This window comes from Bidens hawaiensis, unplaced genomic scaffold (assembly GCF_021521415.1).
Source record: "Bidens hawaiensis isolate Kalapana, Puna unplaced genomic scaffold, B.hawaiensis_p1.1 tig00002355_1, whole genome shotgun sequence".
Classification (NCBI taxonomy): Eukaryota; Viridiplantae; Streptophyta; class Magnoliopsida; order Asterales; family Asteraceae; genus Bidens; species Bidens hawaiensis.
Genome location: NW_027491128.1, coordinates 1,174,272 through 1,246,360, shown reverse-complemented (window position 1 = coordinate 1,246,360; position 72,089 = coordinate 1,174,272). Strand labels below are relative to the sequence as shown.

The window sequence follows — 72,089 nt, the reverse complement described above, 5'->3', positions numbered from 1 at the left end:
CCCTATGATTTGATATTAGGAAAAATCAGGTCTTATTATGTGAGAAAAGCACAAACTTGATTATAAAAAGACGTTTGGATTGAAACGGGTCAAATGGGTGACATTTGGACCGAGTTAAAGTAAGAAAACAAAGTTTTTACAGCCTAGAACTCGTTTCATATGTAAGACGGGCATAACGGGCCAAAAGAAGAGGTTAAAAGGGGAAGACATGGAAAAACAAATCGAATCGAGAAAACAAATGAATCGAATCGAATGAAAAAATCGGTTCGATTTGAATCTAGACTCGATTCGATTGGAATAGACTTGAATCAGAATCATGGAAAGTCAGTTTTTTGATGAACTTTTAGTAAAGGCTTATTAACCCCAGCCAGGGGCTTTGTCCTTTCGACCCTGCTAGGGGATGTCGCCCCTAAAACACCGTTGCTAGGGGCGCTGCCCTGGACCCTTGTTAGCTAGGGATTGCACTAACCTAGAAGTATGATTTGGATAGAGGTAGTTAATTGATATATGTTATTACACAGTTAGCCGTGCACAGCTAAGGAGATGTGTTACCATTAACTCCGAGAGGAACCGGATTCAGATGAGTATCTAGCCTTATTTCCTAGTTATGTTTTCGGGGATGTGTGCATACTCGATGTGATTAGTTAATACACTTACCTTAAATGGTAAGTGTATGCTATATGAATGTTTTATGGATGATGTTTGAATGATATAGATAAGGTTGTAGGTATGTATGTAACAATATGAAATATAATATGAAGAAAGATACGTATGAACTTATGGTTGTATGGGATGAAGAGACCAGACCGTTATAATATCTGTGAGGATAGGGACCAGACCATCATAATATATATGATGATATGGACCAGACCCTCATAAAATATGTGATGTTAATAACCAGACCCTTAAAATATTTGTGATGTTAGGGACCAGAACCTTACAATATATGTGAGGTTATAGGAAGAAATGCTCTTTAAAACGTAGAGACAATTATATATGCACTATGTATGTTAACAAAAGAAAGAATGAAAGTTTGAAATAAAGAATGAATGTATGAAAGTATGAAAGAAAGACCTAAAGGTTATCAATGTAATATGTGTCTTCAGATAAGTAAGTTTGAGAATGTAATGAATGTTGCCTGATTAACTAGAACTCACTCAGCGTAGCTGACTTTTAGTATGCACTCAGGTAAATAGGTTAAAGGAGTTGGCTTGATGATGGCACATGGTATGGACTGAGTGGCTGGCATCTATAGAAGGAAGACATGATGCTTTATTTTCATGATTTATGTTGAGACAATTTGTTATGTTTTAAGACAAGTATTGTATGGTTTGTAAAAAATGGTTGACATTTATTCCGCGAAAAGTTTTAATTCACTATGATATTTAGAACTGTGTTTATGAGTAAATCCAACGCTAAAGTAGGGCACTTGGACCAGGGCCTTACAAGTTGGTATCAGAGCCACTCTTGTGCCGTTCGGGATCGTGGGGCAAACCTCATCAGAGACGGTGAGTCCTTGAGGGTGTCGTAAGGTACACCTTAGGCAAATCCCACATCCTGGATGGGATGGGGGCAAACCTCATCGAGGACGATCACTCCAAAGGGGGGGGGGTGCTTGTAACATCCTAGGCAAATTCCACATCGGCCATGGACAAGAGTGATCCTTGGTTCATAAGTAATTGTCTCGCCTCTTAAATCACCAGCGCGTTTTAGGCTTAATGGTAGTGGACAAGAGGACAGCTCCACAGTTAAACGTGCTCATGTGGAAGTAGTAGCATGATGGTGACCTCCTGGGAAGTCTCCACCTGGGCAACCAAAAACAAATCCGAGAACTCTTAGTGTGCAAAACGGACAATATTGGTTGTGCGAGAGCCAGATGTTACAACATATTACTAATTCCTCTTCCAAAACCACCATATCTTTGTCTAAAACAAGTTAAATATGTAGGGATTAGTGATCTCGGAAAATTTAAGCTACAGACGTCGACACAAGAGCAAGCAGTACTGCGGTGGTAGCGTACTACCACAATGGAATTGGTGGTCTTAAAATGCATATTGAGATCCTTGTATTATGTGACCACCGTATCTTGATCTTAGGTTGCTCGGTGTGGTTTGTATTTGGACAATGCTCAACAGGATCAGGAGGACAAGTCATGTGATTCACATCGATAAAATTTGTGTAGTTTGATATGTCATCTTTGTAATGTAAAAAAAATATTTGCATTATTTGTTATTGAATAAATATTGGCTTGATTTTATGTGATACAATCTTGTTTAATATTTTGTATACTGATTGGTTTAATTTTTGCAAGGCCCCGGATCCGGTACCCTACATTGGACGTTGGATTTACTCATAAACATAGTTCAAAATATCATAGTAAATTAAAATTTTCACAGAATACTTAATTAAAGCATCAATCATTCATACATTAAAGTTTAAACATCATAAAACATATAACTTCAAATCTTCGGATGCCAGCTTCTTTATTCTTCAGCCATGTGTGCTCCTCAAGCCAGTTGTCTCATCCTATTAGTCTGTGTGCATACTAAAAGTTGGCTACGCTAAGTGAGTTCTAGTTAATCATGCATGAATGCATGCATCCATCCATGCATACGTACGTACATCCGTACATACACACACACACATATTCCTTCCTTCATTACATACATACGTTTTTAAGAGCATTTCGCTCTATAACCTTCGCATAGATTATTAGGGTCTATTCCCTACATTCTCAGAGATTATTAGGGTCTGTTCCCTACATTCTCAGATTATTATCAGGGTCTGTTCCCTTCATTCGCATATTATTATTAGGGTATGTTCCCTTCATTCGCAAATATTATTAGGGTATGTTCCATTCTTACTTGTACAACCATACATTCATACAATTATATAAATGCATCCCTATACATGTCCTATCACATACATATAACAATCATAAGACATACACTTACCATTTAAGGTAGGTGTATTAACTATCACATAGATTATGCACACAGCCCCAAAACATAATAAAGAAAAAGGGCTAAAAACTCACTTCGTTTCCTGTTCCTTTATGATTTTATGGTCACACATCTTCTCAGTTGGGCACGACGAACTATAAAGCAATTAACAATCATTACTTAACTACTCTAGTTATATCATATTTTCAGGTTAATGAAACCCCTAGCTAACAGGGGTCGGGGACAGCGCCCCTGGCAACAGGGTTCTAGGGGCGGCAGCCCCTAGCAAGGTCCAAGGGGCAGAGCCCCTGGATGGGGTTAAACCACGTCAAAAAACTGAAGTTCAAACCATCGTATATGTTTCAAACGTATATGTTTTCCAGCGCATATGTTCTCTAGTGTATAAGTACATACACGCTAGATACATATGTGCCCGTATAAGTCGAACCTACATATACGTTGTATATGTGTATGTGTACACATATACGCTCCTCACTTATCCGTTGGGAACATATCCACCGGATATGTGCAGGTTAGCTAATCTTAAATGCGTTTTTAGGGTTTTTCAGCGATTCTAGCACCGTCAGCCGCTGTTAACCACCACGATTAGCCGGATTTTGAAAGTTTATAACTCAGATAGCTTCGGGGAGTCCATATCCAAGCTATGGCGGCCCTCAAGCTCATTTTTGATTTATTAAACACCCGATTAAAGCTAGATCTAGATTCAAACGACTCATTCGGCATCCCGGGGCTGCGTTGTCGGGTTCTAAAATTTTGGGTCAGTTGAGATAAATGATTTCTTACTTTCGGTTGCTCTTGGATCGTTAATTTGAATGGTGTAGAGACTTTGTTTGGCTTAAGTGTGTGTGTTTCTAATTGTGTAAGCTAAAGTTTAGAATGATGGAATTGGAAAGGATTTAGTGTTTATTGGGTATTTTAATCCATAAGTCCATGAACCTTAGGCCCATCTTCATCTTAAGTCCATAATTTAATGGCATCTAATTTATCCTACCATCCTTTTATCGTTATTATTATATTATTATTTTTCTATTAACTCAAATTAATTCTTCCAACGTAAATAATATTTTAATATAATAATATAATTCATAGAAATTGGGGATGTTACAATTTTTGATAAGTTATGTTATAGATTGAAAATTATATGTAACAAACCTTTTACAAATGAGAAAATAAAAGAAAAACATAAAAAAAAATTATTGAAACCAAAGATTATTATAAAATAATTTACGCCAGTTTTGATAACAGAGTTTTATAATGTTAGTTTTACAAAGTTTATTAAAAAACAACATTTTAAGTAAAACACAACGGTTGTTATAAATTTTCATTATTTTTTCTGAATAATTATATCAGTTTTAAAAGTATTGTTGTTAATATCTAACTTTTACATCGGTCCATTATGTCAAAAACAACGAATTACAATGTTTTGGTTATATCATAAATGAACATCTTGTCAAATAAATTAATTCTTTTGTGTTTACTCTTTAATTTGAACGATCACGTCTAATCGAGTACTGATAAAAGCGAATTAAATTTCGGTAGAATATGAAATGATATTAAATGCTATAAAATAATCACATTCAGTCGATAAATTTGCATAATTTGCTTAATATTTGCTCAATTTTCTCCAAAAATCTCTATAAATTAAAAGTCTCTATGTTATGGACTTATGGTTAATCTACAACTTATGTACTGGAAATATTCACATGATAAATTTGTTATCAAATTCACCAACGGGATAAAGAGAATATGCAATAACCCTAAGCAAGTAATGGCGACGTGCTCGAAGAGTGTATTGAGGAAGATGTACAACGACGGGGTGACTGGTGATAGCACATCCAGAGCCTCTGATGAGCTTATGCAACTGATCTACCACTAGTGCCTCGATGTCGTCCCCATCATTGATGATGGTGATTATTATAATGATAATGATGATGATGAGGTTGAAGTTAAAAAAATCACAATGTGGGAATAAAATGAGGATACGGGAAAGGTGATTGTGAGTATATCAGCCGACTCATTCAAATTCTAGCGTTCTGACAATATTACTTTCTTCAATAAGACTGATTTGAAGTAACTCAACACGCTTAAATTGGCCAACCCTACAAATCCTGTTCGGGGAGTCGAGGTGATGAGTTTGGTGAGAGAATTGGCTGCTGATCGTGATGAGGATGTGGATGAAGATGAAGATGTTGCTGCTGAAGATGAAATTGATCTTAACGGTTATAAATCGGAAGCGATGGATAAAGACGAAATACAAATGTGTTTTACTTTTTTTATTATTAATGAAAAATTGATGTTTTTTTGTTAATATGAATATGAAGTTAGTTCCATATAAACATTAAAAAATAAATAAATAATTGGTACCAATGGAAATGACGATAAAGATCGATTAAAACTTAGTTCGTAACATATAAACAAAAAAAAATAATATGTAAAAAAATACAATAAATTTTACACCGGTTTAAAAACCGTCATTTTTATTTGTATCATATACACTAGTTAATCTTGATGCCCGTGTTATATTGATTAAAACTTAATTCATATAAACAAAAAAATAATATGTAAAAATATACACCGGTTTGTTGTTTTTATTTGTATCATATACACCGGTTAATATTGATGTCCGTGTTATATTGATTATTCATATAAACAAAAATATATATATCTAAAAAATTGCAATAAAAACTTACACCGGTTTAAAAACCGTTGTTTAAATTTGTATCATATACACCAGTTAATATTGACGCCCTTGTTATAATCTTAGAGTGCCAAAATTCATTAATTCCCCGCCATAATATTTACATTTCTCACCAAAAGCATTTTGAATTCATTATTGTATCCATCAAGTATAGATTCATCTGCTCGCGTTTACCTCCCATTTGCAGTCCACCTTTTCTTCAAACCCTAATCTAATCGGTAAGTTAATGATGATGCAATTAAAATTAATGTCTTGATGATCATCTTTAAACATATATTAGATATTTTATTATACATGTGAAACAGCATTAAATTAATAGAGTGCATTTTGCTTCCCTGAAGTCAACAGCCAAATGCATTTTGCAGCTCCAGCCCCACTTTCGCATTTAAGCTGCTTGCACTCACAACGTCTACAACTGATGTAGTTTGCAACCAGCCTCAATTTGCGTGTTAAGTTAAGTGAACGTTAAAAAGCCTACAAAATTGCATCTTTACGCCAGTTATGTTGTTTGTATATCATTTTATTTTTTCAATTATTAAACTTTTTGTTACTAGGGCGTGTAGTATTATGGCTATGCAAAAGGCATACTCTTTGCCCTTTTGGTGCTTCTTAGGTGCACATTCGCCTTTTAACTACCACAATTGAGATTGGTTTTTTACATCATATATGACATGCAAAGGGTATTTTTAAACATGTCAACCAAAAGTTAAGGATAAACACATAGTAAAAAATAGTTAAACGGTCAAGATAATTTACTTGGGCGTGCGTGAAAAATATTTTAAATGTGCGTATCTTTATCCGGATACAACACAGAAAATCAATTAGTTCTGGCAAGGTCATAGGTCATGTCAGAATCTTACTCCCATAACTTCCATCATTTAGCTCTAGGAAATGTTTCTCTAACACAGGCTTCAAGTCAGAATCATACTACCAGAAATTTCAATGTGTGCCATAACCTCCTGAAGAGTGAAGGCTACTTGTCCAACCCAACACCACAATCAAATCCCAGTAAAATCAGCATGAATCACAGTTAACAATACTCAAAAAGTTATATTTATTCATACCTCTTTTGCATCATGTAATGCCCCTTCTTAGTCAACCACTCATCAAAGGCTCATGGTACCTTTTAATGCAAAAAAGCTTGTGTTAGTTAATTCTTGCAGTTTCCAGGTAGAGATAACATAACAAAATCATGTTATTAAGTCTGACAATAACTTTTAAAAAATCCTCCATAAGTTCTGAACATCAACTAAATTACTTATGAATGAGCCAAAAGTGGAAAATCAAATATAGTATCAAATGAGTTGACATAAAATATTATCATTAAAAGAAATGGGTCATAGGTGTCAAAAGACACAAAAATGCATTTTTAATACTTAAACACCACCTAAACTCATCTTAATAAAATTACACAACTAACACTTAATAATTAGATAGCATAATCATATTTGACACTAATCATTGACAAAAAAATAAAAAATAAAAACAGCTTAATCCAGCAGGCCTAGTTTGATCCGTACCAAAACAGTGCCTATTTTCACCCGAACCTATTTCCACTTGTTACTCAGCCTACCCAACCCGTCTATTTTACCACCTCTATTACTGCTTTTGTTTTTAGAACTGTTATAATTGGCCTATAATAGGTGGAATGGGAGCGGTAGATATGGTCCAGATTCTTATAACCTAAGTGGCTAAGTTTAATCTGTTATACATCAAAATATATTTGGTTTCAATTTTTAAAACTAAAACTTTATTCGGGTTTTTGGGTTGACCCGAAACCCAGAAATCAAACCAAGAACCAACCCGAATTACTTCGATTCAGGTTAGTTTCTTCATGTGTTCAGGATATTTGTGTCAGGTTAGTTCGGGTTCGGGTACGGGATTTTTCGGGTTGAGTTTCAGATAAAGGTGACAGCCGGATTCTTTGAAAACACTTGTAGAACCAACATTTTTTTAATTTGTAAACTCCCTTTGACCAAATAACAAATTTGGACATTTGAAGATCAAAATTACTCACTTTAAAATTGAATATTTGAGAATCAAACAAATTTATGCTGATCGAAGAAGTGTAAACAAGCCAAGCTGCTCGAGTTACTTAAGATCGGCTGGCTATAAGCTCAAGTAGAGCCAAGTTTAAACGGCTTGAGCCTAAAAATAAGCTTGTTTAATAAAAAAGATAGAGCACTTATCGACCTCGAGCTAGTTCGCGAGTCTAAACGAGCATGTTATTTCTATAACTTTAATTTAATACATTAAATACATACTTATAGTTATAATTATAATAATAATAATTATTATTATTATTATACATAAAATTATGATAAAAACAACTATAATATAATATATTATTATCTCAGATTTTTAAATTATAACTAAAATACATATAAAAAAATAATAACTTATGTATATAAATTAACTAACATATAATAAATGAGCCGAGTTCAGGCTCCTGTAAATTACAGGAACCAAGCTCAAGTCTAGACGATGCCGTGCTTGGCTCGTATTGTAAACACCCATACATTCTTCCTCTATTTACTATTTAATTTCAAGTTTGTTACAGTTATTATCAAACTGGGGAAAATTTTTTAATCCTTAACACCACCCTACATCATTTTAATCAAATAACTCAACTAACACTTACAAAACTAAATTCTAATCATATTAGACGCTAATAATTAAAGCTTAACCCAGAAAGCCAATTTCAAGCCGTATTAAATGATTGTCAGTTTACCTGTAGGCTGTACTCAAAAAGTACCTCTTTGTTGAGACCCGCCAAATGCTATTTAGCAATTAAAAGGTAAAATTCATCCAAATCAAAATTTATCATCAGGCACAAATCCCCTCTGCAACATTTGATCATGATACCAAAATGCTGCATTCATATTCTCTTGTGACGCATGGCCATTAATCAACGACGTATAAGTAGTTCTATCAGGATCTACACCCTTATCAATCATTTTCCCATAAATCACATCCGCTTCACGCATCCTCCCATGTTTACAAAACCCATCAACAATCACATTATATGTAACAGCATTCGGTACCAACCCATGACTTTCCATTTTGTTGACCAAGTCAAACGCCTCATTCATTTGGTCTTTAATCAAAAACCCATGTATAAGTGTGTTAAACGTAATGTTATCAGGAGTAACACCACTAGAACCCACTTTATTCAAAAATGTAACCGCCTCTACGGGTAACCCAGACCTACAGTAGCCCTTAATAATCGTGTTACACGTCACGATTGTTGGTTCAATCCCATTACCAATCATCTCATCCCATATTTTTAACGCGTCTGCTACACGACCCTTGCTACAAAACCCGTTGATTAAAATACTGTACGTAATATTATTAGGAAAGATATGTTTAGATATCATATTATTCCATAACTCATTAGCTTTTTCCATATCACCTTCCCGACAAAAACCGTCAATCAAAGTATTATACGTCACAACGTCCGGTTTTAAGGTCCTCTGAACCATTGATTCAAATAAAGTGACAGCTTTATTCATGTTTCCTCTTTTGGAATATCCATTAATCAGTGTCGTGTACGTGTAAAAGCCTGGATGTACACCCCTTTCGGTCATCTCATAAAAAAGTTTATCAGCTTCGTGAATCATTTTATTTTTGCATAATCCGTTCAAAAGGGTGTTATACGTAACCACATCCAAAACACACCCGTGATCCACCATCTCATCACGCAACTTCATCGCCTCTGAAATCACACCGTGCCTGCATAACCCATTTATTAAAATAGTGTAAATAACATTATCGGGTACCAACCCGATACTTTTCATCTCCTTGAAATAACCTAAAGCCCGATCAAGTTTCAGGCCTTTTGAAAACAACCCGATAAGCAAGCTGTAAGTAACAAAATCCGGAACAATATTATTCTGCAACATATCATCTAAAACCCTTTCGGCTTCCAAAGCATTCCGTGTTCTACAACATTCAACTAATAACGTGTTGTATGTAGCCACATCCGGACTCAACCCGACTTTCACCATTTCCTTCACGATCTCCTTCCCACTTTCAAAACCCTTGTTTCTACAGACGCCTTTTAAAAGAGCATTATACGCATACACCCCCGGTTCGAGTCCATTAATTCGCATCAAACTCATAAGTTCAAAAGCCTCATGAACAAGACCGACAGCAGAATAAGCATTTGTACGTCACAATATCAGGCAAAACACCCTTGGCCTCACACTGAAGCAAAAAAGTCTTGACGTTATCAAACTTTTGGTCCTTGCAGATAGCATTAACCATGATATTCATCGTGTAATAGTTCAATTTCAGTCCGCTAGAAAGGGCTTCATGATACACCTCCCAAGCCAAATCCAGCCACCCGATTTTCACAAGCCCTCCAAGAAGGCTATTACATCCGTTTACCGAAACCAAAACGCCCTTCTTCCTGACCAGCTTAAACGCCTCTACGCCTTCCCTTATCTTCCTGGATTGCACATACGTTCGGAGGGTCTCCGGCTTTGAGAAAGTGCGTGGACCGCGGCGGCGAGTGAGAGCAGTGAGTGGATGAAGTTTAGAGCGAGGTGTGGGTGGTGGTGAATGATGTGGATGTATGAAGATGGGGTTAACTGAAATAGAAGGAATCGAGGGTACCGTGTTTCAAACGCATCAGAATCTTTTCAGTTAAGAAGGTTGTCTGGCCTGCCATTTGGGACGACTGGCTTGCGAGAGTGCAGAGAGAGAGACCAACTTAATATTGGGTACATATATTTTTTTTTCTCTATACAAATATTTACTCCAAAAATTTATTAGTAGTTTTTAACTTTATCATTAAACACACCAAACTAGTACTAGTAAGTAATATTGATGAACTCAATTTTCAAGTGCCTTATTGTCATTTGCTAATCGAAAAAATATAATCATTCAATTTACCTTAAATTTTGTGTTTTCAAAACATATCACTTTTAATGGGACGGAGTTAATACAAAAATACATCTCTTCTCCAAAAAAAAACCCTACAAAAATCCACCCCCCCCCCTTCAGTTAATATCATGCTTCGCAAAATCCAACCGAACCAATCGAGCATAAACTTTCCATGGCTCAGATTCGGCCAACACCCTACTCCGCAAAACCATTTCACGAGCACTTATTGATATCCAAGCTGCGCTTAAGCATAAGTCACGAGCACTTATGTGGGTCAAGCATGTATGGGTATCTAAAGTTTGCCCCAAGTCCAGGTCACAAGCACCTGTCGATTAACGAGCATTTCTCAAGGTTGAAGTTATGGCTAGGATGATGTCGAGCACAGGACTTGTACACGAGTACTTGTAGGGAGTTAAGAAAATACTCTGAGTCTTACTCCTTGTACCAAGGTTAGTCACGAGTACTTAATAAGCTACGAGCACATGTTGGAAGATATGTGTGTTTTGACTAAGTGTACGTGCTCGTGAACACTTGCTCACAAGAACCAAGCCTTTACACTCGAGTTAGTATATTTGGCTAAATCAGATATGCTCATGAAGATGAAGATATGTATGTGAGGAATATATAGTCGTAGTGATATATTCTAAGTATGGAAGTGCTCGAGAAAACCAAGATATACTCGAAGACCCTGAAGACAACATTGGTCAAAGGAACACATGCTTGTGAAGAAGAACATGTGCTCGGAGAACTTAACTTGTATTATTTTAATATTCTAATGTGTTAATTAGGGTTTCTATAAGCTTTTAAGGTTGCTATAAATAGAATAGGTGATGGATGGGACATGTGCGGAAACCTTGACAAACCTAGTTAGGGGTGAGCAGAATACCGAATTAACCGAACCGAAGCATTAACCTACGGTTTTTTTTCCTGAAAAACTAAATTTTCGGTTTCGGTTCGGTTACCCGTTTCTAAAATACCGGAAAAAACCAAACCGAACCGACCAGTTAACCAAACTGATTAACCGAACAGATGTATAACCAAATCAAACCGTATTGCTTCAGGACCCACTATGATATTTTAATTGTTTAGCCCAACTTTATGGTCTACAACTCTTTGTTTTATATTATTGCCCATTATCATGTAATATAATTTGACTTAAAAACATTTTTAACCTAATCCATTCGGTCGTTACTCTCCATCTCTCATACCCTCACCCTCTCAGCCTCTCTGCAAGCACACAGCAGCCACGCATCTGTCAGAGAGCCGGAGAGAACCATCTTTGTACGTCAGTTCCAGCCTTCCAGGTTAGGGTTGAACTTTTTTAACTAATCCATTCTGCCGAAGATTCTTTATAGATAACATTGTGTTACTTAAAAGGAAGGTATTTGATCCATTGAGGTGGTTCTTTATTTTTTTCTTTTTATTTGTTTGATTTGTTTAGTTTAATAAGAGGGTAAAAAATATGTTTTTGATGGGTATTTTTGCTCTTGTTTATAGTTTGTTGGGTTGGTGATAATGATGGTGTAAAAAGATAATATGATTTTTAATGGAGAAATTCAGTGTTTGATTAAATCTGAATTGAGTATGTTCTATTCTCTTTAAACTAATACAAAACTAGTATTCAGACCCGTCGTGTTGCGACGGGGTTGGTATAATGCTCTGTTTCGGCTGCATGCGTTAGTGTAAAGAGTGAAAAAGATATTCATGCTAGCCTATAGAGACGGAGCATAATTTGAGCTACTGATTGAAAATAGTAGTAAATGGACATAACTTTTTTCATTCAGATAATGAACTACTATCTAGTAGTTTTGTAGAGGTCAATTAAGTTTATACAAAAAGGATAGATAACTTACATATTGTTTTAGTCCTAAGACCCACCATCTTTTGCCATTTACAAAAAGTTAGTGTTTGTTTGGTGGTCGATAACATCATTTAGCTGCATTAAGTTAAGCTCCTAGTCAGTGATTTACAAAAAGCCACAAATGGAGACTGTCTTTATCTGGTCACTTAGAAATACCGCTTTCCTTTTTAGTCAGAAGTTTTCGGTCTTTTGCCTCCCTTGTCATTGTCTCTGGTCCCTGTTTTAATTGATATGTTTTAAGCTAAACAATACGTATTTTAAATTGATATTTGAAGGGTACGCAGTTATGGCCACTACCTATAGTTGGGTGTTGCCTCTTTAGTGACAGTTTCTTAGGATCAGGTGTCACAGGAGGCATCGATGTGAGTGTTTTGACCTTAGTTTGTAATGCAATAGGCTGACTGCTACCCATGTTTGTTGCCTTGGTGACGACAATTGATTTGTTAGACTGTACGAATATTTAGAAAGGCTTTAGTTGGCCAATGCGTGCAACATTTCTTGTGGTAAAACCTGTGGATTAGTGTTCCCACCTTCAATGACCATTTTTTTGCAGCTAATCTTCGGCATGTTAGCCATCGCATCATTGAATAAAACAACTTGAGTTGTTGTGGTGTCGTTTATGAGGGTCGCATTCACATAGTACATGTATTATATATGTAGCTGTTATTGGCATTTAGTATATAAAAATGTGTTTTCGGTTTTTTATTTATTCTTACCCAAACTTTGCCCCAATATCATTATGGTGCAAGCAGACGAATTCAACCGAGTTGTCTCCATGTGGGTGTAGCTTGCTTGAAAATTTGGAGCATTGGACAGTGTACCATGTTTGGTGGGCTTCAATGTCCTCTATGTGAGCAGTGCACTTGTAATTGGACTATCATGTTTGCATGTGTATTAGTTAAATTGCTGCAATCTGAACTTTTATGTATATAGGAAGTGTATGTGTCTCATACCTTGTTTCCTGTCAGTATTTGATGGATTGTGGCATTTCTTTCGAGTGGTGGAAGGGCTTTGAGCCTGGGTAGAGTTTTAGTTAAGTTAGTGGCAGTTGTTGGTTCAATAGTTGCTATTCAGTAAGTTTTTTTACCTGCTGATAATTTATGTTAGTTCAGGATATGGTGGATTAACATGGATGGTTTTTGCTTTTGTTGTTTCCAATTGTGCGACTGTTTGTTTTCACTTCAGTTGGTTAAATGTGTATTACAATATGTAAAGGTGATTTGTTTACCTTTGTAGAAAGTAGCCTATGTGGAGGTTATTAGGATCATGTCACCTTCAACTATGTTATCACTCGCAAGATGCTCCATATTTTTCCAAAAAGTTATTTCAACTTCGTTAGTCCTGTTAGAATTAAATTACTGCTTAAAATTACATTGATAATGATGTTGTTGTTCTGAGTTAGGCGCATTTGTTCTTATCATTCGTCTTGTATAAGGAACTTCTTTACTTTATCCACCTTGTTTGTGTGTTGGAAAAACTTTTTTTTTTCTAACCGTCCAATGTTGTGTGCAAGTTAAGAAAATTGGACATTTGTTTAGTACTTAGGAGGCGTATGTGACAGCAGGTATGGAAAGTAGGATTATGTGATGATTTTGCTAAACTATGCAAGTTTTATAAACATATAAACTTTTATTATGACATGATTCGGAGACTAAAAACTATATATCAAAATCAAAGAATTAAAATAGGCAAATAAACTGATGACAATTCTAAAGACCAACTCTTAAGACACGGTAACTTAAAAGAGTGAAAAGGTATTTGACAATTAACAGCCTCCACAACTTATATTAGTTGGATCATTAAGTTACATGTAAGCAATTGTCAATTTGGGGTCTATGATAGTATAAAACTCATAGTTGTGATTAATAAAGTTGTAGTAACATGTTTTTACCTGCAAGTGGCCTCGGGTACTCTATATGCATCTCAGTCGAAATGGTAAAGTATAAACTATTTGATCTCGGTTTTTTTGAACGGAAGAAATTTGTCCCATGATAATTTGAAATTGGGCCTATTTTTTTAAAATAAAAGTTGATTAATAGAATGTCATACATTTTGGTCTAGCATATTAAGAGCTAATGAAAAAAAACTTCCATTTAGAATGAAAGAATCTCATCCAAATAGACAACATTAAAAAGAAAATAAATATCTAAGCAAGATTGCAAAAGTCGCTAGGCGGACCCTAGGCGGCCGACTGGGGAGTTGGGTGTCCTCGGAGTACTCGAACATGGTAAATATAATGAAAATTAATTTTTGGATATTATATATATGTCGAATATCACAAATTTACTAATATTTATAACAAAATAGATAAAGATCAATATAAATAAGGGAAATACACCTTTAAATAATAAATTATTCTAAAAATTGTTAGTCATTAAGTAAAAAAATTGTATTTATTCTTTAATTTTAAAGAAATGCGAGTTATGTTTTATTTTTTTTAGCCAAAATCGGCTCAAGTTCACCGACTAGTTGCGATTCTGACTAAGATTGACCACCTTTAGTCAATTCTTAGTAACTAGGCTAAATTAAAGAAACTTGCCTCGACAATATACCTTGTAACGAGTACTCGGGAGTACTCGGCCTTGAAAACATACTTTTACAACATTGATCCAAGTTATAAAATATAGATGATATAACGAAATGAATCGTTTTTTTTCCAGTTTCACATATCACAAAACCGATTTCTAATTTGGTTTTTTGTGGTTTCGTGGACTATGAACACCCCTACATATACATGAAATTAGTCATTTTTGGTTCTGTCTAATCACAAAGACGACACTCGAAATTGTATGATTACTTTAGTTATGGATTATTCTATCCCTATACTAAACTTATTACATGGCATTTATCAAGATTAGTTTCATAATAAAATATTCATGAGATTCAAAGCAAAATGAAACAAAGCATTTCATCAAACACCCTGTGTGCACTAAATTTCAAAATATACCAAACAAATGGCAGCCAATGAAAGTACCAACAACGAACAACAGAAAACAAAATCTAAAGAACAAAATATAAGCCGAAGGATTAATAGCTGACATCAACAGACCTCCGATGATAGTAACTTCGATAAAGACCCGTCTGAAACTGTTATGAATTTGTTTTGGTCCAGAATGACGATGGTGGTCATGCAGTTGTGGGACCGGGGACGCGTGGTTTAGAAAGTAAAACGGCTGGTAGAATGAGACAAATAGAAACACGTGTGAGGGCATCATAAACACGTGGAGCACAACAAACTCAACAGAAAAATGTACAACCTTCACAACAAGCCTTACAACACATTAAACACGATTTAGATGAAATAATGAATTTGAGAGTGATTGCCATTTTGCAAAATGTAATATATATATATATATATATGAATGGCCAACTGACCAAGTGGTACATTTTTGGATATAGCCCATATAGAGTAGACTAGTTATACAAGTTTACTTAGGCAGATGCAAACATATGGTTAGATATTACACATATTTTAGTTATTATGTACAACGCAGATACAAAAAGTTTTGATTGGAGATTTAAATAAATAAGTAAATTAATACTATGCTAGGGGTGTGCAATATCAGGTGACCCGAAACCCGGCCTGGTAAAACCCGAAAACCGGCCTATATGTATGCTAGCCGGGGTCCCCGTCGGTTTCATATATCAAATAAATTCGGTCTCAGGTCAATTTTTGGTCGTTGACCGAATAACACCGATTTTTTAAAAACCGACCTGATTAGCTTCTTCAAGTCTCCATCACCCATGGGATTACTGTGTTGCAAAGCATCATTCCCCTCTTTCTCCAAAACGGCCTCTTCATCCTCATCATCTTCATGCAACTATGATATCCGAATCACATTTTCACCATCATCTGAATTTCTTCACATGACCAACTTCGATCAAAGAAGGCAACTTCATTTCTCTATCTAGTCTTCCTCACGTCACTCTTATTTTTAAGTGAAATCAAATTAAAATACTCATTACAGTGGAAAATTGGGCTCTATAAGGGTAAGTGTAACAAGCGAGAAAATGGACGACATATGGAGGGGGACACCGCCCCCTCGGCTACAAATGGGAGAAATGTAGGGGGCGAGGTGTTTTTGTCTCCTGTTGTGTTTGTTGTTTATTATTATAATTGTATGTATGTGATATATATATATATATATTGTCACACCCCAACCTAAGGCAGAAATGTCGTGAACTGATTAATCACAGCTCACAATGTAATATCATGCAATATCATATGACAATATCTTTTTAATTATTTTTAAATAATCAAAAAATCATCCAAGTACATCAAGTTCGAGTAAATTACAAAAACACACCAAATTTAATTTAACCATTTCAAAATTTTTTTTTTTACATAAATAGTCTTTTATTGATTTATTCATAAGGTCTTGCTAATTGTCTCTTCAACTAGCCTCACACCAACTGATAACCTACATATGCGTAGAAAATAACATAGTTTTGTCAGCACATGTTTGAGTGAGAAAATCATCAGATTTGTTACAATAGTAAACAAAACAAAAGGCAAAACTGTTATTGTGAATGTAAAACAATCAAATCAGGAGTAAATAAAAGCGTCAGTTGACCAAGCCTTACAGACTAAGGCTACTATGACAGTCGTATGATCATACTATAATGAGAATATGTTGGACCCCTCCGAATTGCTAGAATCAAGTTATCAAGTAACCGTTAGTCATTTAACTAAATACACGCACAATATATGATAGTTTGCTGGTGTATATAATATAATACATAAATATTGTAAGTACACATGCATCCCTCAAAATATGTTTGAAAACAGTAAATAAAAAGGGGAATGATTTCTCACCTTATCACTTAAAACGAGATTAGAAAATAATAAGAATAACGAAGAACCAAACTTTAACGCGCTGATTGAGATAAAACAAACAGACCTAAAACTTATAAATAATAAACTAGAATTATAACCGAGTATACAGCCACTGGAATCAATCCCAATGGACTTATAAAACTCCAGTTTTGAGATTTTTAAGGTTTAAGCGAGCCGGTACAGACCAAAATCCGAACAGCGATTCAGAAGTCGGGTTTTGTTCAGTAGACTCAAATTTTTATTTTGAACAAAAAAGTCTTCTGAACCGAAAGCTAATTCCGACCAGAAGATGGAGATATTGACAAGTCAAATAAACTTGACTAAAACACCCTTAACGGGCCAGGTTCAAATTGACCACCGAAACTCTCTCAATCAGTGAAATTGATTAAGGAATTTTGTTTATTGAATAAAAACCTAAAAGATTACAGAAGACAACTTACCCAAACGAGAAGAGGAACTAAGAGGAAATCAAGGTCAATGATGACTTGAACTTCAAAGCTAACAAGCCTTGAACAAACTTGTTAAATTGATGGAATTAGGACAGTTGAAGGAGGGAATTCGTGTGAGAGAGCTTGATGACGGCTGCGATAAGTGTTTAAGGGTTTAGGGGAATATTATGATGAATAATACAGAGGTTAAAAGGCTAGTTAAACAATTAATCGGTTATGGAAACCGAATCAGGCATTAATGACCAAAATCGGCCCTTTTGATTAATATAATCTTAGGGAATTAGTGGGAAATGAAACTAGACATCATACTAAACTAAATTACTTTTCTTGGGGCTCAAAATTCATGATTCAGTCTTGATTAGTAAAGATTTAGCACTATAAACGAATTAAGGATCCAAAATAGAAACCAAAATTGTGAAGGTACCTGGTCGCGCCGCGCGGGCAGGTTTGGCATTCCTCTGTGTAGTGGAAGGGTTACAAAATTGGGCGACTCGCGACATGTGGGGCCCTAGTTAGCAAATAGTAGGTTAATGTTTTAGGGGTGCAATGGTGTTGTAGCCACTCCATCGCCTTTAATCTTTTTTTATTATTTTGTTTTTATAGTTAGATTAAACAAGTAAAAACCCATGAATTTAAAAAAAATTATTAATTTAATTAAATAAAAATAAAAAGACATTAAAATAAAAATAAAAACAAACCAAAAATAAAAAGAAACTACATATAAATATAACTAACTTAAGACTCGTCTTCGTTCTCATCCTCGTATTCGTCCTCATCCTCGTATTTGTCCTCGTCTTTGTATTAGTTGTAACAACTCGGATTTTTCATTTAATATTTTGTATCCATTACTCGACTTGTTTTTATGTTCGGAAAATGTTATCAATAAAATATTGCGTCTATCGAATTAGTATTATTTGTTTATTTTATATATTTAATATATCATAATAACTTTGATTTATATACATTTTTAACCCTCATCAATACTTTAATCTCATGATGTGTCCATTCCTATAGTTAAAGGACCAAACTGCAAAATCTGCTACATTATTATATTATAACCCTTTTACCCGTAAACCAAACCCGTATCCATGATCCATTAGCAAACTCGGACCCAATTAGGTAGCTTGAGCCACAATTGTCGTCGTAAACATGGAAATTGAATCATGTATATTGTTATACATGCCATAAAGAGCTCACCGACGTCTACAATTAGGAAAGCAAGATCGTTTGTGATACGTATTGATTATTATTCTAAACCGTCTTAACCTAAATTGTGCATTATACGTCTAAAGGTTGTTATATTTCAATTAATCCCGTCTGCACCATCCTTTACCCGTCGCCATCAAAACCTCCTTAACGAATTAGATTATAATCAATTCGTGATCGTTGTTCTTGACCTGGTTCTGCCGTCTGCTATATCATTCAAATTAACTATCCATTTAACTTTGTATATGGTAATTAAGTATGTGTTCCTGTTCATTATTTAGTGTTCTTCAATAACCCTAAGTCTAATCGGCCAAACGTGTAACATACTGTCCGATTGGATTTATAGGGTTCATAATACTAGTTGGGTATGCGTCTGTGTGTTTATATTCAACATGTTTATAGTTTATAACAACTAACACACCAGCTCGCATGGCTGGTGTGTGTGTGTGTTAAGGTTCTAAGTGGTCGGGGGCGTGAGTTCGAGTCACGCCCAACCCGTTTTGCCTCTTTTTATTTTGGAAACCTATTTTTATGTATTATAATAATTCTTATAATCAATTAAATTATATTATAAATATCATAAAATCAATAATTAATTGTTATTTTAATAAAACTGACATATTAATTAGGCGTTTTTCCGAAACCTTTGTTAAAACCATATATTATACATATATTTATATAGATAGGTATATATATATATATATATATATATATATATATATATATATATATAATAAGTATTAATTTGTTAAAGGATTTAATATTAAAGATTTAAAAGGGTTTTTAATTTAAAATATATAATTAAAATATATCATGTTATTTAACATATTAAAAGATATTATAAGTACAAGTATTTATAAACATCTATATTTTATATAAATTTTATTATTTATCATTTACAATATTAGTTTAAAAGTAATCTTTATTAATAAATAAAAAATTAAATTAAATTATTTTAATCACATAAATAACCGTTCATATCTCAAATCTTTGTTAGTCCATTTATTAACTTGTAGTATTCTTCGATTATTACTTATGCTTAGGATTTGTGACGGGTGGCCCGTTGGACAACCCTTAAGTTCTTAAAGACATTAATAATCTTATATATTATTGGTTTATATTGTGGAATTGGATGACTACGTTTAAATGATATTTCAAGTATAAAAGACGTAAAAGACGTGGATGTGATGCTTTGGAAGGAAGCTAGTTGAAACGGGGAGGTCGGATGACGAAAGATGGAAAAAAGAACAAGAGAAAAATGAAGTCAAGAAAGACCCCATCGTAGCTTACGGTATCCACCGTAAGCTACGGTGGACCCTGAAGCTCATCCTGCTGTCGTAAGGTAGATTTCACCCACCGTGGCTTTTTGGAAGCCACCGTAAGCTACGGTGGCCACCCACCGTGGCTTTTTGGAAGCCATCGTAAGCTACGGTGGCCACCGTAGCTTACGGTGGGCCCGATGCTGAAGTTGTAATAGTCATTTAAAATACGTTTTTTTGGACGGCTTTTCATTATCTCTTCATTATCTTTCAATTGAGGACTACTTAGAGGCAATTTTCAGGTGCCATAGATCAATTGTGAGTTGTGTAATCATTGGAGACTTGTTTTTGATTTGTATGCATACTATAATCGAAGGGATGATGAACTGAATCATACTCGGCTAATTCTCTTTGTGTTTTCTCTCGGATTGTAAGGTTTCATTTTGAATATTGATTGAATGTTTAATTGATTTCTGGGATAGTAGTTTATTGATTTCATTACTATGGTGTAATTGTATTGATTGCTAAAGTGTTAGTTTGTTGATTTCGTCTTCTTGATCATCAGTTCTTAGTGCCATAGGCAATTGAGATTAATCGGGTTAGGTTCGGGGTTGAATAATCTAATTGGTTTTTAGGTGATTGCGCTGCGTTTTGTAATCCAAGACTTAGTCTCCATTTATCACAATCTTAAACATGAACTATGTCTTTATAGTTCATCTCAGATTAAACATTTACTTTAACATTCATAGAAACCTGAAACCGAGGGAAGACATATTTTCACATCTTGATTTAAAACTCGTTAAATTGTTTTTAGTTCTTTTTGTTAATCAAACCAAACAATCAAATCTTTGAATTTATTTTCTACACTTAGTTTAATATAGTTAAATTACAAAGCTACTTAGTAACACATTTTTCACAAACTCCTTGTCTTCGATACTCACTTATGGCTATCTATTTAGTGTGATTGGTTTATATTTGAGTGAGTCTTCGACTTCACGTCAAATTTTGGCATTGTTGCCGGGGGAGTAGTGCGCAATGTGTGTAAGTTTTATAGCTTTTGTTTGTTATTTTTGGGTTTACACTGGTTGTGTTAGTGTTTTAGATACTTACAGTTGTATGCATACTAGAGGCTCTAACAAGTCATCACCACTAGCTTTTGATCCCGAGTTTGAACGAACGCTTAGACGAAACCGAGTCTTACTTCGGGAGAACAAACTTCTTGGTTCTCCGACTGCATTGGACAATACACCGGATTCACCAAATCCCACTACGGGTCAATCATTGCCAACCACACCTCCATCAAATCCACCTCCACCAATTTCTACTCTCATACCTACTTCATCAAGTGAAGTGAAACCAACCAACACAACTGTGCCCACTGTCGATCAATATACATACCCAACTTCATCGACATTACCACCTATGTCCCAACTCTTTCCTACTTTTGGTCAATCATCATCTCAACAATACCAACCACTTCCATACAACCAAGAACCACCTATAGTGCATACCACTCCGATTTTTCAACAACCACAATCAAGTTTCCAATATCAACCACCGCCTTTTATGCAATCTTTGAAAACACAAAGTGATGGTTATGGTGATGGGTTTGAAAGGGAGTTCGAGGGTTGTACAGAGGAAGGTTATTACACAAGAGGTGATGAAAATAAAAGGGCGAATCAAGGGAATTTTGTATATGCACAAAGGCAACAACCGGAACCGGTTAGTCAACAACAAGTTTAACAACCACCGGTTATACAACAAGAAGTTTCACAACAAGTTCCTCCACAAGGGCAACAACAAGAGCAACAATTTCAACAATAAATGACCCCACCACCAATTCAACAATTTGCACCTCCGAGGCCCAAGAAAAGGCAAATGGGCCAACCAAGAGTACCATTGAGTGTACCAAGAAGACATAACAGAGAAATGGTGAGAGGAATCGAAGCTCATTTTCAATTATACAACGCACGATCTCGAACTCGGTGTCGTTTTATTCGCGTTGAAAATTTAGAGATATTACCTGTACGGCACTGAGTGTGTGGTATTCACCGACAACAAGAAACTTCAACATATTTTCGACCAAAAAGATTTACTCATGCAGCAATGACGATGGGCCGGATTACTTAGTGACTACGACTAGGAGATTCGTTACCAACCCGGTAAAGCGAATGTTGTAGCCGACGCTCTTAGTCGAAAGACTCATGTTAAATCAATTCTGCTTCATAGCGTGAACGTTCAAACCGATCTTCAACTTTGTATCTTTGAAGCCCAACATATTTCTGTCACCTAGGGTAATATGTACGATGAAATGTCCAGTGGTGCTGAGAATCAACTTGAAACTAAGCGTGATGGTTTGTTGTATTACCTCAATCGTTTGTCGGTCCCCAATCATGACAATCTTCGCAAATTCATCATGGATGAACCTCATAAGTCTCGATATTATATTCATCGCGGTGCGGATAAGATGTATTTTGATCTACAGTCCACATTTTGATGCCCCGGTATGAAGAAAGACATCGCGTTATATGTGGAAAAATGCCTTACTTGCGTTAAATTTAAGGCCGAACATCAATGACCACCTGGTTTTCTTGTACAGCCACACATCCCTATTTGGAAATGGGAAGATATATCTATGGCTTTCGTGTTCAAACTCCCAACTACTCGAATCCGCCATGAGGGTATTTGGGTTATAGTCGACCGATTGACTAAATCCGCTCATTTCATTCCGATAACGAAAAGTTCTCGATTGATCAACTCGCTCAAATTTATGTTCAACGTATCGATGTCGCCATGGTATACCTATGCGTACCATTTCCGAACATGATAGCCGTTTTACTTCACATTTCTGGTCATCGCTTAAAACCGCGTTGGGAACTCGATTGGATCTTAGCACAAACTATCATCCTCAAACCGATGGGAAATACGAGCGAATGATTCAAACGCTCGAAGACATGCTTAGGTCATGTGTCATGGATTTCAGTGGAAATTGGGATTCTCCTCTTCACTTGATTGAGTTTTCATACAATAACAGTTTTTATTCGAGTATCAGTAAAGCTCCATTCGAAGCACTTTATGGTCGTAAATGTCGTTCCTCTATATGTTGGAATGAAATTGGTGAAACCCAAATCACCGGCCTGGAACTTGTTCACGAGACTACTGATCAAATCACTCAAATTCGACAAAATCTCTTAACCGCTCGTAGTCGTCAAAAGAGTTACGCTGATAACCGACGACGACCTCTCGAGTTTAGTGTTGGTAACCGTGTTCTTCTCAAGTTATCCCCTTGGAAAGGTGTTGTCCGTTTTGGCAAGAAAGGCAAACTATCTCCTCGATTCATTGAACCTTTTAAGATTCTCGAACGTGTCGGAAGTGTCGCTTATACTCTTGAGCTTCCGCAAGAACTTTCGAACATTCATCCAACATTTCATGTCTCTAACCTAAATAAATGTCTAGCTGAGATAAATGTCCACGTACCTCTTGACGAAGTGCGCATTGATGAAACAATGCACCTTGTTGAAAAACCAGTGGAAATCATGGATTGCAAATACAAGGAAACCAAACGTAGTCGTATACCCTTGGTAAATGTTCGCAGGGAATCCAAATGTGGCGCTGAATTCACTTGAGAGCAGGAAGACCAAATACGAACTAAGTATCTTCATCTTTTCAACACGGATTCTTGTACTTAATTTCGGGACGAAATTCTCAAAAGTAATGAATACTATGACATTTGTCAATTTTTATCCATATTCGTTAAACTGACTCGTTTTGTCGTTTTAATGTATTCGTATTTTTCGTTCATTATTTAATATCAAATCCGATGGTTTAAAATTATTATTCGTTTATTTTCTTTTCGTTTTGTTCAAATAACGAAATTCCAGGATTTAAAGATAATAAAATAATCAATCTCCAAATTATGCAAGTATAATATGCAAATAATCCAAAAATACAAAATTATATCAAGTTTATATAACATTTGAAAGTTCAAGGTTCAAAGTCTAATTAAAGTTTAAATCGGATATATATAAATATAAATATATTATATATATATATATATATATATATAAACTTGAGGGTTTAAATGGTAACATTTTCAAATTATAATAAGAAAAATATATATAAAATATCCCAAACCCCCTTCCCCCATCCTCGCTATTCCGGCAGACCGCCGCCAGCGATGGCAAAATTATCTGGCGACCATTAAAACTCCGTAACATTCGTTCTTTGACCCATTTATCTTGTTTAACGCGTTTCTCCACTAATTAGGATCGCTAATCAAGTAAATTAATACGTACTATCAACGTTTACTCATAAATTTTAATTGGGTAACCGTCGGAATATAGTCAAAACCATTAACGACCAATTACATGTCCTACATTCCAATTAGCATTATAAATACGACGCAAAACATCAACTAAAACTGTTACAATCATCATGTCAAATTAAAATACTCTATGTAATCCTAATCTGTTGGTCCAAGTTTGTTCTCCGGCCAACTTCCATTCACCATCAATCCGGCACAATTAGAAGTAAGTTTTATATGGTTTTTAAACATTTCAAGCCGACTAACGAAACCCCTAACCTAAATCAACCAAACATGGAACTGATTAAACAAATTGGAAACTTAAGGTTTATAGGGGAAGAAGATGAACATAAATGTTTGTATTTGTATTACTTTTTTTTGTTAAAATATCCAAATAACAAGCTAGTACATTGGTTAAGACACTTGGGTGTGGACGAGAGGAACCGGTTTCGAACCCGGGTCAGGACATGTTTTTAATATTATTTTTTATCACTTTTTTATGTTTTAATAAAATAAATATAATAAAATCACTATAAATTAAATAATATTATTTTAAATTAAATAAATCTGTTATAAATTATTTTTAGCCATTTCACCCAAAAACCAATCTTTCTAAAACCTAACAACTTTCGTTTATACTCGATACTTATATATATATACATATATATATGATTAAGTTCAGAAAAGAAATCAAGTTATTGCAAGAAATGCGAGAAATAAATCTGAATCATTGATCAATTGTAATCAATGGCCCCAACAAAAAAATGGCAATTTCGTAATAATTAACACCTAATTTATAACATGTTTTAATATAAACGGGTGTTTTTTTTTTTTTTGTGTTAAAATCGTTCCCCTTTTAAGCCTAAATTTCCTCTTCAAAATAACAATTTCAAATTATTTCTTATCAAGGAATTCAGTGGATCTCAAAATCTTCAATTGTATCAAAAGATTTGTCCTTAAGAATTTAACAAGAAAAACAAGTAATGGGTTTCTTCAATCGTACCAACGAGTTCTTTGTTTTCGTCTTTGAAATTCACAACTAAGGTTAATGAAGTTTACTTGTTTTTTTTTGTTTAAAATAACTCAAAATATCACGGATTTTGGATTATAGATGGCTACATTCATAATCTGTTCATAATTTTTGTTTATTCAATTAAATATTTGGGGAAATTTTAGGGCTTTTTTTTGTATAATACTCAATTCTAATGCAATTTTCTTGAGTTAATGTAAATATACACTATTTAATATTTAATGTATAGATTTATAATTTTATATATATATATATATATTATTTTCTTTTTCTAACAAAGAATTGAATTTTTGGTGGAGTTTATTGCTACGTATTTGCATTCTGCATAATTAGTTTCTTTTTATTTATTTGCCAATAGCTTTAGTTCTAATATTATACTAATTTTGTTAACATACAGTACATTATCAATTTCTAAACTACAGTGTTTTGGAAACCAAATATTTAATTTGCTCATATACAATATTATTACCTTCACAGAGTAAATTAATTAGAATCATACACTAACTTGTTGTATACAAGACACAATATGAGTGAACTAATAAGACTAGTGAAGGATTATGATTGAGTAGAAAAGATTTTTTTTAATAATATGTTGGCCAAGTAATGATGTGTAGATGATCTGTGTAGGTACTTCGATGATATGCAGGTAATGTGTTTTAACATATATGATCTGCGCATGTTTTTGTTTAAATGGTGTGTGTAGGTAGTATGCTGAACATATATGATCTGTGTAGGTAGTAGACTATCTGCGTGTAGGAAAGTAGAATTTGAATTTTATTATATTAACTTATATGATATGTGTAAGTGGTAAAATGTTCTGTGTAGGTAGATCGATGATATGTGTGTATGACATGTAGGTAGTGTGATTAACCTATATGAGTTGCGTAGGGTTTTCTTTAGAAGGTGCATGTAGTTAGTATACTGAACATATATGATCTGTGTAGGTAGTAGATGATATGTGTGTAGGATAAGTAAAATTTTAATATATAATAAATGACCAATGTGCTTGTGTAGGGATATAGTAATTTAGGAATGTGTTGTATCTATGTGTTTATGGTGTTTGATGATAAAACTTGTACCATGAAGAATGGTTACATTAATGTTTGATGTTTTTCAAATCTTTTGTATGTGTCAGATAATGGTAACCCTTACACTTTATTCCTATAAAGTTATGTGTAGGTTTTGCAAGATTATTTTATTACACAGATAATTCACTAATTACACCGGAGAGTATCCGACACTGCAAAATAGCTGATAACTATTTTAAAACTGCAGATAATCTTCGAAGTGGCATAAGGACGTGAAGGCTGCTTGACTTTGATGGTGATTTTGCTCAAGAACAACCTACCAAGTTACTTGACAATGTTGGGGGTATTGATGAATTTATGAAGGATGTTGCATAATTGATTACCGTGTTGTATCTTGTGTTGGAAATATATTACAATTTGATCAAAATTTGTAGGATTGTTTTATTGGTATTGACCTGTTTATGATAATTGTTTGTCGATTTTGTTATTTTTATTTTAAGTTTATTTTAGTTTGGGCAATGTGTAGTATTTTGTTTACACATGGTTTAGATGTTTTTTTTGGAATGTATGACTCATTATCATATAGAACATATGATTAAAAAGTAATAAATATGGGTGATTTTTTCTTAGACGTGTGTACGCTAAGTATTCTGGTATAACCAAACCAATTTGATCAAATATATATATAAAAAAATTAGATGTAGGTTGATTTTGATTTGGAACATATTGACTGGGAATTGCAATTAAGGATAAATTAAAAAAATTACATCTTTTTTTTTATATAAAATAATGTGTCAACCTTCCCAAAACTGTTAGTAGTTACCAAATGAAAAGAAAGACATTTTTACAAATATACCTTTGTGATTAAAATAAATAAAAAATGAAAAGATAAATTGTGATCGGTTATATTTATTTCTCGCGTAAAATGACTTCTCTTCTGAACCATCCTATATATATATATATATATAGAGAGAGAGAGAGAGAGAGAGAGAGCAAAGCTAAAATAAGAAGTTAATATTTTATAGAAAGTTTAAGAAGAGATCTAGCCCGTTAGATTCAATATAACACTTACGGGCATGATTGTAAACAATAACATGTTTTAAATATGAACTTTAAATATGATTTTAAATCTCATCCTTATTTTTTTTATATTAAACTATCATGGCAACACTAACATACAATTATAAGAATTAAACATCATATTCTTCAATAATTTGTTATAACGAAACTCATAATCAAAATCAAAGAAGATATTATTCAACATTGTATACGTAAATCATTACATTCTCCATTGAACAATAAAAAATAATTGATTCAACACGGCTAACTACTAATAAGATGTTGAACTATTTGTGTGTTATTATAATCGTAACAGATATTTCCTCATCAATGTGATTATGTTAATATTTATTTGTAATACTTTTTTAAATGGTCTACAAGTGTGTAAAATAGTTGATTCAATCACTATGTTCTTCAACAATTTGTTTCTAATAGTTTATGTCATTCTCATGTTTTTCAAAATACAATGCAATGTTTTATTGTTAGTTTATAATTGATATTTTCCAAATTTAATATAACACAGTAGAAGTTATAATTATTGACGTTGATATAACATATTAGAGTTATAATAATTGATTGAAAGTTTCCAAATTTAAGTGTTAACAATAATTATTTACTAATTGATGCTTTCCAATTTTAATTTAAGTGTTAACATAGTTGATGTTTTATTATGATGTTTATTGTGTTTTTGTTCAACATGTTCAGCATAGTGTATTTTTGTTCTTGATATTTTTGGTGTTGTGTTTTAAATTTCGATGAGAATTTGGTGTTGTATTTTAAACACATTGTAAAATAGATTATGACGTTCTTGGTGTTTTGTTTTAATTTTAGATTAAAATATGATAATCATAGATATAATATATTGTGTTTTTGTTCTTGATGTTCTTGATTTTTTTTTTGTAAATTTGGACTAAACTTTGGTGTTATGTTTTATAACACACTGTAATTCAGCAAGGTTTTACGTTATGTGTCCTTAAACTTAAATTTGAATGGCTGAGATTAATTTAATAAATAAAAATTGATGAAAAGGGCATGAAGGTAATAACCTACCTTTGTTGACTTTCTCTCTTCACATGCAAGGCACATGCCAATTCCCCTTATCATTTTAAAATGTTCATAACTTTTTCATACGACATTATTTTTCTAAAAAAAAGTCACCATAATAATAAGCATTTTTTTTATCTTTAATATGAGTATCATATTGTTATATAAAAATAAAAAAAATTAATACGTTTTTTAATTGTGTTTTTTTGTTGTTCATTGTGTCATTGTGTAATATGTTGTTTCCATTGTGTTTTACGTTTCAAGTCATTGTGTTATATATATTCACCATTGAGTCTTACGTTTTAGGCCATTGTGTTATACGTATTCACCATTGTGTCTTACGTTTTAGGTCATTGTGTTATACGTATTCACCATTGTGTTTTACGTTTCAAGTTATTGTGTAACATGTATTAATCATTGTGTTTTATGTATTAGATAATTTGTTTTTATTTTATCATTATTTTTACATATTATTATTACACAATGGTGTTATTAGTATTTAAAAAAACATAATGATGAGTTGAAATACATAATGACGTAAAAACACAATGACGAAAAAAGACACAATGATAAGCGAAAAGACACAATGGTGTGCGAAAAAAGACACAATTGTGTGCAAAAAGACACAATGGCGAAAAAAGTCACAATGGTGTACGAAAAGACACAATAACGAAAATAGACGATGATAAGCGAAAAGACACAATGGTGTGCAAAAAACACAATGACGAAAAAAAGACACAATGATAAGCGAAAAGACACAATGGTATGCGAAAAGACACAATGACGAAAAAAGACATAATGGTGTGCGAAAAGACACAATGACGAAAAAAGACACAATGATAAGCGAAAAGACACAATGGTGAGCGAAAAGACACAATGACGAAAAAAGACACAATGATAAGCGAAAAGACACAATGACGTGATTTTTGTTTTAAATTTTATACAACAAAAATCATACCCATATAAAGATAAAAAACGTTTGTTATTATGATGATTTTTTTTTAAAAAAATAATCATACGAAAAAGTTATAAACGTTCTAAAATGATGGGGTATTAACATGTACCTTGCATGTGGAGAGAGAAAATGTGTACAATTACCTTTATACCCTTTTTATTTTGGTCCTCATTTGACACATGTCAATTATTTATGGCTTCTCACACTTCTCATTTTTATTACCCTTTGTAGAATAACTTGACTATATATATATATATATATATAATGGGCATAAGAGAGAGAAACTTGGATTGTTGAAAATGTAAGAGTTGTACAAATAAGCAAGCTTCATGTACAACCTTTGTTGCATACGAAAAAAAAAACCCTATGTTTGAAACTCATATTTAGGCGGGATTGAGTTTGGTTGAAATAGTTTGAACCCTGGCATCTCTTTCATGGCCTCAAAACCCACCGCCCCCATTTTTCCATGCTGTATCTCTAGATTACCCTCTGCTGCCTCCTCCAATTAAATTTTACGATCTGGTTATTTCCCCATCACATCTTCCTTTTTATTTGCGAAGTGACGTAGATTTTACCTGTTTATCTTTACCTTTGTTTGTAGCATTCAACGTGATGTTGCTGAATACACCATCACATTATTAGTATTGAAAGGTGATTCATCTAGGTCACTATGTGAGTAAAAGTAATGCATTTTTCCATCAGTATGCATTTTCAGATGATAAGTGGATTTAAATTGTGATTATCTAGAGTTTTAGGCATTAATTAAATACTTTTTATTTTGTGATTAAGATTGTTTATGTTTAGTGAGTCTTAGATATCACAATCATGCTTATGAATTTACTTTTAACTTTTGATTTATTAACTGAAATGTTAGATAAAATAAGGTCAGTCTCATTTAATTGAATGTGTTAAACAAATTGACTCGACACTTTTCACGGACTGTATAGGGTTGAGAGGCTGGGTCATTTATCCAAATCAGCCTGTTGGAAGGTGTGAAGTGAAATTACTTATTTGCCCATAATCTTTGGTTTTGTTTATGGAGAGATGTTAATTGTAAATATGAATAGGGGTAAAAGTTGCAGTTGGAGTGCTATGGGATGGCTGGAAACCAGAATGGCTAACTTGCTTTTTTTTTTTCTCTATTTTGTTGGTTAAGATTATTAATGTTATACATTTATGCTTCAAATCAGACCCCGAGCATTGAATATATATGATTTAGAACGAGTGCTTGAGCTCGAGTTCGAGTTTGGATCTCAATTACTTTAGATTATTGTTGTAATGGGTTTGGATCTCAATTACTTTAGGTTATATATATGTAGCTTTGTTTATCTGTGTATGCAGGCTTCATATTAGGTACATACAGTTCATGAGGTTTGCTGATTAAAATGAAAGAACATTTTCAGCTTTAAACTTACACCAATTTTTTTTCTTAAATGGCCAACTATAACATTTAACTAACTGTAATGCTTGTATAATGTTGGATAGCAAGTCGTTTTCGGATCCGCCGCATCGCGCGGGTATCCAACTAGTATATATATATATATATATAGCTGTGAGATCTAGAGATAACTCTTTTTAAAGAGAGAACTATTAAAAAATTATTTTTAACTTTTTTTAAAAATAATATTTTGCGATTTTTTTCTTTCCTTCTAATAAGATTATATTGTTTGAAAAAAAAAATTGTCGATGTAATGCATATGTGCATTAATATATATTGCATATAATACAACACAAATGCATTATATAATACACACTATTGAATATATGCAAATACAACACTAATAATTGTATGCAAAATACACTATCGCATATATGTAATACAACACCAAAGCACAAATACACTATATCAATTTTTTTATTTTTGTATATAATATAACACTATTGCAAATATACAATACAAACAACTGTATATATGATATTCAACACTATTTCAAATATCAAAATGCATACTATTGCAAATACGCATTATAAAAAAGTCGATGTATTACATTTATGCATTACAACGAGTTTTTTTTATTTTTTTTTATTTTTATATTTTTTTTTGTGTTGAAAAATAAACACATAAAAAGGATGAAAGAACAAAAAATTTAAAAATATTTTTTTTAATTAAATTAAAAATACTTTATTATTAGTCTCTAGTTATCTCTCTAAGGAGGAGTTCTCTCTTGATCATTTCCCTATATATATATTATTGTTCATAAAATCTTATAATTTGTTAACAAATTCATTTTCAAGATAAAATATACCGTTAACACCAAATTCTGTAACATCATAATATTCAAACTTAGTATTAAGCTCGTAATTAAATTAATATAAAATATTAAACCGTTGATTTTTCGTTGAAGTTAAATGTTAAAATACCTTAAATTAATAAAAGTATATATATTAATAATAAAATATATAAACAATAACCCCAACTTTATAATCCCGTTAATTAGTTAGAAATTCTCGTATTTTTTAATTTAGCTCGCGAGATTTGGTCGTTCGATTTCTACACGCTTTCGGTTTTTCTTTCCAAGTTAACTCCAATTTCAAATGTGAGTTTCTTACACCCCTTTTATGTCTTTAGTTTTGGGGGTAGCATGCAAATAGTACACAAATACTTAGTTTTACTTCGCTTCGTATTAACCTACAATTCGTTATCATGGACTTATGTGTTTACTTGCTTACTTGCTCAAAGATTACATGCTAATGGTTTCCTCATTAAGTATGATCATACCCCCCCCTTTGCACTCAGGGCCTTGACGTTATGAGTGGAAAAGGGACCCTCGATCCAAGTACAATTGGTTGTTACCGGTTGGAAAAGACATTGCTTGCGCTGCGCTATTACTATACTAAGTTTCATGGAATTGTATCATTTTTATGTACTTGTAACAAATTTGTGTGAACTCACCAACTATTCAATTAGTTGACTTAATTTTATATGTATGCTACATGTACATTTATTAGAGGATGATATTACGAAGACACTAGAATTTAGATTATTTAAATAATAAACAAAGTTGATGTTTGTTTTATTTCTTTCCTTTGTACTTGTTTATTTGAACCTGTGTACTTGAGATTTGAATGAATTAATGATACTATTGTCGCTCAATAGTGTCACATATGTTTTGAGCAATCTATACGTCACAATCGGACGTTTTCGCTTAAGCCGGATGTTACATTCTTAAAACATGTTTAAAAAATAATAATAACCTAAACAAAACATATGGTGTCTTACAATATTTTTTTATACGAAACCGTCGGCTCGCATATATAATCATCATCATAATTATCTTCATCATCTGAGTTTCCCCAGCAATATAATTATCAACATTTCGTTTCTGTCATAATACGGTGGCACTTCTACTGGTACGTGGTACGAAGACTGGGTTATGTAATACGGTTCATATACTACTGGTAAGTGGTACGAAGAAGACGATTGGCCTCCATAATCCGACCTGCCAACTGGTAACTGGTACGATGGCTGACCGTAACATTGTTTAGGTTGACTATCTGAGCGAAATACTCTTGACAAATGTATGCTAACATATATTAGTTAAAAATCAAACTAACGACTTTATATTAAATAAATATACAACGAAAACTTGTTCAAATTTGGTAACCCAGACGTGCTTGGTTGATCGTAAGACAGTTCAGCCAACTATCGTAACCGTGATATTCTTGACAAACGTAATCGTAACATATTTTAGTTATAAAGAAACTAACGACTTTATATTATATAAATATACATCGAAACCCGGTTCAAATCAGGTAACCCGGACGAGCTAAGCTAACTGTTAGGGGTGTATCACGGCTCTTCCTCGCTGCAGGAAATAAATTGTCGAATCACCACATTTTTTTTTGTTTTGCTTCTCGGATGGTGATGGTGATGCATGTGTGGTTATGTATGTTAACATATATAGTAAAGATAAGAGAGAGGGAGTCGGTGGCTTAATAATTCAAATTGGACCAATACGCCGCATATAAGGTACGACTTGACAACCTAGGACTGACATAACCAGTCCTATGTTTGAGTGTCCCCTAATACGTCGCCTATAGTGCTATACGTGACTTATAAAGTACAATATATAAGACAAAGTGTACCTTAATACGCGGCATATAACACTATATGCCACATATTAAGGGGCGTCTGAGTGTTTCTAGTAGGATCCTTTAAAAACCCATTTTTCAACACACAACATTTTCCAGAATAAAAAATAAAGTCCTTATCATCTTTAGTTTACCATCTTCAAGTCTCGACTTCAAAATTTTCCCCTCATCTTATTGAAGACATCACATTATAATTTATAAAAATTGAGATCTGAAACCGTCGTTGGCGACCAGAACACCCGTGTCAGACTGTCGGGCTGCCAGGAACCCAACCAACCAAAAGTTCTTCACACGCCGGTATTTTACAAAGATTAGTGCGTTGCCGCTAGAATTCAGGACATATGGAAGCTTGCCATTGGCTTACAAAACTGTGTCGTCCGGCCGAGTTAAACCGTAGCCAGAGACCTTAAAAGAGTAGACAATTTTGGAATTTTTATCAGCTATAAACATTTCTTTGGTATCTAGATCTAGAATGGACATTTTGAGGATTCCCCTAAAAAATAAACTAGGTTTCTTTAAAATATTAACCTTTTACTTATTGTTTTCTAAATGCTCGTTTTTAGTATTTTGATTTTTGGGTAACGCTCATCCAATTTCTCGGTTAGCTCGTGTCACGTGCTATTGCCAGACACATGGGGGCATAGAGGTAATTTCACTCTTTATTAATGATATCCACTAAAAAGGCACTAAAAGATATATTTAAATAATATTAAAACAAAACTAAAATACGTTTATCTAGTATATGTATATCCCCTCAAAACAAAACAGGTTTGTTGGTATACAGTAGCGATCACATGGTAAACAACACAAAATTGTGGAGTTTGATATTTGACTGTAGATTTGTCAGATCATTGGTAGCATTTTCACAATGATTTTTATAAAATGTTAAAAAATTTGTTGATTTAGTTCTTATATTATGAATTTACTTATGTTTAACTACATAGAGGATTAATATAATTGTTTCTTTGTTTATATTGACAAAGAAAATGTTTATTTTTTATTTTTACTTAGGAGAGTGTAATGGAACATGTATTTGGTTCAACTTTGTATGCAACACCGTTAACACTGCTATATAGATATATTCTTTTTGTTAAATAATTTGTTTTTTGGCTTCAAATTGTGTTTACTTAAGGTTGACTCGCAGATTTAGGAAATTTTTCCAGCAAGTTGATTGGACTCAAGTTTAGAAGACCGGGTCATGATGTTTCTAGAGGCCCAAGATCGCGCTTCCAGAGGTGCTGCACGAAAATGGGCTTAACTTGGGCTACTGACTCCCGTTTCAAGCGTGCTACCGGTCAAAACGACCGTTGGAACATGGGCCACATTGTGGTATGGGTTATCCCGTTTATTTTTCCAAAATAAGCCTTCTAGATACACTTTTGGCTCACTTTTGTGTTTTTCGTCTAGTTTTTGTGTTTTCTTTTGGGCTGTTGTTGGGCCCGTGGTTGTTTATCTCGGCCCAAGCCCGTTTGAATTCTCTATTAATATGTTATGAATGTCTTGTGACTGATCATTGATCAGAATTTAATAAAAGTACTTTGGCTTTTCAAATTCTTGCATTTCGAGGTCGAATTTGGGAGTTTGGGGAAGGATCTTCACAGGTATTTCAACAATCAACGTGATTAGCCTTCGAATACTCACAGTACGCTGCATCATGAGTTCACTATTCAGGCTGGTTCAACGGTTTGGTACGGGACCGATTCGACGATTCAAGTCAATTAAGGTTTATCATATAATAAAAATACGATACAATAACAAAAAAACAAACATCATCATTAGACATCACAAATAGTCTAATTCAATTAACAAATTTTAACATAATCATTCATTCGTTTATCCAAAGTCTGACTTCAACAAATAGTCACTTATATACGAATCAAAAGTCAAAACATCATATATATATATATTTTTATATATATATATATATAGAAAAGGGTTCAAATAAAAACAATTGTTTTTTGAGAAGTGTGAGAAGACTATAAAATAAAAGCATACCACTTAAATAGGACACTATACCATGTAAATAGGAAACTATACAACTTTTAGAAACTACCAATATCAACCACTAGATCCTAAATCCAAGAGTCTACATTTATTCTTATGTTTCTCACAAAAATATTGTTTTTTACGTTAACTCTACCCTATATATATTTATATATATATATATAGGGGTGGGTTATTATAAAAAGAAATAGTTTTCTAGGAAGAGTAAGAATAAAAGACCATTGAATCTATGATCTAGTGGTTGAGATTTGTAGTTTTAAAATACCAAATAGTTTCCTAGTATTAAAGATTTATGCTACATAGTTTCCTAACTTTAAATTTTGTGTCATTTCTACTATTCCTACAAAACTATGTATTTTTATTTTAACCCTATATATATATATATATATATATATATATATATATATATATATATATATATATATATATATATATATATATAGGGTAAGGATCCTAAGAGAACCATTTGCAAATTGAGAACTTTGAGAACCATTTTGGACCACTAAAAACACCTTTAAAAAATATTTAAAAAATCACAAAACAAAAAATAACAAAAATTTTAAAAAAGTAAAAAAAACAAAAATTCTTATATTTATTTCCGGTTTCATTAAAAAAAAATAAAAAATAAATAAAAAAATAAAAAAAAACGTTGTATTATACACATATGTATACTTTTATTTAATCTTTAGTTACGTAATATACACATATGCACAATATCATTTATCTTAAATTATACACATGTGTATAAAAAAATCATGTAAATATACATATATGTATATATTATACATATGTGTATATAAATTGCTAAACCGAGTTTTTTTAATGAAACCGGGATGTTAAAATAAGAATTTTGTTTTTTTTTTTACTTTTTTCATTTGTGTTTTTTTTTTATTTTTGTGTTTTTTGTGGTCCAAAATGGTTCTTAAAGTTCTCAATTTAAAAAAGGTTCTCTCATGATCCTGATCCTATATCTATATTATATATAATATAGGAGTGAGAGACCTCTTAAATTTTAAGAGACGCCACTTTTGTTGCATGAAATACAAGTAACAATGCATAAAATTTTAAGAATGCAGGGGTAAAATAGTCTTTGTTTATTCCAAAATTATATACAATAATGGTTCTTCAACTTCAATTAAGTTTTGTTAATATATTAAATAGTTACACATTTCCCCTGATTATAAACCACCTACCCCACGCCTTTTTAACAGCCGTAACTTTTTCACACGTTAATATACTTTGTAAAAAATACCCCATAAAAACGAGTATTATGTTCTTTATAATTTGAGTATAGTATTACTATAGTTTATTAATTTTTAACAAACTAACATGTTACGTGATTAGTTATTACCGACAACGGGTCTAGCAGGTTCGGCAAATGGTGACTTGGAACAGGTTAGGGTTGGAACATGTTAATACAAAAAGGGTTAATTTAGTTCATGTCGAGATGAATTTAGATCGAGAGGGTTCATGTCAAAACGTTTTCGGGTAGAAACAGGTCCGCCAAAACGGAATGAGTTTTGAAATTATTGTACATTTAATATTTGCTTCTTGCTTGTGGCCACCAGTTATGCTTGTTCAAGCATCAGTTACCTGGATGACATTGTTTATACATACCAGGTTGCTCGCGTATATGCATTACACGTCCAAAGCCACGTTAAATGCATATCACCTTCGGGTTACGCACTTACCGTTGCGAGGTTACAAACATACTAACACCGGTTGCGTTTAAGCATACACCGCTGCATTGTGCGGGCAACTGACTAGTATATATATACCGCGAATGACTAAACTCTTGAGTGTCAAGGGGAAGTGGATAAGGGTGGCGCAGGGGTATGTGGAGGCGGAGGGCGGTGCTGTAATGGCAAAACGATGGTGGCACAGTTGGGGTTTGATGGAGTTGAACTGTTGAACGATGGGGGGATGTTGTATGTTTTGTTACTTGTGATGTCACAATGGGATGGGGAAAAAAATCAAATTAATAACCACTCTAAAAATTTAAAAACAAAATAATTTTGCTGGAAGGGGGATTCAAAAAAAAAAAAAAAAAAAAAACTGCAAAAAGGGAGATGAAGAGGAATTCGAACCCCGACAGTGACAATATGAAAACAAAATACTCACCACCAGACCAAGGATTGCACATCCAAACTTTGTATCATATTATTTTCAAAGATTTAGATTATTATTATTGTTATTGTAAAATGATAATTTCTATAATCACATCTAACATGATAATTACATATAAACGAATCAAAAGTGCTAACCCAACCTGTTTTGGCTCGATTACAATTACTCACCCGCGATCATTAATCACCAATAATCTCCACAAGAACACACACCAGCAACAAAATGATGAAACCTATAATTATCTCTCATAATAATCTCCCTATTTTTAACAGCAGATATATACTTCATTGCAGAATGACAGTCTCCACACACTCTCAAATTCTTAATAATCCGCAAAGGCATTGAGCCCGAACCCGAACCACTAATCAACCCAAACGCCAACGCAAGCTTCTCGCTATGTCCACATAACATCATTTCCTTCTCACCTTCTTCCATATTTTGCAACACAAACCGTGTGTCCGGAACAAACCCCTTGTCTTTTATCTTCAAATACAAACTCTCCATTTTTGCATATACTTGATCCATAAAAGGATATGAAGTATCCCCAACAACAAAACTATAAACCTTTCTACCAACTTCAATCCAACTGCAACCAGGTGATTTTGTCACACCTCTTTCTTTCATCAAACACCTTATTCTTGAAGCTTCTTCCCATTTTCCTAAACTTGAATAAATATTCGCTAAAAGTATATAATTACCAGAACTTTCGGGTTCGAGTTCAAACAAGAATCTTGCAGCATATTCTGCCATTTCAAGATTCAAATGGATCCTACACGCCCCCAATAACGACCCCCAAATCGCCCCATTTGGCTCAAATGGCATATTTTCAATAAGTTTCAGTGTCTCTGATAATTTCCCTGAACGTGCCATTAAATCCACCATACACGCGTATTGTTCCATATCTGGTTCCAAATCATATTCTTCTTTCATTAACTTAATCAAATCCATCCCCTCGGTTATTAATCCCGAGTGGCTACATGCTGATAAAAGATTCGTAAACGTTACATGATTCGGTCTTATTCGTTCATCAACCGTCATGTGTTGAGATAACTTCAAAGCTTCGGCACCGAACCCGTGCATACCATACGCTGCAATCATAACATTCCACGACACGATATCTCTCCTTTGACCAGCTGACAAATCAAACACGTGACGACTTTTGTAAACTGCACCGCATCTTCCATACATGTCGATAAGCGCGTTGCATACAAAGTTACTTGAGTCGAGTCCGTGTCTCATTATGTAATTATGAATCTCTCGTCCTTGGTGTAACGCAGCTAGCTTTGAACACACGACTAGAACCGAAATCATGGTGACTGAATCTGGTCGATTATTATTATTATTATTATTATTATTATTCAGTACCATTTCTCTTAATAAATCTAACGCACCGACTCCAAACCCTTGTTTACCACTTGCAGCAATAAGAGAGTTCCATATAACAACGTCTTTCGTAGGAAGCGAGTTAAACACAGCATAAGAAGCTTCAAGATCATCACAACCCGAGTACATGGTAACGAGAGCACTCCCAACACCCGTTAACATCTCAATCCTGTTCCTAATAATGTAACTATGAATCTCTTTACTGGATTTTAAACTATTTGACTGTGCACAAGCTGTTAACGCTCCCGATATAGACGTCGTGTTTGGTAGAATTCCAAGCTGGTTCATTTTAGCAAAGAATTCGAGTGCAGTTTTACCGTCACCGAATTGTGTGAACCCGGTTATTAAACCGTTCAACGTGATAATATCAGGAGAAACTCGTTGTAACTCCATTTCATGAAGGGATTTAAATGCGTCATCGCGGCAACCTTTGATAGCATAGGCTGCCAGGATCGAATTCCACGTCACCAAATCTTTGCTTTGGATTTTGTTGAAATATTTTTTCGCCACGTGATTTAAGTTGCATTTGGAATATAAGTTGATTAACGCGTTGTTAACGAAAACGTTTGAATCGAGTTCTTCGGTTTTGATGCAGTAACCGTGAATCTCCTTGCCGTGTGTTACTAAACACAAGTCAGTACACGCAGAAATGATGCTAGAAATTGTATTCGGGTTTGGTTTTACTCCCTTGGTTATCATTTTCCTGAATATGTTTAACGCGCGAGCAGGATTACCGTTTTGTAAATTCCCAGTTATTAACGCTGTCCACGACACGATATTCGGTTCTAGATCTCCAAAGGCGTCCATTTTTGAGAAATATTTTGCAGCTTCTTTAAACCGTCCGATTTGAGCTAAACCGCTAAGGATTATGTTATACGTAACACGATCAGGTGTCACGCCTTTAAGCTTCATTTGATCAACATAGCTTAATGCTTTATCAAAGTCTCGTTTCGACACGTAGCCAGAAACCATCATGTTCCACATGATAATATCAATTGTATTCATCTGATCGAATAGTCGCCTTGCAATATCCATCCTGTGACATCCGGCATTTTTAAGTTAACTCTGTTAACTAAACCCAGTTAAATCCTGTTGACTATGTCTATAAACTCAGTTAGTTCTGTTAACTATGAGTATGAACTCTTGTACATGTGATGTCATGTATGCGTATATTTAAGTCAACGTGTCATTGGTGACTTAAACAAGGATAAGTGACTAATTATAACTAGGATAATAAACTCGTCTTGCATGTTATAATAAACATGTCATATAACATGTATGATAGGTATAATGTGCTATGTGATTAATATGTTATATTATGGTTATTACATGATGATGTGATTGTAAGTAAGCTAAATGATTAAATAGGTTATATTGTATGTCATGTAACATGTTTATTATTTAAATGGAACCTTAGGTTATGTTACATAGGAAATGTTTATTAAAATATGTAGCATGTCACACATGAGTTAATAAAAGTTAACCTAAGTAATTTTATTCATTAGATCAATCATAAAGGGTTGTTAATAACAAGGAGGTTACAACTATTGGATGCCAACACCTTTTCCTTTCCCTTTTCCTCTCTCTTTGGCCGTGATACTCACACACACACACATACTCTCATTTTCTTTCATACAAACAATCATCTTCTAGTATTTTCTCCATAACACAAGAGTTGGTGATTTTGGTAAACAAGGGTTTAAGCATTTGATCAAGCAAAGTGAGTAGATTATTATGTTTATATGTTTCTTTTTCTTTTAATTCATATGAACCTTGTATCCAAATGGTTGGATCATGAAAGGAGATGATCAAAGTTTGACAAGTAAAAAGGATTTTTGTATGTGTCTTGATTAGTATTTTTGAGTCTTTTATAAATACATGTGTTTTTACTTTTCTTATGAAATCAAATGGATAAAAATAAGACATGAAATTTGATTTGGTAAGAATGTTTCTTGATGATTTTGAATCATAAATGTTTCTTGATGATTTTGAATCAAAAGGATTGAAAAGTTGTGATTTGTAGTTGATTGTGGTTAAAACTGTTTATTGGCAGATTAGATGTTACGGATTTGGATTGTTGATAACTTGATGATATGTTTGAGTTTTTGATTGATTTTTGATTCTATGAACATGTACTTTGAATCTAGTTTTCAGAAAGTCCGAAATCTTAATTTTTGGACACTGTTTGAATACTTTTTATTAATTTACAAAATCAGGATGCAAATCTAAATTAGAGAAAATAATTCTGAGTTGAGTTGTAAATTTCATAACTTGATGATAAAAATAGATATGGATATAATTCTACTTCTAGGATGTTGTAAATTGAATTAGGAATCTAGTCCAATTGGTCTTGCATCAATTGGACAAATATGGAATTTTTGACAAATTTTTGATTACTGCTGTGTTGTTGTAGAAATATAAATCATGTTGTTGTAGTATATGAATATTCTGGACGAATTGGTAAATCCAAAAATTGTGAGAAAAATATATGTTGAACCTAATACTGATGTGTACATGTGTGATTTATTTGGTAATTTAATTGTGAGTTTTGATTGATGAGAAAAATCGGTTTAGGTGGTATAAATTGTTAAAGGTGATAAAGGTGTTGGTTGAATTGAGATAATTGCAAATTGTGATATGTTAGTTGTGGTAAATTAGAACTTTGACTTTTTAAGTCAACTTAGAACTAGTTGACTAAATAGTTAGTCTTGCTTGTGATGTTGTGAAAGTGTATTGATCATAGAATTGCAAGGAATATGGCTAAGTGTGTATACTTGATGATTGATTAAGTGTGACTAGAATTATAAGGTAAACATTCTAAGTCCAACCTTTTAGTCAAAGGTCAATATTTTAGTCAAAGGTCAAAACTTTAGTCAAAGTCAAAACTTTAGTCAAAGTCAACTTTAGTCAAAGTCAACAAAAGTCAAAATTTGGTCAAAAGTCTTTTTTAAAAACAATGGGAGATTGTTGGATACTAGTGGTTCTAGGAACCATCCCACAAGTTACTTACGTACTTGCATTTTTAGGGTCTTAGCACGTGACGCATTTACTTCGGTCGGATTTGTGTGCAACCCGAAGCACCAACAAGGTGAGTTTACGGCCCCACTTTTATACCTTTCCTTTGGGGGAGGAAACATGCAAAACTGTTTTACTTTACTTGCTCTAAATCTTTACACAACCGTTTGGTTGCTTATAACGTAGTGTTTCTTTGCCATGGAAAGTCCTCACGAACATCGGACCGTTAACTAAGGTTAACTGGCGTGGTAAATTTAAATAGTACTATTGGGTTTGACAAACCCCACCCTGCATTATTCTCGTCTGGAGGTCGAACGGGGTGTACTTTGACCAAACATTGTTAAGTTTTGGCAATACTTGACTTGAGGCAATAACTAGTCAGCTTCGATCGTGATGGAAACATAACACTATGCGGCAACGAGTTAACTAAGTGTAGTTAACCATGGGCCACTTTTATTTATAAATGTTTATGAACTGATAGAGCATAACTTACTTTGAAAACCTGTGATCTCACCAACCATATGTGTTGACTCTTTTTAGCATGTTTTCCTCAGGTCACTAACAAGCACTTGGATTAGGATAACATTGCATGCATGGACTCGCATTGGTTTAAGTTTGAAAACATTTATTTGATATTGGTTTTGCGCTTGTAGCGCCATGAATTATTTAAACTTGTTTGGGAGATGGCTCCCGCACTTTGTTTAGCTTCCGTAGTAGCACTTAAGTACTCTGAACATTTTATTTTGATTTGTTAAAACTTTTAAGATCATATAGATGTCGTTTGGTGTGATTAATGTGTTCGGATCCTGGTTTGTCACCCGCCTTACGGTAAAACTCCGTTAGTGGAAATTTGGGGGTGTGACACATCCTTCCACATTTAACAAACATGTCAAGAAACGTACGTTTAACCGAATTGTTCCCTTCAAACCCGATGGATGTCATGTAATCATACACACGCTTCCCCGTCTTGTAATCCTGGAGTTGCGCGCACGCTTTAAACACTTTGGGAACACAAAGCGATCGGGGCGTACTCCTTCCTCAATCATCATATAAAACAAACTTATAACCTCCTGGTAGTGGCCCAATTGGCAACGCAACCCGATAAGTGCGTCAAGGTAAAGACATTTCCCTCAGGCATTTGGTTGAACAGCCTGCGTGCATTGTCAACATGGCCAGTTTTACAATACAGTTCCAAGATCAGAGTGCCGAGAAAGGGGCCTAAGTCGACTCCAGTGAGAATCATGTGCCCGTGAAGTTGTGAAGGCAGTTGCAGATGGTTGTGGAGGAGTGTGCGAGAGTTTTGAAGAATTAAAGCGTAGGATTGAAGACAGTGATCTGGGTTGGTTAAGTCTAGCGAGTGGAGGGTAGTGGTAATGTTGGCTAGTAATGAGTCGTGTTTTGGAGCAGAGATGGTGTTTGGATGATTGGGTTTTGAAGTACGATGGCGATGGTAGGAAGAAGAATTGGATGGTTTTGATTATTCAGAGTGAATGGAGTTGGGTAAATTGCCATTGAATTAATTAATTAATGTAATGGCTACTCTGTCTCTGTGTTTTGTTGGTGATGATGATGATTATTGAGCAGCATACCAGTCAATACAAACAAATTTTTCTTTCTTTTATTCAACAAAATATACCACACACCAACACTGGAGTGATATAACATATTCGCGTTTAAGGTGACGATGATAGATAGACTATGTGACATTCATAAGGCTAACTAGTATACACACCATATGCAGTGGATGAAACCCTTTTTAGACGTCGTATGATGCCACTTTGGTAAATGAGCTTTTTGGGTAAAATGAATGTTACGAGTGAAGCTCATTCCAATCATTACCTTATCATTATTTTTTTTCTTTTTCTATTTAAAATAATCCAAATAACATCTTATCAAATAAAATAAATAAATTTTACATTAACATTGAAAAACAACTAGTAATTACTCGTCTTCTACTTCATCTTTGTCTCATATTCTTCATCGTCTTCATATTCTTCGCCGCATTCGTCTTCGTTGAGCCCGTCTTCACTTTCCTCGTCTCTATCTTCATCCCCGCTTGATACGTTTTCACCTTCGCCTCGAATTGGCCAAACTGACCAAACACGTTAAAACCAGATCACCTGTAAGTACATTATGTATTTCACGTGAACACATTCGATAAGCATTTTGCACCCTCTCCCAAAGGTCATATGAAGCGACCACTTGAAGACTCACCGTTGGTACTTTCTTGTCACCATGTGTATATTGACCTCACCATGCAGTTAGACAGTTATTCCACTTCCAATGCATGCAATCTATACTCCCGATCATGCTGGGTGAACCATGTTCCTTTTTCATGCACCGAGTAAATCCGTTGTAAGTCGTGCAAAGTGGGTCTTCTAAGATAACATTAACCGCATAGTTGTATTATGCCTATAATAGTATTAGTAAATAAAAATAATAAAAATAAACGCAATATAAAGTTTAATAAATACCTTGGCAAAAATACTCCAAGGTGTCTCGTGTCTTCCATAGGCGAGCACGCGTAACGATGACGTACACTTATGGATATTGGTGAATCCTAACAACCCTCGTGCGTCCAGATTTTGCTTAAAGTAATCATAATCGCGCTCCAAATTATTGGCAATACGCAAAAATAAACGTTTAGACATCACGAAGCGATGTCTAAAAGTCTCCGGGTTCTTGTATGTCAGTGAGTCAACAAAATAGTCGTCCATCAAATGCTTGGTGGCGCCCTCATGGTCTCGTTCAACATATGCTCTTCTCAAAACCGGTTGAGGAGGAGAATAGATAGATTAAATATAATTTGTCGCAAGCATAACTGCACTTGTAACTGTTTCCTCTTCCACCTCGTCTTTGGCCGTGTGCTCGTTATTTTGCGAATATCAATTGATGATGTCAGACGAGGAGGGAGAATCCATTTTGTTGGTGTTTTGAATAGAAAATTTGTAAAGAGAGTTTAAAAACGGGTCAAATTCATAAATATTGTTTCAGAAAGTTTAGATGTTTTGCTATGTATATAGCAAAACAATTGGATAATTTGAGCCATTGTTCAACAGCTAGATTTGACCAAATGGTGAAATTCAAGGCACAAACCAACGTTGTGTGGGGAGCGTCCCCCCTGCAAAGCGCCCAAGGCGCACCCGGGGGCGGTGTTCCTTGGCGCTTTGGGGATGGGAAGCGCCCCACTACGGCAGGTCTAAGACCATGTGTAGTGGATGGAGCATCTTTGTGGGCGTTGTGTGACATGAGGCGCCACGTCAACAAAAAGGGTTTTTGGCAAACAGGGTTGTAGTGGATGGAGATTCTTCCAATCAATAACTCATCATTAATTTTTTTAAAAATAATCCAGATAACGTTTTATTAAATAAAATAAATTAGAAAAACTACATTAAAACTAAAACATATACATTAAAAAAACATCGCTAGTACTAAACATAAATATTATTCGTCAAGCTTATATTTTTTTAATAATCTTATCCCTTTTTATTTCCGCTAGCCTTCGAGCATGGTGGTTGATCGATTGCTGTAAAAAACATATGCCGTCATAAGTGGGAATAGGAAGACCCTCCTTTCAATTCTCCTTTTGACCTAATTCCTAGCTTTATCCTGCATTGCTTTCAAAGGGGATAATAACTATAAATTCCTGCCTTACACGCTTAACAATAAGGACTTCCAACTCACTTCCTCACTACTAGAGAAAGGCTAAGTGAAGTACTTCTCGGGACTTACCTTTTATTCTTTCTCTTCTCTTCTTGCTTATTAAAGAGAGAACTTTGTCCATTTGCCTCTCATTTAGTACATCGGCAAACACCTTCGCTAACCCAATTAATAAAATATAAAACGTAAACAAATTTATACTATTGAGATAGTTAAAAAGAATTATAAAAAAAATAATACCCTTTGACGCATTCTCACTTTCGCTAACCCAAACTATTGCCAAAGCGACCTCTTCGGTTGCGTTCAACATTAGAACCTTTTCTCGGTTCGACGGTTCAATGGGTTGGGGTTGGGTTACTTAGTGGAACGCTTTTTCTTTGTCTTCTTTGTAACATTCGTTACTTTTCAAACCCGAAAACCCGACACATTTTAAATTTCTGGCTTTTGTTCTATTTAAATATATATTTATATATATATATATCAAATTCGTTTATGTATTTTTTTATATTGAATTCGTTTAACCGACCCGTTTTGTCAGTTCAATGTATTTGTTTTTGAAAGTATTCAATTTATACCATGTTCAATGATTTATAGTTCATATCCGTTTACTTTATATTCGTATTGTTCAATTAACTATACAAGTTTATAAAATAATCAATCTCTAAATTATTCGGGTATAAAATATAAACAATCAAATATTTTTGTTCATGTCCCATGCAATTTACTAGAATTATTATTTAACTATTACTACTACTACTTTTATTATTATTATTATTATTATTATTATTATTATTATTATTATTATTATTATCATTATCACCATCTTTTCATATTATGTTACTTAACTAATAAAAAAAACTAATATATGTTTTAATTACATAAAGTTTATTAAAATAGTTAAACCTTTTGAATGCCCCATTAAACTATTTTTAATTTGTGTTTTAATTATATTAAACATGATTTAATTTTTTTTAATTCCATAAGACATAACAACTCTATGTTTTCACTATAAAATGAGGACAAATCTTCCATTATTTTCACACCTCAATACATTATTTTCTTAAGCTTAAAAACACTAACAAGTAAGTTTTTACCATTTCATCCATTTTATAGCTATTGTTTTGATATTTATATTGAATGTTCATACTTGTTCATAAGTTGTTCTTCATGATCATGTTACTTTTATCATAAAAATCTTATATTTTGGTTTTAAGAATCAATATGATCATGGATATCCAAGATAAACACTATGATTTTTCTAAATCTTTGATCAAACCTAGTTATTGTGCAAGAACAAGCATGAATATATATTTATCTAAATCTTATGATTTGTTGATCATCATAAACTTATAAACTTTCTTTTAAATAAGATGATTTATAAAAATTTCTTTTATTTAAAATATTTCACAATAGATATCACATACTTCATATCTTTAAATTAATAATTGAGTAAATTAATTATTGTTTATTTTATTTCAACATAACTACTATTTATTATTTTCTTTAAGAGAATTCATGCAAAACATTTAAGTTAATTAATTAATTATGTTACTTGGAAACAAATGTTTAATCATAAATTGTTATTAATATTATTATTTAATCTTATATTAATAAGTTATAATTATTTGTCTACAAATCATTCTTCAACTAATAAACATAAAATGAATTATATAAACTTTATTCATTTTTGTTAAACTGATTAAAAATCCCCAAGTCCCCATTTACCGTAAGTTAATTAACTTTATAATTCTGGTAGCTAGTCCTTGATTTTTGTATCTTCGTTATTATTTATAGTTTCGTGAGATTCAATTGCTTCGCTTGTTAACTCGCTTTCGGTTATTATTTCAAGTTGTCTCCAATATCAAAGGTGAGTTTCTCACACCCCGTTTTTTTAACGCTTTATACATTTTGGGGGTAGCATATATATCCTATCAACATAACAATTTCATTTATTTATTATTTACAAACTACAATTCGTTACATGGACTTGTGTGTTTATTTGCTTACTTGCTCAAAGATTACGTGCTCATGGTTTCCTCATTAGGTATGATCATACGCCCCCTATGCACTCAGGACCTCGATGTTATGAGTGGAATAGGGACCCCCGATCCGAGTACGTTGGTTGTTACCAACGGAAAGGACACTTACTTGCGCTATTATCCGAGTACGTTGGTGCATAATCCCAACTGGAAAGGAATTTACTTGCTCATTTACACTTGTTCATGGAATTGTAGATTTTTATGTACTTATATCAAAACTTGTGTGAACTCACCAACTATTCATTTAGTTGACATTATTTTATATATATGTTACAGGTACATCTATTCGAAGTTGACACATGAAGAAGGCATTAGAACTTAGGGTATATCAAGAAATGGATAAGTTGTGAAATTGTTCTTGTAATTTTCCATGTATTTCTTGTTACAAACTTGTGTACTTGATGTTTAAATCAATTAATGATAAAATATATTGTCACTTAATAGTGTCACATGTGTTTTGGGTAATCTGTACGTCACACTCAGGCGTTTCCGCTTTAGCCGGGGTGTTACAGATTGGTATCAAAGCCGTGACTATAAGATAGAACATTAGACGTAGTGTTCTAGTTGGTTATAGTTTATTTGCTTAATTGTTTAGGTTGCATGATTAGAAATTATGTGGGCCTCTTTGTTTGTTCAATGCAAATTATTTGGTTATTATTGATTTGTTTATGCCTCATGTAAGCAAATACTATTACACTGATGATTCAAGTATTTCAATTACACAAGCACACACAAGTCCAAGGCTTATGCCTAAAAACAAAGAGTTTTCCAACATTTTTAATTATTGATTTTTATTGTGGTGTTCCGATATTTATTCTTCTTAAAGATGGTTCTATATGGCGGGTATGTAGTAAACTGTAAAGGGGACGTGCCTGTTTTCCGAAACTCTTGACACCAAAATTATTGAAACCTAAGGGTAAGCAATGTGTATAAATCCCAATCAGACGCGGGACCCGGTTGCTTACCTGGAGAGTTAGGAAAGAGCATGAACTCTATTAAGCCAAAACATACCACTTTCAACGCCATATGAATCACAACTTTAAGTTTCAAACGCGACCATGTTCTCTTTGTGAAAATAATATGGTTGCACTCCTCTATGTTTTACAATGTGTTTTAACTGGAAGTCTGTACACGAAAACCCAGCTTTCGTTTCGATTTAATTGCGCATTTTTATACGAGAATAGTTAAGTTTTAAAAGCTTTGTGACACATTTTCTTTATTTATACGCTCATTTACGGCTTAAACTTTTAAAAGTTTGCAAAGTAATAACTGAATTTCAAACGATTCCTTTGTTATTTTTCTATTAGGTTTTAGAATGAATTTTAAAAAAAAGGCATGGTGGTACATAAACCCTCGATTTTCAAATCGATTTCACTATTTATTGTTAAGTTTAATACTTTTTCCATATGTTTTATGAGATTTTTTGTTTCATGAAATATGAAAACCTATGACTACTCATAGGAATTTCAATTTTGACTTTGAATTTTGTTTCATGCAATTTCATTTATTTACTTATTCTAATGATTGATCTCGATAAATCTATTGGTCTTGTCATACTTACGACCCAAGTCACGCGAATTCTTCAAGTTTCGTATCGTGCCTTCTCGTTTTCCAAGTTGTCGCGCTCAACCCGCAAAATGACAACCCAAGTTAGCAAGCAAAAGGCCTCCACGATTCTAATCATACCACGTTTAACCACCCCCACATTCATCGCAATAGTAATTCTCAATTCAAATCCAACACAATTCTTGGAAACTCAAACCAAACTTAACCGAAAACCCTCACATAGAAACACACCCTTTGTACATTATGTGTAAATCTCATCACTTTACTTCCCTGAAATGTTGATATGCTTCAATCCGTGGTAGATTCAGCTACCACTTATTTCTAAAACCTACCCAAACTCAACGCCAATCACCCATCTGCAAGACATGTACCTAACCATTTGTCTCAATCATATGCTTGACCACACGCTTCCAGCCTGCCATCATTATGGTGACCCGAGCACACCTCCCATACTTCGAAAGGCCTAACTTATTTCCTCTATGCAATATCCTAACCCCGCATCCTTTGTCAACTTTACATGATTTTCCGGTTACAATACTTAGATCTTACAAAGCTCATCAAATTCGTCTATATTTTCTTTTGCATACTTTTCTACATTTTATTTCTTTTACTAACACTTCGCGCCTAATCCCAGATCCTTAGTTATTTTTACCTTCAGTCAAATGGATTTTCTTTAAAAAGAATTTATTACCTCTATTATTATTAAATTTATTAATATTACCATCATTATTAATATTACTACTACTATTGTTATTAGTACCATCACCGTCATCATCATTATTATTACGGTAATTATCAATATGGTTATTATTAGAATTGTTATTATTATTATTATTGTTAATATTTTATTATTATTATTATGATTAGTAATATTATTATTACTAGTTTCATCACTACTATTATATAATAATAATATTTAAAGTAAAATATTTGATTCGAACAAGTTTTGAACCCTTTTAAAACTATTTTTTTCTAATAATATTTTATTATTATCATGATTAGTAATATTATTATTATTAGTATTATCGTCACCTCTAATAATAATGTAATTATTATTTTAAACCGTATTTAAAGTAAACTTTTTGTTTCAAACAAATCTTAAACCCTTTTGAGGCTGTATTTCATTCAACAAGTCAGGTTATCTGACAATCTTTTTCCTAGGCAGCTGGCCAAAAGAAAACATTTATTATTATTTTTTTACGTTAAGGATTTCATAAAATTCTCAAGTTTTAGCGCTAGTTAAAAACATTTTGCCTAACTAAAATAGAATAATCTTATTTCACCATGAGATATAAAAACACTACGATTTACAACTGATATTCGTAAATTAAAATATATGATATATCCCTTCCCTTCTTTCCCCTTCTTTAACTCCAATGAGTTTCGACTATGAAATCATGGCACCACCTTCCACGTCAACCTTCATACTCCAAACAAACCGACACTTGAGAAGACAAACATCACAAGCTACATTTTCCCCTCTTTAACTTCTCCTTCACGTATTTTTCGGACGTACCCCAAGGTGATTTTTTTATCCACTTCTTTAGAATATTGTTTAAGAGGTTTATTATGATTGCTCATTGATCTTTGATCCATATTCGTTTGTATTTTACGAAACATTCGTACATCATTCTTATTCGCTTTACTAAATAGGTTTACGTCTGGTATTTCAAATCCCGTGATCTATGACAAATCTTCCATCAATGTAATCGTTAAGTGGAAATTGGGGCTATGAACATGTATGTGTACATAACTACCTAATAGAAACCATATTTTCATTTTATTTTTACATTTGAATGTCTGTGATCGACTCCCTCTAAATAAGTTCGTTTACTTGTGAACCGGAACTATGCCCCATGTACATGATGAGTTTATGTTATGTTTATTTTACACAAATTGCTTTAGTAATATTTGTTCTCTTTCCACTCGAAGTTTTTATTTGAATCAATTCGTTATTTTTGATCTCAGACCAAAGTTTTATTTTAATTTCGAGGTTTCAGCTACTTACTTGGATAAACTCAAGGATGCTATTTGAACTTTTCTTTCACAAACTTAATGGATGTTAATTTTGTGCTAATAGAATTTCGTTTATCCGTTTTTTTCAATTATTAATTTATATGTTGTAATGTTCACTTTATTTCATCTCGATGTTACCGTTTATTGCACATCAATTCATTCGGAGATTTTCATTTATTAAACATCATGATATTTTGATAGTTACAAGTTTTGTTTATCTAAGCTATTCTCGAACCCAATGTGTTATTAATGTACATGTTCATATTTTGTTGGTTAAGTTCCACGTTAACTTACCACGTTATTTTCGACCCCATTATTTCAATTACATGTTACGATGTTCATAATTCTAAATGCTTCATTCTTTAACTTCATTACCTCGTTTATTTCGTTTTTAACATCGTTTACTTGGTTTAGACTCGATGATTTTATTTTCTTAATTTAGTGTTTTCGCTTTTTCCTTTGCTTGAATGGTCTTTCAATTGTGTTTTGTAAAGTTTTTACCCTTTTAATTCATTATTTTCTTTATTTATTTTCAACGTTCTATATAAGAATTTTATGTAATTATCTAAAGTCTATGTCTTAAAATATGTCTTAAAACCACACAATAGAGCAAGTTATATGGACCATCCGACGATAGAGGTAATTATGGGTCGACACGTAATTATCGAAGTCCTCGCATGGAAAATATAATAAGTCCTGTTGTGTGAAATAACTCGGAATTTGGAATAATTTTTGGAGAACGGGGCAAATACAATATGATAAGGGCATGGTGGATACGCCACTGGTACATCCTATATATAAGTGTCCTTGCCGTATTTCCTATTTGTGGCGTTCTTTCGAGTCATTCAAAGATCGGCGTTATTTTATTTTAATATATAAAATTGTTAAAACTTCGAGCAAACTCCGTATATTGGTTGTTCTCTTTTAATTTTAATTTTTATTTTAATTTCGGGACGAAATTTCTAAAAGTTGTAAGTCCTGTAACATTCGTTACTTTTCAAACCCGAAAACCCGACCCATTTTAAATTTTCGGCTTTTGTTCTATTTAAATATATATATATATATATATATATATATATATATATATCAAATTCGTTTATGTATTTTTTTATATTGAATTCGTTTAACCTACCCGTTTTGTCAGTTCAATGTATTTGTTTTTGAAAGTATTCAATTTATACCATGTTCAATGATTTATAGTTCATATCCGTTTACTTTATATTCGTATTGTTCAATTAACTATACAATTTTATAAAATAATCAATCTCTAAATTATTCGGGTATAAAATATAAACAATCAAATATTTTTGTACATGTCCCATGCAATTTACTAGAATTATTATTTAACTACTACTACTACTTTTATTATTATTATTATTATTATTATTATTATTATTATTATTATTATCATTATCACCATCTTTTCATATTATGTTACTTAACTAATAAAAAAAAAACTAATATATGTTTTAATTACATAAAGTTTTTTAAACTACTTAAACCTTTTGAATGCCCCATTAAACTATTTTTAATTTGTGTTTTAACTATATTAAACATGATTTAATTTTTTTAATTCCATAAGACATAACAACTCTATGTTTTCACTATAAAAGGAGGACAAATCTTCCATTATTTTTACACCTCAATACATTATTTTCTTAAGCTTAAAAGCACTAACAAGTAAGTTTTTACCATTTCATCCATTTTTTAGCTATTGTTTTGATATTTATCTTGAATGTTCATACTTGTTCATAAGTTGTTCTTCATTATCATGTTAATTTTATCATAAAAATCTTATATTTTGGTTTTAAGAATCAATATGATCATGGATATCCAAGATAAACACTATGATTTTTCTAAATCTTTGATCAAACCTAGTTATTGTGCAAGAATAAGCACAAATATATATTTATCTAAATCTTATGATTTGTTGATTATCATAAACTTATAAACTTTCTTTTAAATAAGATGATTTATAAAATTTTCTTTTATTTAAAATATTTCACAATAGATATAACATACTTCATATCTTTAAATTAATAATTGAGTAAATTAATTATTGTTTACTTTATTTCAACATAACTACTATTTATTATTTTCTATAAGAGAATTCATGCAAAACATTTAAGTTAATTAATTAATTATGTTACTTGGAAACAAATGTTTACTCATAAATTGTTATTAAAATTATTATTTAATCTTATATTACTACGTTATAATTATTTGTCTGCAAATCATTCTTCAACTAATAAACATAAAATGATTTATATAAACTTTATTCATTTTTGTTAAACTGATTAAAAATCCCCAAGTCCCCATTTACCGTAAGTTAATTAACTTTATAATTCTGGTAGCTAGTCCTTGATTTTTGTATCTTCGTTATTATTTGTAGTTTCGTGAGATTCAATTGCTTCGGTTGTTAACTAGCTTTCGGTTATTATTTCAAGTTGTCTCCAATATCAAAGGTGAGTTTCTCACACCCCGTTTTTTTAACGCTTTATACATTTTGGGGGTAGCATATATATCCTATCAACATAACAATTTCATTTATTTATTATTTACAAACTACATTTTGTTACATGGACTTATGTGTTTATTTGCTTACTTGCTCAAAGATTACGTGCTCATGGTTTCCTCATTAGGTATGATCATACGCCCCCCTATGCACTCGATACCTCGATGTTATGAGTGGAATAGGGACCCCCGATCCGAGTATGTTGGTTGTTACCAACAGAAAGGACACTAACTTGCGCTATTATCCGAGTAAGTTTGTGCACAATCCCAACTGGAAAGGACTTTACTTGCTCATTTACACTTGTTCATGGAATTGTAGATTTTTATGTACTTGTATCAAAACTTGTGTGAACTCACCAACTATTCATTTAGTTGATATTATTTTATATATATGTTACAGGTACATCTATTCGAAGTTGACACATGAAGAAGGCATTAGAACTTAGGGTATATCAATAAATGGATAAGTTGTGAAATTGTTCTTGTAATTTTCCATGTATTTCTTGTTACAAACTTGTGTACTTGATGTTTAAATCAATTAATGATAAAATATATTGTCACTTAATAGTGTCACATGTGTTTTGGGCAATCTGTACGTCACACTCAGGCGTTTCCGCTTTAGCCGGGGTGTTACATTCTTCTTCACGGATTCAGGTTCGTTTGGGTTTCAGGCACCACCTCTTTTACATCGTCGTCAATTTGAAAGGTGTGACTTGTTGGTGCATGTTTTGTAACAGATGATATTTTGTGTTTGTTATAATTGAGAGCAACGGTCAAAGGTGAGTCTGTTGGTGCATTTTGTGACCGTCGCTATGCAATTCTGACCAGCAGAGACGAAGTGATGAAGTTAGAACAACTTCACCATAGGCGAAGTTAGAACAACTTCACCATAGGCGAAGTTAGAACAACTTCGCCTACAGGCCCAAGCCCAAGCCCGCGAAGCTGGTTTATCTATATATATGTGTGTCTTGTTTTGGGTTTTGTATCCAGAAAGTTAGAGTATTTTGTGATCAGTTCAATTGTCTAGAGAGAAACAGAGAGGGAGAGTCGTGTGGGACGGCCCGAGGTAGAGCTCACTTCGGGTCGGCCGTGTCTTTGTTTTTGTTCGATTTGTAATGTGGTTTGGTTATTATATAAAGGATCTGCAGATTCGTTTATTCCATTCGTGTGTTTGTTCGTGTATTTGTTTGTGTGTAATCGTGTTCTTCGTTTTCCAACACCATAAGCGAGTCTAGGAGGATTCCGCACTCCTATTCCTCGTGCGGATCTCGTATCGATCATCGACGCCCCGGGGGGACTTACAAGTGGTATCAGAGCCTTAGGCTCTTATGCTATGGTTCGAGATCTGCGTTTTGGTGTTTCTGGCCGTTTCTGATGTGTTTTTGGCCGAACAGCCGCCGTCGGCGAAGTTATTGGGTTCAGGCGAAGTTGTCGCTAAAATTTTAGGGTTTTGGCGAAGTTGACTTTTTGGCGAAGTTGACTTTTTTTGGCGAAGTTGACTTTTAGGCAAAGTTGACTTTTGGGGGCGAAGTTAAAAAAAACAAATAAAAATAAAAATTGTTTGGAGTTTTCGTCCGAATGGCCAGGTGTACACGATTATTGTGAGACCGAAGACGTTGTTCCGGCAACGAGTGAAACTTGGTATCTCTTGGTCTTACGCGTGAACAAATACGGGTAAACTCTGGATATGGAGTTGAAGTTGTGAATGGGATATTGATTGAAACCGGATATTGACACATATTTGGGTGTTTTTGGGCAAAGAAATAGTTGTTGTTCGAGGTTGACCAATTGAAGAAAGTCAAATTTTGTTTGGGTTTTCGTCATTACTGGATTGCGGTCAGAGCATATTATTTATGTTATTTTCAAGGCGTTCGAGAATTGGATCCAGAAAACGTGGGATACGAGCATCCGGGATGCTTATTTATTAAGGTGAAAATTTTGGAACAAGTTGGATTTAATCGGGAATTAAATTGTTTAAGTTCTTGATCGTTATCCCTGGTGATTGAAGATGCTTCAGATTAATTAATGGTCATGTGTGTTAGATTCTGTCAAGGTGGTTTTATGATGAAACTGATCACTTGATGTTGAGTAGTTGAAGATTGAACCTTATCTTACTATACAATTCCGACGTGTTGGTGAAGTTGTGGAGGGAGCACAACTTCACGTGTTGGTGAAGTTAGAAGAACTTCACGTGTTGGTTGAGATGATCGATTAGGCACGGGGATGCAGGTCAAAGATCTCGATCGATATAGTTCGGAGTAGCTTACACTGAAGGGGAGATCTGATATGGAAGACGCCGGGTGATTGATAGATTTGTGGAGCTACAAGACAATTTCAGACACGGCTGGTTTAAGACAGGATGGATGTTGCATGTATATGTGAAGTTCAAGTTTGAAGATCACAGTGCAATCGAGCCCTACCAGAAGAAGAAAACAGAAGATCATCAGTTAAGGGGGTGTCTGTTGGTTAATGTTTTGTAACAGATGATCTTTTGTGTTTGTTAGAATTGAGAGCAACGGTCAAAGGGGAGTCTGTTGGTGCATTTTGTGACCGTCGCTATGCAATTCTGACCAGCGGAGACGAAGTGGTGAAGTTAGAACAACTTCGCCATAGGCAAAGTTAGAACAACTTCACCATAGGCGAAGTTAGAACAACTTCGCCTACAGGCCCAAGCCCAAGCCCGCGAAGTTGGTTTATCTATATATATGTGTGTCTTGTTTAGGGTTTTGTATCCAGAAAGTTAGAGAGAAACAGAGAGGGAGAGTCGTGTGGAACGGCACGAGGTAGAGCTCACCTCGGGTCGGCCGTGTCTTTGTTTTTGTTCGGTTTGTAACGTGGTTTGGTTATTATATAAAGGATCTGCAGATTCGTTTATTCCATTCGTGTGTTTGTTCGTGTATTTGTTTGTGTGTAATCGTGTTCTTCGTTTTCCAACACCATAAGCGAGTCTAGGAGGATTCCGCACTCCTAGACCTCGTGCGGATCTCGTATCGATCATCGACACCCCGGGGGGACTTACATGACTTGAAATGCCTTGTTATTGGATGTATTCGTTATACTTGAATCACTTGTCGTAAACTAGAACGGAACCTTGCGTTACCTCGGGGACAGTGTTAAAGTTGAGATCCATTTTGGGTTGTATAGAAATTTTGTAGATGGTTAAAATTTATAAATTAGAATGGTTGAAATGTGATTGTATAAAATATGTTTGTATTATGTATGTATTTATAATAAAAAAATATTTTTTTTGAAATATGACCATTCCCAACGATCAAAGAAGGAAGAATGACGCGAACATCAGGATCTTCACGTCACGCGTGAACCAATTGGGGATGGGGTTGTGTTCACAAGCCTCATGCGAGTGAGGTGGCAGCCACATCAGACCATTCTCCATCCCCTACCGGTGTATACTGGTGGGTCTAAGTTAAATCCTTAAATTAAACGGGTTTTATCTCACCACATTGTTGTTCCTTTGGGCGAGTGTTCACAGGTGTTTGCCTTAGGTGAGGGTTTTCCCCAGATCGAAAGGCGAGTGTATTTTGATGTGGTGAATTTAACTAGTAGTCCCTCTGAAGGATTTCTTGGCCGTTGAAAACAAAACATAAAAACAAAAAAAAAAAAAACAAAAAAACAAAACAAAGGTTTATGGATAACATATAGAAATGATGTTTTTTCTTGAATATCCATATTTGTACCAATATCATACCCGTATCTATACTCGTATTCGTATCTGTACTCGTACACATATCGATCTAGCCTTTTCGGTACATGTATCGGTTGTTACGTGACTTTTTAGGTTTATTTGGATTTTATTTACTTTGCTATTTTAGGGTTATCATAGTTTTCATTTCAATTGTTTGGGTCTAGTTGTAAATATATCTTTTATTTAATGAATATCACGTAACAATCAGGAGATCATCCAGAATATTGAGTCAATATTTTCCCCTAATTCTTAACAATTTTCAACCTCAAGCCTCTAACACTATCAAGGATATTAGAGCAATCTCCAGGCGATCTTTGTCGGAGTCACACATTACCATGACGAACACTCGTAATCAAGACCTTGACAAGTCCGTCAAGGAGCACGAGAAGTCGATTTCTGAACTGTGGAAACCCCAGCCGTCATGATGCAATAACAAGAAACTGCCGTGAAACAACAATAATATGTAGTCAAGGAGATCAAGGATCAAGAGAGCAATGACAGTTCAGCCGATCTAGTCTTCGGTTCGCTCGAAGAAACTGAATTTCTTGACACTCCGCCTATGCGGGTCAGAAAAGTAGAGTTTCCAAAGTTTTCAGGGGCCGAAGTTGAGTGTTGGATTTTTTGATGTGAACACTTCTTCACCATCAATGAGAAACCTGCAAATCTCAAACTAAGGCACACAGTTATACACATGGAGGGGTGATGTATAAGAAATTTTATATATTTTCCGCTCTAAAATATTAAATAAGCGTAATTTTGGAAACTATATTAAAATATATAACCACTAATATTTATAATTTTTATCTATAGGTAAATATAGATAAATATGTGATTTGTTTTTAATATCTAATTGTTATATTGCCATTATCAATTGACGAGGAATGTTAAAATACATTTAAAATATACCCCAAGTGCTAAGCCTGACAATAAGCTGAGAAATTGCTAGTCTTCCGAAGCCTTGGCAGACCTTAAAATAGACACCAAGACCCAATACTTGATGATAAGTCGAGAAATCACCATTCATGTGAGGACTTGGTTGATAAATTAAGAATCCTAAAACTCGACCCCCAAATACCGAGCTTGACGATAAGCCGGGGAATTGCCACTCTTGTAAAGGTTTGGGGAATAAATTAAGAATCTTTCTAAAGAGCCGTCAAGATTCTAAGCATGATGATAAGTCGAGAAATCGTCATTCTTGTAAGGGCTTGGTTTGGGAAAAACGTGAATCTTAATATTGACATGGACCAAATGGAATATCAATAGTGATTGACCATTTTTAGAATGAGAATTATCAACAATGTTGTGAAAACGGATTGTAGGTGTTCATCCACTAAGATCGGTTAATTACTCGTTAATTGAGTGTGCAACAATACCAATTTTAAGCAACTCTTGAGTGGTTATTACATGAGTTCTATAATTTTTCAAGAGTTATGCGGGTTAATATTAGGTAATTTAATGTTAATTCTTTATGGCTCAACTAATCTTAATTGCTATTTTAGTTATAATAAAAAGGTTATTTTTACTAAAGTATCAAGTGTTGAGTCAAAGATTTGACATGAAATGACTTAAGGGAGATTAAGGGAGATTGGAATCTTCTCAAAGCTTCTCAGATATGATCAAGAATGGAAACCGAGCACACTTGAACCTCCCAGCAAGGTTTTACTTGTCCTAGCAAGGCATTTTACCTTTCGGGCAAGGTTATCTTCTTGAAGTATTTATAGTGTCAATCCGAGCAGGGTTCACTTTGTCTAGCAAGGTTGTTCTTCATAGCCAAGCAAGGGTTGCTTCCGAGTAAGCTCTTGGCTAACCAAGCTTTTGAAGCCAAGTATTTGGAAGATCTAGCAAGGTATTCTTTAATAAAACAGTGATCCGAGCATGCTTGATGAAAGTGATAAAGAATTATCTTAAGGACTTTGTCGGGCAAGGTTCAACTCCGAGCAAGCTACAGTTTTACCAGCACACTTGGTTTTTCTAATAAGTTATTCATTAACAATGGGTTGAAAGGATCTTTGAAGAACAAGTTTGCTCGTTAGATCATATCGAGCAAAGTTTTCTATGGTCAAGAAGATTGAAGTCTGCTAGGTGAGTATTTTCTGAGGAAAATACTCTAAGTAAAGTCTACCCGGAGAACTGTTTACCAGCACACTTCATGGTTACCAGGTCTACTCGAAGAAGACAAAAGGCACAAAGCCTACCCGGAAGACTTTTTTTTGCACTTAGTATGTTTTTGAATATGTAATATGATTATTTACCTATCATTAGGGTTTCTAGAAGTCAGGACAGCTGTCAGGTGGTGGCAGGCCTATAAATAAAATAATTTAGGGCACGCCTATCACGGATTTGCCACTTTACACTTTTCAGACTGATCGAATATTCCTGATTTGAGTGTGACGGCTGTCCTAGGATTTGTACGGATAAACTTTCCTTACAAGAAACCCTAATCGATTTACATTTGTATGAAAACCTTCTATAAATGATAATCTTTTGAGTGGTTATTTGTGTTTGTTACATTTAATATCCTTTAACAACAGATTGTGTTGGTTAGTGATTCCGCCGTTAACAAATAACTAATCTTACCATAAATAGCAACGTTATCAACCTTCTTGTCGACACACTTATTGTGTGGGTTATGACATTTATTGTGAGTTTGAGTGATCAATACGGGACCGACAAGTGGTATTAGAGCTTGTTTGTTGTTGTTTGGGTGAAGATTTGTTGCTTATTGTTGATTACTTGAATATGAAGAATGACGTGAGCTGAGTACTGTTCCATTGAATACTTACGTCAGCAACTCTATTCTTCCTTCGTTCTTACAGATTTTCAATTTTGGGTTTTTTTTTACTTATTTTTACTTCAAGTTTGAATCTTTACTATAAGATTTTGCTCCAATCGAATCAGATACATCAGATCTGAAGAGTTGTCTCTCAGATCTGATTGATTTTTCAAATTTGATTTTTCTGTCAGTTTAAACTGTTCTATGTTTTTTCTTTAAAACTATTTTACAAAATACCAAAAGTATGTCTGATTTTGAAGAGAAAGAGGTATCCACTAACAAAATTCCAAGGCTATATGCGCAGGAGAATTTCATCAATTGGAAAGTTTTGTTTGGGGATGCTGTGTGTTATAATGACGTTGATATGTGGAACTCCATTAAAAATGGACCATATGTTCCTGAAGATGAAAATCCTAACCAAGCCGTGGGTGATAGAATGAGGAAAATTGATGACAGAGCCCTTGTAATGATCAAGCTAGGTCTGTCTTTGGATATTCTCACAAAAGTTGCACATCATACAACAGCCAAGGCTATGTATGATGCAATACTTGAAATGTTTGAGGGCAATACAGAGCTGAAGAACATCAAGAAGCAAAGACTCAAGCAAAAACTTGAGAGGTTCAAGTATAAAGATGAGGAAAGATTGAAATCAATTCCTGATAGGTTTCTAGCCATTGTAAATGATCTCAGAACCGCTGATTATGTGATGACATATTCTGACTTGAACACTAAACTATTATCATCACTACCAAAAGAATGGTATACAACTAGCAAGTTCATTATTCAGAAGCCAAACTTTGAATGACTCAAGCTGGATGATGTGATTTGCTTTCTTCAAGCTGCTGAGATGGTGATGATTAAGAATTAAATGATAAAGGAAGAAAAGCTATGTTTCCAGGTGTCCAATGCACTTAGTGCACATATGGGAAACTTGTCTACCAAAAACCAACAACAGATCCCTATCATAGAGGAACCTAATGAACATGGTGTTGATACACCAAAAGCATTTGTTGGTGGGAGTACAAGTAACCAAGGAAACCAATCAAGGTTTAATGTCCAACTTATAGATGGCAATGAATCTGCCTCTATGGCAAGTGGACATTTACCTTATGCTGGTGGAAACAGTGGTCAAGGGAATGAAACTCAAACATTGTTCTCTATGTTTACAGAGTCCTGCAATGCATTTGTAGTCAAAAACATGATTCACACAAGTGTCATTCAAGATGATTTGGAACAGATTGATGCAGATGACCTTGAAGACATGGACCTGAAGTGGCAGGCTGCCATGTTGGATCCTTGAAGGAAAAGGCTATATAATAGGACTGGTAGATCTCTTCTGTCAGGCCTAATGAAAGAATTGGATTTGACAAGTCAAAGGCCGTTTGTTATAACTGACAACATCCTGGGCACTTTGCTAGAGAATGCAACCAGCCAAGAAACTTCAAAGTGAACCAATACCAGAACCAACAGCTAAGAAATCAGTTTCAAAATCAGCAAAACCAGCAAAGAAACAACAACTACAACAACAATCCCATTTCTAACAACTACCAGCAGCCTCCAATGAACAATCAGCACGTGGTGCCCCAGAACCAGAATTACCAAAGAAACAACCAAAATCCTCCAAATGCTCCAAACAACCCTAACAGAAACATTCAAAATCAATCCAAAAACCAAGGGAATGTAGCACTTTCTGCACAACAAGAGGGGGATTTTTATTGGAGTGACCATGCATATGACATCTCCAAAGCCAATATTGCATTAATGGCTAAAGTTGAAAGTGAGGCTGCATCTTCTTCTTCACAGGAACCATCCACTCCACTGAATGAAGTATGGTACATGGATAGTGGGTGTTCCAGGCACATGACTTGTGACAAAAGGTCACTTGTCAACTATGAAGAGAAGTTTGAAGGTCCAGTAGATTTTGGTAGTGATGAAAATGGTGGTAAAATTGTTGGAAAGGGAATCTTGACAAATGGAAAGGTCACATTTGACAATGTCTTCTATGTGGAAGGATTACAATATAACCTTTTAAGCATATCTCAGATGTGTAATAAAGGTTATAAAGTTGGGTTTTGATGATTCTCACTGTTTCATTCTTAAACCTGATTTTGTAATCCCTCCGGACATGATCATGATGATGGCCCCAAGGAATGGAAATATGTGTGAACTAAACATGAAGGATGCTGTTTCAAGAGGCGGTACCTGTTTTGTTTCTAAATCCACTGCAAATGAGTCAAAATTGTGGCATAGGAATCTGTGTCATTTGAATCTAAAGAACATGAACAGACTTGTGAAGGGTGAGCATGTGATTGGCCTACCTATAAGAGAGTTCAAATTGGATGATAATTGTATCTCATGTCAGAAGGGAAAGCATCAAAAGTCTTCTCACAAAGAAAAACTCATCAACTCAATTGATCAAGTGCTTGAGATGTTCCACATCGATCTCTTTGGTCCTGTAAGTGTCCCAAGTATAGGCAAGAAAAGATACTGTCTTGTGATCATTGATGATTTCTCAAGATATACTTGGGTTTATTTCCTAATTACAAAGGATGAGACTGCTGAGTTGATTAAGAGTTGTGTAACCAGGATTGACAATCAATTGGATGCAAGGGTTAAGATAATGAGAAGTGACAATGGTACAGAGTTCAAAAATGGAGTAATGGAAGAGTTTTGTACTGCAAAAGGAATTCTTCAACAATTCTTTGCTCCTAGAACTCCTAAACAAAATGGTGTAGTAGAAAGAAGAAACAGAACACTTATAGAAGCTGCAAGAACCATGCTGGCTGATGCTTTTCCGCCTTTCACATTTTGGGTTGAGGCAATTAACACAACCTATTATGTTCAGAATAGAGTGCTTCTAAACAAAAGTCAAGACAAAACTCCCTATAAGATTTTGTTTAAAAGAATTCCCTACATCAAGTTTCTCAAGCCATTTGGATGCAAATGTTCATTACTGAACACCAAGGATTATCTCAACAAGTTTCAAGCAAAATCCTTGGACAGCTTCTTTGTTGGTTACTCTACACACTCAAAAGCATACAGAGTATATGCCAAAGATCATTTGAGTGGTTACAGAAAAATCTTCAAAGAAAATTCATTTGGACAAGCTATGGTCATAGGTCGCTGAAAAATGTCAAGAATATAATTTCATTAAGCATCCTTCTACTGTTGAAAATGAACAAGTTCCAGACCAAGTTCAAGATCAATACAATGAACAAGAAGATCCAGATAATCAAGAAAATCAGGATAATAATGTGATGAATGAGGCGGATCCTGATAACACATAAGAAGCAAGAAGAAATGCAAGATTTGAGGACTTGTTTTAAAATTTGAATGATGGAAACAATGGTGTATCTACCTCTCAACTGAACAATGGAGAAGCACCAGAGTTTCATGATGCAACAACTGATTTGATCATCGATGAACCTGATCTCAATGACACAAATCTTGATTCTAATGTGTCCACTGATATAATTGTCCAATCCTCTTATGTTGAAAAGAATCATCCTCCTGAAAATATCATAGGAAACATTTATGAAAGAGTAACAAGAAGTGCATATGAACCTGCAAACATTTGTTTGTACTCATCCTTTCTATCCCAAATAAAACCCAAAACATTGTTCAAGCATTGAAAGAAAACAACTGGGTAGAGGCTATACAAGAGGAGTTGGCTCAATCAGAGATCTGCAAGTGTGGGAACTTGTAGACAAGCCAAGAAACAGATATGCAATTGGAACCAAATGGGTTTTCAGGAATAAAAGGTATGAAAGAGGTATTGTGATTAAGAACAAAGGAGTTTGCAAATGTCACTCAATTCAGAGATCTACAAGTGTGGGAACTTGTAGACAAGCCAAGAAACAGATATGCAATTGGAACCGAATGGGTTTTCAGGAATAAAAGGGATGAAAGAGGTATTGTGATTAAGAACAAAGGCAGACTTGTTGCATTGGGATACCTACAAGAAGAATGGATTGACTGTGAGGAAGTATTTTCACCAGTTGCAAGACTTGAAGCAATAAGAATTTTCTTGACTTATGCTGCCTCAAAGAATATAAGGGTATTCCAACTTGATGTCAAATCTGAATTCCTAAATGGAAAAATAGAAGAGGAGGTGTATGTAACTCAGCCACCAGGATTTGAGGACCCTGATTATCCTAACAAGGTGTATAAGTTAAACAAAGCCTTGTATGGACTGCATCAAGCTCCAAGAGCTTGGTATGAGAGTTATCAAATCATCTACTTGAACATGGTTTCCAAAGGGGAGCTATTTACAAGACCCTCTTTTACATGAAGAAAGGAAGAGATTTGCTGTTATAGCAAGTTTATGTTGATGATATCATTTTTGGGTCAACCAATGAACAGATGTGCATGGAGTTTGAAGAGGTGTGATGAAATCCAAGTACAGTATGAGCTCAATGGGAGAGATGAACTTCTTTCTTGGATTACAAGTTCAACAGAATACTGATGGGATTTTCATATACCAGTCTAAGTATGTGCAGGACATATTAGACAAATTCAAGTGTAATGATCTTAAAACTGCTTCAACTCCTATGGATACAAAGGAGAAGAAAGTAGCAGATGAAAAGGGGGAGCTAGTGGATGAATATGAATACAGAGCAAAAATTGGATCTCTAATGTATCTTACTGCTTCAAGGCCATATATCATGTTTGGTGTTTGTGTTTGTGCAAGATCCAGTCAAGTCCTAAGGTTTCTCATATGAATGCAGTGAAGAGGATCTTTAGATATTTGAAGGGAAGACCAGATCTGGGAATTTGGTATCCATAGAACCAGTCCTTTGATCTAACTGCCTACACCGATAGTGACTATGATGGGTGCAATATGAGTAGGAAGTCTACTTCTGGAGGTTGTCAATTTTTGGGAGACAGATTGGTGTCATGGCAATGCAAGAAATAGACTACAATTTCAATCTCAACTACAAAAGCTGAGTATTTTGTTGCATCTGCCTGCTGTGCACAAGTCCTCTGGATTCAAAATCAGATGCTGGATTATGGTCTGAATTTTTTAAACACCCCTATTTACATAGATAACACTGCTGCATTTTTTATTGTTAAGAATCCGGTGCAACATTCCAAGACTAAGAACATTGAAAATAGACATAATTTTATAAGGGATTGTAGTGAAAAAGGTTTGATTGAGGTAAACAGAGTTGATACAAGTGATAATTTGACTGACCTATTCACAAAACCACTTGATAGAACCAGGTTCAACTTTCTTCTGAAAGCCCTAGGGATGATAAACTCAAATGAAGTTTGATTCATGATGTGCTCTTGTTGTGCAAACTGACTATCTTTTCAAAGTCTTGATGAATGTTTGTTTGATATGTGTGACTGTATGTGCTAATTGACTATGTTAGTAGAGGATCCACAAATTGTTATGTTTGAATGTGATTATGTTTGCTGTTCACTGATATGTGCTTAATTGATTAACTGTAAATCCTTGGTAATTCTGATGCTTTGGATAATGATTAGTGAATGTGTATGATATCTAGATAAGTACCTAATTTGATTTGTTTAAATGTGTGCTTGTCTGATATCTTGATTATGTGTTTTATCTAATGTGATATTGTTAGGATTTGTTAGACTATGCATTTCATGAAGTCTACCTGTTTTAATGATGTCATTGATGATTTTACTTTGAATATGTTACACTTGTAGTTGTGTCAAAATGTGCTTTTGTGTCAAAAGATATGCTCAATTGATGAATTTTAAGGAGCATTTGTTCAAAACAATTTTTATAAAACAAAGCAAGTTGTTTAATGGTGCTGAGATATGATAATACTATTCAGTTCAAAGCTTTATAGAAGCTTAAAAATGGGATTTTCAATGAAAAGACTCAAAGAGTTACTTTTGCTTGAATTATGTCATTTGCTTAAGTTGGAAGGACATATACTTGTATATGTTTGGTCCTGTCATTTGTTTTCAGATTGAAAGGATAGCCATTAACCTGAAGACTAAAAGCATTTGGGGCAATTGTAACTTATTTATTCTTTCACTTAAAATTATGTCAATAACTCTAAGTTGAAAGGACATGTATTCTCATATATGTTCGGTCATGTTAACCACTTGTGGTCAAACAGGATAGCCATTTACCTGACAATTAAGAGAAATTGAGGTGACTGAATTTTAAATTTTAAGTTGGGAAATGATAGTACATTGACTACTTAGCCAATCATATGGATTTAATTGGCTAAAAGGACACATAGTGCAATCATTGACATGTACGGTTGTTTTTCCATGATGTGTAAAATATAAGGTGATATAAACATAAAGAATTTGCTAAACTTAATGTGGAGTTACATTGTTGTCTATGCATGTTCCAAGATACATCTTTCCAAACGATAGGCAGAAAATTGAATATCCAGTCATACACGAGCCCGTTGATATTTGGTCACAAAAAATGAAATATCTTATTTGAGAATGACAATGAACAAATGTGAACCACATTATTTCAAATATTTACTCAATCAAAAGTTGTTAAGTGTTCACAAATGTTTTTTTTAAAGAAAATGCAAACATGAGGGTTAATAATAGAACTACAGGGGTGCATGCAATCATATAAGTCCTTTAAACATTCCGAATGAAAGACATGTAAGTCCAACTAGTGTGGCATATAAGTCCAACGTTCAACCTCACATATGTTTGTAAAACTTCAAAAGAAATATCTAAATCTTTAAACTGTTCTGTCATTAAAATTTTTGACCATATATCCGGGGGTCGGAGTCAATTCGGGGTGATCTGGAGAAAACCAAATAAGCCTTGAGAATAGATATGGAGCATCTGAAAACAATATGTGTTATCCATTTAGTATTATGCATATTAAATGAACCTTAATCATATCACCAAAGAGATGAAATTCATGATATGCCTAGACCTGCTGTTAACCTGTCTAATATGTCATAATAATTTTGAGAATGAAGTATTGAGAAGCTACTTAGTCAATATGATCCCATGATTGAGATCTTTTTCATAAAAGAAAGAAACTGTTTTTGAAAGGAATGATGACTGAAATTTGATCTCTAAATGCACAATTGCTCTTAAACAATGATTTTTAATGATAAATTTGATTGATATTTGGTTTAAGTCAAAAAGAGTTGCATTTTACCTTCAAAGGTTTGAATATGTATTTTCTGGTAAGGTTTAATGTTTTCAACCTTTCCGAGCACACTTAGATGTTGTTTGTTTAAGTTTATCAATTTCGAGCATGCTTTGGTATTTTACATTATTTCGGGTAGACTTGACTGTTTTAGTTGAAGTATAACCCTCTCGAGCATACTTGGAATTTGAATATGTTATTACTAGCAAGCTTTAACAAGTTCAAGTTATTCTAGCACACTTAACTGTTTTGTAGAATATTTGAATTGTTTCTAGCAAGCTTTGCATTTTTGGATGCTGAATATGAAATTCCTAGCAAGCTTTTATATAGTTTGTACTGCATAGCACACTTTACCATTTTTTTAGGGAGTACAACTGTTTACTAGCAAGCTATTTGATATGTTACAATTCATTAGCAAGCTTTGTTTAATTCTAAACTTTCTAGCAAACTTAACTATTTTATAGGTTGTTTAAGTCATACTAGCATGCTTTGTGATTGAATATGTTACTTCTAGCAAGCTTCAATGTTTTTAGACTTTATAGCACACTTAGGTGTTACTTTTACTGTTTAAACTCAGTCTAGCAAGCTATGTGTTACTTGTGAATATGATTCTTTGAAATTACAAGTGTTTTTCGGGAAAACCTTGTTTCCCGGGCACACTTTATGTCACGAGCACACTTTGAAATTTTCAAATTTTCTCTTAGCATACTTGGTAATTTCAAATCTTTTCTTTTCGATTACACTTTGTGTTTAGAATTCTTGTCTAGCACACTTTTGCTTCAAAGTATACTTGACTGAATATTTGTGAACTATTTGACATATTCGGGTAAGGTTTGTGATAGGTTCAATTATTCGAGCAAGGTTTGTTATCAGAAGTATGTCTAAGGTATTTATTTGTGTATCTTAATTGATTCCTAGCAAGGTTGCCTATTTGATATTTTTTACTTGATTAATGGTCTTGTGATTCATTTCTCGAGCAATCTTGTATTTCGAGTAAGCTTCCTTCATCATATTACTTAGCTTTATTTCCAAAAAAAAAATCACTTATAATAATCTGGAACGAGCAAGCTATTAACTCAATACACGACAAAAAGCATTTAAAACCCACTTTCAAAATGTATATAAGAGGGAGTTAGAGAAAATTTTGCCACTTTTCTCTCTCACCTTCCACTCTCTTGTTCTAGGTTCAAAAACTCAACCGCCTTATTGCAATCATCTAAACTTCCTAACCCTAATTTGTCAGCCCACTCAATCCGACTCGGTAAGCAACAATTAAGTGTTTTCCGACAACGATTAAGTGATAATTGGCATTTAATATTCATTTGTACTAACTCTCTGTTTCTTGTGTAGGTTTTTAATTTGTCAAAGATATGGTTCTTACAGAAATTTCTTCTTATCTTCTTCAAATTATAACCTAAAATTGCTTAAAGCTATGAACTTTTTGACTAACTTTTGCTTTGAATATGTTTATTTGTTTGAACAGATATGACGAGTGACGAACCGACGTACCCATTTGAGGACAAGCACAATATGTGTTCTTTGTTACAAGTTACTGCAGACAATGAGGACGTGGCTCTGATGATAAGGTGGCTACAACGATCAAATATACGCTTGCCTTGAAAGAGTGCCCAGTGATATATCGAAATCATTTGTTAGATTTCTGGCGCTCAGCTCAATTAACTGATGATATAAATGGTAGGTGGATAGAAGCTACCGTGGCAAGGCAGGAGATCCATATTACCGAAAGATTAATCAGAAGATGCCTGGAGTTACATGATGATGATCACAATCTGATACACTTTACAAATGATCATCTACTGAAAATATTTGTGCATACAATGGGCTATCAAGGGAACGTAAAGGAAGGACAATTTCAAAAGGGAATGTTCCCAAACTTGTCACACCCTCAAAATCCACTAACGGAGTTTTACCGTCAGAGGGTGTGAACTGGCAGGATCGGAATCATCAGTTATAATCAAACCATAAAAACGTTTAAATGCAAATAAGTGCGGAAGCGTAAAAACCTTAATTCAAAAGCTGCGTCTCGCAGGACGACTTAAAACCAAAGATAACTGTTAAAAATAAGTTTGCAGAATAAAAGTGTTTTCATTTAATGCATGCTCCTAAACCGCGCGCCCGCCTCGGCTACCTGAGAATAACATACTAAAAGTGTCAACACAAGGTTGGTGAGTTCACAAGTTAAATAAGATAAATCGTTTAGCGTTTTGCGTAACCTCGTTACGGCGTTTCAGTGTTGCGTAACCCCGTTACGACGTTTAAGTGTTGCGTAACCACGTTACGACGTTTAAGTGTTGCGTAACCCCGTTACGACGTTTAAGTGTTGCGTAACCAGATAGTGTTATGTCAAATTATATATCGATAGGTAGCTAATCTATACAACAAGTATCGCTAAGTGGTTCGCGACCGAAGCTGACTGTTTATCAAGTGCCCGTCACCAGGTCAATCCAGACCATGGTAAGTGTTAGCCAAAATTACACCCACTCAACCTCCAGTTGAGCTTAGCGTCGGGTGGGGTTTGTCAAACCCAGTAGTACTACTCAACAGTGACTCGCTATTCCAAATATTAACCGGTCCGATGTGTGGGACTTCAAATGTTACGTTTGCCGCTTAGCCTTTACAAGTGATATATAATTTATAACAAAATCTTAAATATGCGTTTATCTCAGAAAATGCGTTTATCGGAGTATGTTATCTCCCCCAAGTGAAAAACGTTTGAAAACAGTTCAAAGAGCGGGGTAAGTGAAACTCACTGTTTGCGAAGAATATCCCGAATTAGATCACCAAGTGATGCGCGTCGTAGAAACTCTCTAGCGTTCTAAATAACAAAGAGATTTTCTAAGTATCGGTATGTTTAACGAGTCTCTAGACTCGGCACATAATACCTATGCACGTAACATGTTTCGTTTTTCGTTTGTGAATCGTGTGTGACTTAAACAAGTACAATTGTGATACGATACGTGAGTGAACAGTTACTTTTGTGTCATGTATTAATAACATACTTTACTAGCAATTATCCCCGTAAGGGCATTTTGGTCAACAAACAAAGATTAACTAACCATTATTCCCCATAAGGGCAATTTGGTCAATTCATGGCAATCAATTTACAACTATTCCCCGCAAGGGTATTTTGGTCAAAACACAACAATTATATAAAAACTATCATATTTCATGCATTTTTACACAACTCAGCAGTTAGTTTCATTATGACAGAATTTCTACTTGAAAGATTGTACTATTTCACCGATCATAACGTCTCAATTAATTCACCAAAAATCACCACAGAAGCATACATATCTTAGGTTTCCAGAACATATTTTATCTTATTTTTATTCCACATATTTTTCTTATAATGACCAAAACATTACAGCAAACTCATATCAGTCAGATTCATGCGCAACAGAATGTTATTTGCAATTCCCGTTAAACGAAGAATCCAATAAATGCAAGACCACTTGGGTTTGGTTCCTAACTCAATGAGTCAACTTCCAGAAGTGGAACCAACCCAATTGGTCTTGTAGTTCATGAGATATAACATTTACAATATAACCTAACAGCAGGTCTAGCAGCTCAGCTTTGCACCACGTTTTTGTAAAATCATAAAAGCACACTTATACTTGTCCAAAAATTACAAACTTATACTTCATGAAAACTAGACTCAACCTAGTTTACTGCAGTACCCACAATCTCAACCAATTTTCACGTTTACACTTCGTTACAGTCACTTGAACATCGTACATACATTCTGTCCAGATTCTGTTCACATCAAAACTTAACAATTTCACTAGCCATGGATCACAAATAAATCATATAACATGCTAGACACTAATACTACTATCCATGCAACTCAATTACACCATACATACAAGATTAGGGTTTGTGTTTTAACTCAAATCAAAGACAACAATGAATCATGCAATACTATCAAAACTAGTTATCAAATCATCACTAATACACCATCAAATAAACAAGAATCATATGAACACCATGCATAGGAAAAAGTCGGACCTAGGGTTTGCAAGTTATACCTTTAAAACACCAATACAAGCAAGAGGAAGGTAGGAGATGATTAGAAACGGGTGTAGGATGCTTCAATTGTGAAAACCCAAGATTAAAACCAAGTGTTTGGTGTGTGTTTGTGAGCCGATCGCACGGAGGGGGGGGGGTCTAGCTGCCGTCGGTTTTTGTGAGGGGAAGGAGAGGAGTTAGGGTTTGTGATAATGATATATTTATAGATATACAAGTTACACTCTAGTCCCTAAACTTCCAAATGTTACATCTCTAGCCTAAATAGTTGGTTCCTGTTTCTTGTTTAACATTCCACATAACAATCAAGTAACACACATATATCTAACACATAATTAACACATAATTATTGTTTTGACGTTTGTCATTTGTTTATCAATCGTTTGCGTCAACTCGTTTACGTTTCGGTGCAAATCCCAAAAGACTACACATGTAGTAAGTGTTTAAGCGTCATTTAAAC

General features: G+C 34.0%; 2 pseudogenes across 1 annotated transcript; both read right to left on the bottom strand.

The window, feature by feature from the left end:
• Positions 1 to 6,431: 6,431 nt before the first annotated feature.
• Positions 6,432 to 20,321, bottom strand: LOC143619029 (uncharacterized; annotated as a pseudogene). The gene is made up of 5 exons (XR_013151133.1): positions 20,259 to 20,321; positions 16,124 to 16,230; positions 15,459 to 15,679; positions 8,393 to 10,253; positions 6,432 to 6,784 (listed from the first exon to the last, which is right to left on the bottom strand). The product of XR_013151133.1 is annotated as an uncharacterized LOC143619029 (transcript).
• A 17,564-nt stretch (positions 20,322 to 37,885) lies between these two features.
• Positions 37,886 to 43,608, bottom strand: LOC143619028 (pentatricopeptide repeat-containing protein CRR2, chloroplastic pseudogene; annotated as a pseudogene).
• Between the last annotated feature and the right edge of the window lie 28,481 nt (positions 43,609 to 72,089).